The 72,089-nt window shown below is 30.3% G+C and overlaps 2 long non-coding RNA genes across 2 annotated transcripts; both read left to right on the top strand.

The window, feature by feature from the left end:
• The first annotated feature begins 31,937 nt into the window (after positions 1-31,937).
• Positions 31,938-47,242, top strand: LOC147806786 (uncharacterized). Its single transcript, XR_015435224.1, has 4 exons — positions 31,938-32,037; positions 40,131-40,179; positions 41,988-42,036; positions 46,285-47,242. It is a non-coding gene; the product is annotated as an uncharacterized LOC147806786 (long non-coding RNA).
• An 11,468-nt stretch (positions 47,243-58,710) lies between these two features.
• LOC147806785 (uncharacterized) lies at positions 58,711-61,519 on the top strand. The gene is made up of 3 exons (XR_015435223.1): positions 58,711-59,784; positions 60,187-60,295; positions 61,278-61,519. It is a non-coding gene; the product is annotated as an uncharacterized LOC147806785 (long non-coding RNA).
• The last annotated feature ends 10,570 nt before the right edge of the window (positions 61,520-72,089 follow it).

Genomic DNA, 72,089 nt, shown 5'->3' with positions numbered 1-72,089 from the left:
AAATAAGTAAATTAAATTAAATGAAAATAATTAAATAAAAAAATTAAATTAATAGACAATAATTCTGAAATCTAAAAGCAGCATTTAAGTGTACAATGCAGTTGTAAAGTAACATTTTTGTTATTTTTTTATTGATTTCTTAAAAATAAACTTTTACTTTATTTTTAAAATATTCCATGATGATTTGCTAAAAAAAGATAATACATCTTATTATTAAATACCCATTCTGAAATATTCATTTTAATTAATGAAAAAAGCCTTATTTCAATAAAAGTCATAAGTGTACGATACTTTTGGAAGCCACTGTAAAAATAAAATTTTTTTGATGTATAATTGCTTAGAATCCTTTTCTTTTGCTTAATGAAAATATATTAAACAATACTTATTCAAGTTTTTTTTTTTTTTGGTTGCTCTTTATTTGATATTTGGTACACTTTGTGAAAAAATTACTTAGTGTATCACATTAAAACATTTTTTATTCAATAAAAACACTATATTCTACTAGCTAAAGATATTTTCTCCACATCAGTCTTAATTTTTTAAAAATTTATCCAAACATTAAAGAATAAAAAACTAATATTTTACTAAGTTGTTAAAATCAATTTAGTCTGATTATTTTTCACGGTGATATATAAAAAAAAAAAAAAAAACATTTTAAATAAAATATTTTATAATATTGACACTTTTCTTGTACCTATCCTACACTTTATGAGAAAAAAACATGCTGACCTGAAAATTTTAGTATGTTTACCGGGAAAACCTGAAAAAATCAGGGAAATTTAAAACCTGATTAAAGTGGCCACCCTGCTCAATGTTTGTTAATGTAAATGTAATTGTATATTATGTAAAATTTTGTATCATTTCAATTTAATCCGGAAAGTTAAGATTCTACTGTATTTTCCAGATTTTAAACTGGGTCTTATTGTTATTATTTTATTGTTTATTTAACCATATTTTTCATCTTCTCTAATTATAATTTTCTATTTACAATTCCAGTTTGCTTTTTACATTTATATAACTATTTTGCTTTAAATATTTTAATAATATTTATGTCATTCTCCTAAAAATGTATATGTCATGAATTTTGCAGAAAATTTACTAAATTGTAAAGGCATTTTTTACAATAAAAAATTTTAAAAGATAAAAATATTTTATTTAAGATTTATTATAGTTTCTATAATATTATTAGTTTTAAATCTGAAAGATATTTTAATAAAATTTGTTAGTTTATTAATATTTTTTGTTACTTTATACAGTATTTTTCTGAAAAATCTACTCTGAGCTCTAAGCTTTTCAACTTATTATAAATGTTTTGGGAATGTATTATTTAGTATTTGGCCTTGGTTTTTTCACACTACTGTAGTGTTGCTACAGCATACTTGCTATGCAACCTGTTCTCTCTTTTTTATAATATCTGATCTCTTCTTTTTATAGTCTCTAATTTTAGATTGATTTTTTTCTTTCTATTTTTATATTTAATGTTTTTGAATGTTTGCATTCTTAAGTGCATGGGGAAATTTATCATTTTAAGTGAAAAAATTTGAAGTTCTATAGATTAAGAAAGGTATTTATTGGTAAAAAGTCTATTATCAAGAAAAATAAACAAATGACTTTGAACTGACAAAGAGTAAATATAAACTATTAAAATCTTTTTTTAAAAAAATTCATTTAATTGAAAAGTAGGCCTATAAAGATTTATGTGCAGCTAATTGTGTGTTAATTTTTTTGTCATTTTTACAATAGTGTGTTTTTTATAATTCTTATTTTTATATATTGATTGTATATTAAGATAATAAATTTTATTCTTTTCATGTGAATTGTGCTTCTAGCATAGGGAAAGTATTATAAATAGAGAATAATTTTTATAAATTTTTGGATGGTAATAAAAATTTTTCGGGGAAGTGGGCTGCAACATAAAAAGCTTTAATCTTTTTGTAATTTCATTATCTACGTCTTATTCTTAATTTATTATTCAAAACTAAGCGCTTTCTCAAACTTAATTATTCTCTCATAATTTTATTCACACATAGAAATTTTATTCTTTTCATTTTCATTGTGCTTCTAACATACGGAAAATATTGTAAATAGAGAATAATTTTTTATAAATTTGCCTGGAACTTTTTTTTTTGCCATTCATACTTTCATGTTTGAAGTACATATTGATTTTAATTTTATAGCTTGTGTGGTCTTTGAAGGTGAAAAAAAAAAATTCTATACGGTTTTTTGATTATTTTTCTGACATTTGTCCAGAATTTTTATATTTAATATTTTTTGCTTTTCTTAAATATTTATGTTTCAATTATTTATTAATTTTAATTTACGGCTGGTATTCTCTACAGATGAAGAAGAAACTGTAGTTTAATCTGTTGACCTGAAGTTCTCTTTGCTTCTAGAATTTCTTTTTAGCATTTGTCTGGAGCTTTTATATTTCATATTTTTCTGCCTATTATAAATTCCATGTTTAAGGTATTAGTTGATTTTAATTTATAGCTTGTGGTCTCGAGATAAAGAAGAAATTGTTATATAGTTATATAATTGTTATATTTGGACCTATAATTTTCCTGGCTTGTTATAAAAAAATTCATCTGCCTGAATTTATTACATTTTTTTTTCTTAATTTATATTTCCTTGTGCTAGAATTTGCAAATTGTTTTTATATTTAGTATGACTTTCATTAATGGTGATATTTGTATAATTCAGTCTAATCTTAATTTAATTAAAATGATCTTCTAAAGAATCTAACCTGCTGTTTTCCTCGCTCCTGAAAGTTTTCGTTAGAACCTGTAGTTGTTGAGTTGCTATTTTGAAACTAATGTATTTCTGTTTGTAATACAAGATGTTCATAATGCATTTGGATTTGCAGCTATCTTAATATAATGGTATATTCGTAAGTTTCTATTCTTTGTTCTTATTTGTGCTATGAGATCTTTTACTAGGAACTTAATCTAGTGTTCTTGATCTCTTCTTTCAAATTTAGCACTTGGTTTTAATCTTAGTTTTCTTTTCCTGGAATATTTTCTCTAATTTTTGCATAGAAACATTTCTTCAATTAGTACTTTTACTATACTATACTTAAAAGTAGTGGGCAGTACTTTATTTGTTATTTCATTTTATTTATTATAGGTTGCTCACACAGCTTTTACCTTTTCAGTTTATAAAAATATGTATACTAATACATATGTATATATTTTTCCATCTTTCAGCTTTCTCTTGGGTTTAGTAAATGCACATAATCACATTTTTATATCAGATTAGTTTAAATGTTTCATGCTGTATCATTCCTCGCGATAAGTGTATGAAGTATCATCTATGTGACACCATATGTGTATTTGGCTAAATAACAAACTCCATTGAAGTTGATATTAGTAAACTATGCAACTCTTTGGAGTTGGTGATATTTAGTCATTAGTTAATGAAAAAGAAGTTAGAATGTTCTGATATTGAAAGCTTTGAAGGGTATACTTTTTATTTTACTTTTTTTTTCTGTTGATTTGAAGAAAAAAAGCAACATTGTAAAAACTTACAAAGATTTGATTTTTGACTTTAATGTTTTCTTGCTATAGGATTATTGTCATGAACTATTTTCTTTTGGATTTGTTAGGATTTGCTTTTAGGACTGTTAGAACTGTTAGGGTTTGCTTTTTTATTCATTTCGGCATTAATTTTTTTTATAAATTATTTATTTAAGTAACTATATTTAAATTTCCGTTCTCAAAATTTTTTTTATAGTACAGTTAATCTTGAAATTAAATTTCATAATAATGTGAGTTGTTAAACATGATGAAGTTTTTTTCCAGATTACTTTTAATGTTCTAAGCATGAAAGTACTATTTTCCATCCCTGTGTTGGATAGAATTATTATTCCTAAATGATTTATTATGTGTATGTGTTGCTAAATATCCGTTTCCATTAGAAAAGGCTACATAAAAAACTTTACGTAAACCAATTTAGTGCTTAGAAATAAAGTTGCTTATAATAAAAGGTTTCTTTATAATATGAATCCAATTATTAAATTATTCTCTCCTTGCAAACTTTCAAGTTTGCAACTGGCCTTGCATCTTTTTTCCTGCTCTTTTAATATTTCTTCTTGCAATTGTATTTCTACATATTTTTTAGACAAGGATTTTTATTATTAGTTAGTTCTGATGGTTATTTATTTTAAGTTCTAAAATATATCTCACAGCTTGCTCTTTGACTTAGTTAAAACACATAATTATGCTTATTTCAAATTACTTTAAATGTTTTGGCTCCTAGAGCGTGTTTTCCTTATGATTAGTGTGTGAAGTGTCATCCTTTGAGTCATCAGAAAAGCTAAATAATTGACTCCATTGAAGCTGATGTTTGCAAAACTATGCAGCTCTTTGGAGTCAGTGATATTTGGCAAAGAGGTAAATGAAGCAGAAGCAAGAGAGTTCTAATGATGAAAATTGCCTGGGTATGACTTTTTTTTTCCTGTTAATACGAAATAATAGCAGAAAGTGAAAGTTCAATAAAATTAAAGCAATCTTAAGTGAAATGTGTTCTTGTTCCGGTTTAATTCTTCTGGTTTTAAATCGACATTGCCGTGTTTAAAATGAAAAATAAAGTTATTTAATTGATAAACAGAAATGTCCACATTTTGAAGAAATTTTAAATTAAAATTCTGATGATCAGATAAATTCTTTTCCTCCCTCAGCAGTAATCAAAGTAATCAAATGCATACCTTAAACAAAAATTCTAACTTTAAACTTTTTTAAAAATAATACATAAAAAAAGTTTTCAAAAAGATAATTAGCACAAATACTTTGATTATCCTATATGATTTTGATTTTAAAAAACTAGATAAATTTTGCTCAACGCTATTCCCTTCTCCAAATGTTACGGAAACAAACTGTCCCAATCTTAAAAGTATGTTGTTGTTTTTTTCTATTTAAAGCAATTTTTATTACTGTTAATAATAATATTTTGTACAATTTTTTAATGATACTTTAGTATTAAAAATATGTTTTCATTATTTTAATTGTTTAAAGTATAAGTTGAGGTTAATGAGGAATATCTTGCAAAATGCAGCTGAGTTGCACACGAGAATGCAAGAATCTATCCAAACCCATCCAGCTCAGTATATGCTCGCATCAGAACCCCCCAAGTATTTCATCAAACATTTAAAATTACTAACGCTGTCATATGCTATGGGCCGACGGTAAGTCGAAATGTATTATGTTCGAATGAACAATGAATAGAACAAAATGAAATCCACGCTTTTGCATAATACGTGACGAAAATCGACATGTTAAAGAAAAGAAAAATCTAATATTCAAAAAGGGAAAATTAAGCATTTTTTAAAAACAACCAGTAAAATAAGCACATTTAAAGGGCTTTTAAAACACGAAAAATGCACCATAAAGCAGTTTTTAAAAACGCTACTCACTATGATAGAAAGTGTAGATGCCAGGATATGTTTATGTATGTTATGAGTGTTTATGTATGCCAGGATATGTTTATGTATGTTATGAGTGTTTATGTATGCCAGGATGTATGCTATGAGTTTTCCTTAGCCTCTAACCTTAAGAGTAAAATGCAGACAACACGTAGGGTTTTAGTAGAGAAACTATAAACAATTCATATAAATAAAATTTCGTATCGCAAATTTCTAACTCTATCACTAGTTTAATTATACTACTAGTAAGAACGAGGTTCAATTACAAAGTAAAGGCTAAGGAATATAATAATAATATTTAAAAAAAAAATTACATAAATTAGGCGAAAATTAATATATAGGAAAAAGAGATTTTTTTAAAAAAAAGAGAGAGAATTCTTAGATGCCTGCTCCACATAGGGCTTCCCTATCTCTACTTAAAAAAGGGAGACGGAAAACCATCTTACACCGCCCTATGAGTTTTACCTAGCCTCTACCTTAAGAGATGAAGTGGGTTAAATGCAGATAACAAAGAGGGTTTTAAAGTAGAATTTAGAAAATATAAGCAATCCATATAAATAAAATTTCGTATCAAAAAATTCTAAATCTGTTTTAATTATTCTACTATTAAGAACGAGGTTTAATTACAAAATAAAGGTTAAGAAATATAATATAAAAAAGGATTGACATAAATTATACGAAAATTAATTTATAGGAAAAAGATCCGTCTACCACTGAGGATATTTCGCTGTGGTCGGTGCAAGCCGGATGCGGATTTCGTATCGACTGGGATTGGAACCTGGTTCGCCTCATTGGAAGGCGAACACTCTATCCCCTGAGCCATCGCGGCTCCGTGGAGGACTAATTTTTTTTATATATATATATAACCGTCGTTGAACAGCCGACCCAATTTTATGGGTTTAAGACTACTAATGTTCAACTCCTTACCCTTGTAATTTTGAACCCAATCCAGAAGACAAGGGAACTCCTGGATCGAGTATTGGGAGAAATTTGCCTTCGTGGAGGACTTTTTGATGGTGCAAACCCGCATTTGCGTTACAAGGAGAGGAAGACCACGAGAACCTCCCACTGTTAGCCTGACCGCAAGGGGACTCTAACCCATGATCCGTCTACCACTGAGGATATTTCACGTTTATTGAGGAGGACTGTTGACGGGGACAGCAGTCAAACAAGATTAATAGTCTTTATGCAATAGTAACACCCAGTGGCGTAATTGATGCCGCAACCTCCTATGCGCTGGGGAGGGCGCGTGATTCAGAAATTATACACTCGAGGTGCACGACCCGTGGTCAGGGCCGGATTAACCTATAGGCACACTAGGCACGTGCCTAGGGCCTACGAAAAACTTGGGAGAAAAAAATTTGTTGACAAAAATAATTTAGCTTTAAAAACAACAAGTGTATTTTGCACAAAATTATGAAGATACAAATAAAAGTATAATATTTTTCGGTAATAAATTATTTTGCAGAATCTTATGATATTACTTTTTTGCGATTTTTGGATTCAACGAAATCTTGTATTATGCTGTCGAATTCCAAACTACGCAAAATTTCGTATTCAATAGACATAAGTTAGAGCGATGCTAAACGATCTTGATTCATTGTTGAACGCAAATAATTTTTTATCAATTTTAATCTGGAGAAAGATCTTTCTCCTTCTGCATTTGATCCAAGAATCGACAAATATCACTATCAATTTCACTGTTTTCTTTGCTGGTTTGTTGTTGTATTGTTGACGTGAAGTGTTTACATAGTTATCGAGCGAAGAAATCATAATCGTATTATCGATATCAACTGCAATATCGGCAGTATGTCGGTATTGCAGATAAAGTTCGATAAACAAATTTGTAAATTAAAATCCATATTAATAAAAATGTTAAAAAAAATATGCGAGAAAATTTTAGCATATATTTTGAAAAGAGGGAAGGAGTGGTGAAAGGGCCCAAAAAGGGCTATGCCTAGGGCCTACGAAAGGTATAATCCGGCTCTGCCCGTGGTAGCTCTTGAACCAAAGAAAAAAGAAGACAATTATAAACTATTATGTTTTTTTCTTCTTTTTTTGCAAAAAAAGAAATCAGAGCATCTAAACAAATGTCTTTTCCTGTTAAGGTACCCGAGCATTAAGAGTTACAAAATTAAAATATTACTTAGTGGAATTTTCATGAAAATGGTTGTAAGGCAATAGACGTTCTTTTTCATTAAGTTGTCATTTCTGAACTTTTATCTTAAAAGAAAAGGAAAAAAACAGTTGGTGGCATTTCTTTTTAAAACGTTTTCATTCAAAAGTGTTGAAATGAAGAAACTCTGAAAGCAGCTTCAAAGCCGCTTTAGATTTTATTTTCAGATTTATTGTTGAAATATTATATTATTATAGTTTGGGGATTCAGATTTATTGTTATATTTTTAAAAAAGTATGAAAATTGAATTGCATTTAAACTTACCACAAGAATGAAAGTCCCTAGAAATTTATCTTTACAGCTATTAGAATCCAATAATCAATTCATAGATCTTTATTCCAATAGAACATTTATATGTTCTATTAAACCTGAGAGATTTTAATTACGTAAAGATTCTACCTGCAGAAATTATCACTATCGGAAAGCTGTTTAACCTTACGATACCATCTTTAAATTTATTCTAAATGATTTGCTCTCAGCAAAAAACGTTTGCACTTATAGAAAGCGATCACAGGAATAGTGAGAAAGAAATTATTTTAGCAAACGTTTCAAATTAATTCCTATCTTTTTGAGTGTTACAGTATTTAGAAGCCACCCTGTAATGCAAATTAGACATTATTGATGACCTTTATATATTTTTAGTATTATCCCCACATAAGTGGTCACTATTAGAATTAGTGCATTTAGAGTTTCAAATAAATATTAGAAAGGAAAACTAGCATTTATTACCTATACCAGGTGAATAAGTATAGAGAATCATCATAGCATAAGTGCCATGAAGATAATTAAACCCAGTTTATTTGTCTGATAAAACTCGAAATGACCCAAACACATGGAGTCTAGGATCCATGCCCAAACATTTACCTGTGCTACCATTTAAATTTTCTAAACAAATAGTAGAGGGATAGCCTGGTTGGTAGGGCACTGGACCCATGTCCAAGAGTTCGCGGTTTCGATCCCAGCTGGCCGAAAGAGTAAATGGTGACTGATGCACGTTAAATCTATCGAGTCTCAAAGTCCTCCATGTTCCCATAACATACCTCTGGGGGTACTGATCCAGGAGTTTCCTTGTCTTCTGGATAGGTTCAAAATGACAAGGCTGCGGAGTTGAACATTAGTAAACGTAAAGTCAAAATTGGGTCGGCTGTTCAACGACGGATAAAAAAATAGTAGGGTTGTAGGAGTGGGCATTAAGTGTGCGGGATTGCACACGCGTCGCTTCTGTGTGACGGCTGTGTGCCTTGCAAGTCAGGGGGTGGGGTCCTGCGGGCCTCCGAATTTGTGGGGAATATTGTTTACGCAGTGGCCACGAAAAGCCGTAAACCCGCTTCAAGGGTCGGCTAGCCACCTGCAGTGACCAAACAAATAAACTTGTTTTGATTTTACATAAATTTTTTTAAAGTTTGCGATCCATAGAAAATGTTTTATTTCATTTTTTACAAAGATTATACAGTGCGCGAAATAAAAAAAGGAGCTACATAAAAACAATTAGGTACTAATATTCAATCTTAATGGTTCCAGAATCTAGCTTTAAACATGTTAACAAATAAGTGCGAACCGTGGTGGCTCAGGGAATAGAGCGCTCCTTTCCCGGCTTGCACTGAGCGGATGTAAAATATCCTCCGTGGTAGGCAGGTCATTGATTAAAGTCTTCTTGCCGTCAGACTAACCATGGGAAATTTTCGTGCTTTTCATCATCATGTAAAGCAAATGGGAGTTAGTTTCATCAAAAAAAGTCTTCCACAAGGGTTGAATTTCTCCTAATACTTGATCGCACAGTCTTCTGGATTGGGTCAAAAATTTTCAGGCTACAGAATTGAATATTGTTAGTCGTAAACTCAAAATCGGGTCGACTGTTCAATGATGGATACAAAATAAAGCTAATAAGTACGGAAAATATTTTGAAGTCACAAACTCGGGCCTAAAAACGCATTTCTCATTACTAAGTCATCATAGTTTTTCGAACGATTCGTTTTTCGTGACTCTAAAAAAATATTGGGTTACTGTAAATTGTAAATTATAATCCCACTAGTTCAATCTGGTGCGCGGTTGAACATTAAGATCCCTTAATATTAATTTCTCTTTTTGCATATTTGTAATTTAAGGGAAATTGTTTTTCCTCGCAATTATGAAAGTTGCTTATCGATCTATAATTTGAAGCTGAAAAAAGTTTTTACAATTATTATTTTTAAATAATAAATTTAAGAATGGTAGCAAAATTTAAAATCATACTCATTTTTTATCATTTATATAAATACAACTTTAAATGACATATTTAAAGTTGTATTTATATAAATGATAACGAAATGAGATTAAAAATTATGAATTCTTAAGAATCAGATTAAAAGATAAAATTTAATTTTTTTAAAAAACTTCTTTACTTAAAAACTGCGTTTTCATTCTTATTTTCTAATCGCGCTTTCATTCTATGTGACATTTAGAATTTTTAGTCTATCATTAAATTAAATGGTACTGAAATTTTTTTTTTTATATTTAATTATTTTTGACTAAATGTGTTTTATAATAAGGAGCGTTTGATTATTTGCTTAACTATGTGCAGAGATAAACTGATGAAGCAAAAATTGGAAATTAACATTAAAGTGTAGACAATTTTAGTCATTTTTCTGATTTAACTAGTGAGGCCATATTTTAAAGATGGCGGTTATCACTATAATTTAAGGATTAAGATTCAAAATCTGATCACAAAAAGCTATGTTTATTCAGAGGAAGTTTTTCTATTTGATTCTGCAACTTTTTACTTGCTTAGCATTATTACGTCACACTAGAGCAGAAAAGAGCGTTGCTGTTTTCTACCTTCAAAGTGATCAGAGGTGGTTCTGAAGATATGAGGATAGTCGATTCCTTATTAGTTTTATTGTTTTTTCTTTCATTTTTATAAGTTTCTTTCATTTTATTCCAAACCTTTTTTTACGGATAAATTTCCATTTTAAACTATTTTAAGAGTAATCAATCATATTAAAGAAATATCAATTGATTAAAAATAAAAATATTTTCTTAAGAATTGAAAATTATTACTTAACATTCACTCATGGAAACAAAATGTTATTGGAAAGAACACTTAACGTAAAATTCATAGAAAAAAAAAGCATATAAATGTTCATCCTTCATAAACCTTTGAAATAATTATAAGAAATTTAAATATAATTATTCTGAAATTCATTTGGCGGACATTTTAATGATTTTTTATGTTTTTTGGTTCAAAAGATAACTTTGGTATTAATTTTAAGTTAGTGCATAGGTGTCAAAATTTCAAAAAATATATTCATATGAGGAAAAATAGTTATTAAACATCGTTAAAAAATTTTTTATTTTGTCCGTATCACCCTTGATCATTAGCACAGGTGTCGCTTAAATCGATAGTAACGCAAATATGATATGAGAATGGTTAGGAATATTCTTTTTGGCCTACGTTTTAAGTGTTCCGCTGTGGACTGATTGTTAGGACACGGTTTCCTGCAGATCACCGAAGTAAAGTATCACTGGCTGCGGTCAGTGTGCGAGTGGGTGACCACTTGGATCAGTCGGCGTAGGGACCGAGGTTGTGCGGTATTGGCCCTCGTTAAACTCGATGATCGATTGACGGAAAACCGATTTAGTAAGTAAAGAGAGACTATTTGAAGTGAGGAATTAAATTTTTTATAGTTTTAATAATAGTAGTTTTAAAATTGGATGTTATTCACAGGCTAGTTCTGAATTTGCATTTAGTTCACGCATAAACAAAAAACGAATAAAATAAATTGAATTTAAAGGAAAACAGACAAATGTTACAAACATTGCAATTGGATATTAGAGATTTTACAAGTTTTTTTACAATAAAATATCACATCTCAAAGTTTATTTTTTAATTTTAAAGTATTTTTTTAAATTACATTTGTGATCTGAATGTAGATGAGCCCTTATTTTGATATAAGATATTAAAAAAAAAAGTATAAATATATTAAATAATAAAAACAGAATAAATTTATTAAATAATTTTAAAAATATTAAATAATTTTAAATATTTTTATTTTAACCAAAATGTGTGGTGTTGTATGTGATATTAACTCTTCCCTTCTCTCCAAACATAGCGTTTTTGGAACATTTTTAACCCATACTGATTTAAAACTACTTAAAATTATATTTCATTTCAAAGCAGTGGATGATCTTTTAAGCCTTTTTTTTTCCTCTTTTAAAACTCTTTTTAAATCCCCCGATACCAAGAAAGTTTTATCTTTCTTTAAAATTAGCATATATATTCTTTAAGCTTTGAACAGAAATTATATTGATTTTGTAACACGTTATGAATAAAAGAAAGAAATAATAAAATTGAAAACATCTAAAAAAGATTGAATTAAAATTTGAGTTTAAATATCAAGTTATTGTTTTCAAGTTCATGGTTTATTACTTCTTTGGCCACATGCCAACCTTTTTAATTTGTGAAAAGGTGAGAGGAGGGAATTTTTCTTTTTTATTTTCTCTTGTTTAAAATCAACAGATGCGATTTTTTTTTCGGTTTCCATATTTATGATAGAATCGTTTTTTTATTAATTTGGCGAAATCAGCATTTCCAAGTAATAGATTTTTTCACTAAAAACCATTCAAAATCAATTTTAATGATTCTAATAGTTTGCTAAAGTTCTAAACGTAAAATAAAAATTATTTAAAAATAATATTTAGAAAGGACTGGTAAGTATGCAAATAGAACTTCAGAAATGTTAATAATAATACTAATAACAATAATAATAATAATTGTTTTCGGAAGGTGTATTTCAAGATAACAAATGTGTTTTGTTTTATTTTAAAAATGAAAAATAATAATCAATCAATTTTATACTTGATTTTAAAATAATAATTTAACTCAATATTTATAAACAGCTTCTAAAAAAGGCTGTTTGGAAATTACTGTCTTCTTAATATATATTTGTAGAATTTTTCTAAATCGGAAATAAACAAAAGTATTTGCATAAGGGATTGCAAATTAATATTCATGTGAGGGAAAAAATCTGACGAATAATAAATTATGGTACAAAATTTTCTTTAAAAATTACGGTATAAAATTTTACCGCAGAAATAGATTTTACTGTGAGCATGATTTTACAGATAATGCACTCAGACGGTCAGTACTTTTTAATAAGCTTTATAAACTACAGTTTTGAAAAAAGGGTTTCTAAAACTTTGTGACTCTATCTGTTTTTAGCCCTCAATAAAATTTGTCCCGGGATTCATAAACAGGACCCGACTTTGCCTATTTATGGCCCGGGGCAAAACCTTCTTTGGGGGTCCCCCGCTGCTTCCCTTTTTCAGTAATTAAGAACCGAACTTCATGGAGGTATTTAAATTTTTCACCTCATTATAGATAGCATAACAAGAAAAGTTATTAGAACTTATTAATAGCTATAAAGTTCCCCTCCCCCGTTCATTCGTTAGACGAAATATCGTTCCATCTATTTTATTGATTGACAATTTCATGTTTATCATGCAGAATGCAGTTTCCTGATTGTCCTCAAGCTTCGAAAAATTCATATCCTTGCTGACATTAGGACGGAATAAAAAATGACTCTCCTTTGTCACAATAGCCCCTCCCCCCTCCATCTCACCATACTGCACAAACAAACACTTTTTAGTTCTATTATCACAGTATTTCCACTTCCCTCTACCCGCTTCTAAACGTTACACCAGTTTGGAGAATGAATGGAAAGAAATGAGGCAAATTAGAATTTTGCAAAATTCTACTTTTCTACGTAAAATAAAAGTTGTATTTCGTAATAAGCACACAAACCTGCCTATGTATGTGTAACAATAAATAAATATGATTCATTTTTTAAAAAAAACGAGGATTTAAATAATTTATTTAAAAATGTCTTGTTGAAAATTTCGATTCCCTTTCACGCCATCGACATGGCGATCTGCCGTCTTTCATCTGTAAGAAATTAACTTAAAGCAACCCTTAAAACAGTAGAAGAGTTTTCATTTCGCTCTGCAAAAATTTAGCAGATGCAAATTTTTTTTGAATCGTCCTTCGATTTGATTGGTTATCAACTAAGAGGCGAAAATGAAATGAAATCATCATGTGACGGAACAATTTATAGAACGGTGCATTTAAGACGGTGATTGTTCGTGATTCTCTTGATAGAGGTAATAAAGAATTTTAATATACTCTATATTCACGATACATTTTATTTGATAAATAATTTCCCTTTACTAATATTTATATTAAAATCTTTTTATTTTATAAATTTTTTTTCCACGTCGAAAGAAAAATGTTGTGTATATCTTCAATCGCTTTTACCAAACAGTTCTTCCAGAATGGAGTTCTTTTTACATTCGGAACACTTTTGTAATATTCAATATTTAAATTAAATGTGATCAGATAATAATTTTTTTTTAATAATAAATAAAAGGCATGACAAATGTGATAGTTAACATATTTGTTTGGTTTAATATCAGAGACTGTATAGATGTTATTTCTGGTATTGTTTTTAGTTAATTATTTAAAATGATCAAGTTGAAAATTTTAAGTATGTAATACATTATTTTTCTGCTTTCAATACACAAATAAAAATTTTGTTGACCTATTATAGAAATAGTGATAAAAAATTAATAATTTACTTTTTTTCATATGGAAGCATTTTAATTAATATTAAGTAATGCCTCTAAATTTAAAATTAGCACATTTCAGTAAATATAAAATTTCAAAATCTATTGTTTATATGAAAGCTACATGGCAGAAATTTGTTGGATAAACAAAATTAACGTTTTTAATTATTTAAATAAATAAATAAATCAATTGGAATTAACTGGAGGAAATTCTAATTTCTTTTAAATGTTACATTAATTCAAAACTTACTATTTCCTATTTATTTAAAGTTCTTACCATGTATACATACTCTATAAACAAAAAGAAAAAAGCGAAAATAAATATGGATGTTTTTTGCTCAGTTGATTTAATTCATATTTTTCGTGATAAAACATTTGATTGATCATTTGTGAATTTATAGAATATTTAATTTTTCTTATCTGAGTTCCAAACATTACATTAAAGGACATACTAAAAATTTAAAAAATATTATAAATTTTTTTTGAAGTAGTTAGCTGTTAGACCACACAGTTAACTTTTAGTTATTGTCTTTAAAATGAAAAAAAAATTTTTTTTGAAAAAGTAATAATTTTAAGGACTTTCAGTACTTGATAGTATTTAATAATACAATTTAGGGAAAAAATACGTTTAAAAAATATTTCATTATAGAGAAAAAAAAAAAGATTTTTTTAAAGTTGAACTATTATGGTCAAATGTTTCATTGTGCATGTTTAATGTATTATTCTGTATACTCACAAACTGTTATCAAATTAATGCATCGGAATCATATAAGAAAAAAAAACATTACGGTTAACATTAGATTGCATAAGGAAGTCATTTTGATTGCTTTTAATTTCAGTTAGAAAAACAATGTTTTATATAATGACACAATTAGAATTTTGCACAACATATAATTTTTTTATTGTTAATATTTACTTATAATAACTTGTTATATAACTTTAAATAATATAAAAAAAATATTAAAAATTAATTTTAAACAAATTTCTTTACACATTATTTATTCTTTTGCAATCCAGTCCATTTTGATTGCTTTTGGGCAATATAGGTATATACAGTCTTCTTAGTGTTAAAAAGTACCGAATATTACACCTCTTTTATTTTTGTGTACAAATTTAACGTTTGGGATCAGTCCCGTAGTGGACTGATCGTTAAGACGCGGTTCCCAGCCGGTCACCGAAGTTAAGCATCACTGGCTGCATTCAATATACGGGTGGGTGACCACTTGGATTAGTCTGCATAGGGACCGAGGGTGTGCGGTATTGGTCCTCGTTTAACTGTTCTACCGTAAAGTGCTGGACTTCGCGTGCAGGTCGTCGGGCTACCGAAGCGGGGGTGCCATTCCCTCAGCAAATTATCATCCTCACAGAGATGTTTCCCAAACCGTCGCCAATAGCCCATTGTGCGTCTCTAGTGCGACGTAAATGAACTACAACATCGTTTGGGATCATTGAACCCGAATTTAATGAGATTCAATTAGATTTAGGAGCAATTTAAAATTAATTACTAAATTATTGTTTTAAAATTTGAAAAAATAAATAAATAAACTGTGCATGATATGAGTATTTAAAGAAGCTCTTTTATACTGCGCATGCACAGAAAAAATTTAATTATTATAATTTTGTAGTGAATTGTAATTGGTAACTAATGAAAAAAAGTCTGACTTTTACATTGTTAAAATTTAAAAGTTTTAAGCACTTAACTAAGTAACTTTTGCATTTATTTTGTTTTAAAAAAAGGCTCAAAACGATAAAAAGTTTTCCGCAAATTTCATTTTGTATGAATTTGTATTATGTTATTTGCAATACTACAAAATTGACATTTGTAGAAAACCGCTGCTAGTTTTGAGTTTTCTTTTAAAAAGTACACAAACTACTTAGAAAAGTGCTTCAAACTTATAACATTTTTATGATTTTAGAATCGTACTTTTTTATTTATATATTTGACAAATATGATAAAAATAAATAGTATGATTTTTTTTTTTAAATTTCTCTGCTTATGCACAGCATAAAAGAACTACTTAAAATACGCATAAAATGGGGAGTTTTTAATGATTTTTTTTCTTCCAAATTTTAAATTGCTTCAAAATTTTTCTTTAATTTTATTGAATGCCTTTTTAGATTACAGTAGAAAAAAAAAGAAAATGTGAAACAAAAAAAGTTTTTTTTTAATAAACTGTCAATATTTCCATGTCAAAATCTAAAAGTGCATTAGCATTTTCATATGTATAGTATAGCAAACAATTTTGATTTATCCGTAGTTATTACGATGTCATGATCAAAATTACGGTCTAAAATTGAGTAAAAAAAATTACGGATTTTGATAATTTCCATACTAATTTGCTAAACATACGTTTTTTCCTCATAATTACCTAGAATTATGAAATTCTGTTCTCCCGAACTCATTTACTAATCTTTTTTTTTTTTTTTTTAGTCTTCTAACAAATATGAAGACAATGAAAAAGAAGTGTAAAGGATTTTATAGAAATATCAAATTTAAAAAAAGCCAAGAACCTTTATTTATCCTCTTTTAACGGAATATTTGTAAATTTTATCTTCACTCCTTTATCAAAAAAGCAAGAAAACATAAACCTAATTCTGAAAATGCTCTGAACAGATATTTTTAGTGCTTCAAATACAAAATTATAAAGAATTCTAGTACTAATTTTTCCCAAAAATTAAAACATTGATTTCTAGAAGTCAATCTTATTTCATCATTTTACATAAATATCAAATTTCAGTGTTGTTTAATTTTTAATTTAGATATATTTGAATCCTATATCTATATCTAGGTATAGGATTAGGTTAGGATATCTTCTATATCGTTTATCTAAATATTATGTTTTTATTCAATAGTAAATTTATGCATAGTTTTAGGATACCAATGCAAAATGATGTAGTATATAATTGAGTTTGAATTTTGTTAAGGTTAACTGAATATATTTCTGTGTTATTGTACTTCTGATTATTGATCTCTGGGGTTCAGGGGATAAAGCACTTGCCTCCCAGTAAGGTAACCTGGGTTCGAATCCCAGCGATGGCGGGTCGAAATAAATTTCGTAACGACTAGAGTGCTAGAGTAAAATAACCCCAGTGTTAAACGAATCATGGGATAGAGATTCTTTGCCGTCATTTTAACTGTGGAAGGTTTTCGGGGTTTTTCTCCTCATGTAACGCAAATGCGTGTTAGTTCTATCAAAATATCCACAAAGGCAAATTTCTCTCAATCCAGGAGTTTCCTTGTCTTTTGGTTTGGATTCAAAGTTACAAATCTATGGAGTTGAACGTTAGTTTCATAAACACAGAATTTGGTCTGCTGTTCAACTATGATTATAAAATAAAACAACCGCTATCAGCATTTGTATGCCTCCAAATTTTGTACAATTTGATACAAGGATAGAAATTACGAAAATTCGGCGCTATATAGTGAGTAATAATCTCTTTACATTTTCACTGGTCTGTTTATGTTTCGATTACATTTTTTGTGAACAAAAAAGTACTAAAGTAATTTTAAATAAAAATTAGAATACAAAGAATGGGTAATGTTCGCAATTATGATGAAATACAAGTTTCAAAATATCAGGTCGTTACTCATCTGCCGCAAAAAGAAATCAAATATACAGGATATATAATATTGATCGCCGTTTCTCAGAACCCTCAAAACTTAAGTGAAAACAGTATGAGCATTAAGGTTTGAAAATTAATAGTGAAACATTGAAAAAAAATTAATTAAAAGTTTTTTACGAAAAAGTTATTGAAATTTAAGAAATCTAGGGAAAGAGGGACAAGGAATCAAAACCTGTTTAGTTGCCGGAGGAAAAAGGAGCTCAACTGCGGTCATTGGAAAGTTATTATCAGGCTATCAAACTGGTTTTGTTATTTTTTATTCAGTCTTTTTTGCTAGTGATTCAACTCTCTGCTTTTAATAATTAATTTCAATATAATATTTTTTGGTCACTTTAGCTTGCCAATTTAGAATTTATTGGGCTTATATTGACTGTTTTATGTTTTTTTTTTTTTTTTTTTAAGTTACGAAGCCAGCTAATTAGACTGCTTAAAAGGAAACTGATTAGCATGTTAGTCAACTTTTATACAAAAACGTATAAAGTTGAGAAAAATTAAAGGGCTGACTGATATACTCGTATATTTAAAATCTTATTAATTTGGCAATATTTATTTGTCTTACCTCTCGTCATTTATTAGATATCAATAACTCAAAATGGATAGAAAATATCAAAATGGATTAGAAATCCGAAGTATTTAAAATCGCAAAGGTAGAGATTAAATCTAACTTTTACTGTACTTATTGATTGTTTAAAAAATTCTATGTGTGGTAAATTTTTTTATACTTTACACAATAGATTTATTATTTCATAAAATGTAATAATTTTTTCTCCTTACGCTTTGTCAGTCATAGTACGAATGCGCGATATTTAACCGTTTCCCTCTAGTAGAGTCGAAATTGTTTATAATGAACCAGGATTTAATGAGGAGACGGATTTAACGAAGAATTCAAAAATACTTGGTTGGTAGGGCCAATTGGAACTTAGCTCGCTTTTAAAGAGCTAATCCCGGTTTCAGCAATCAATATTTTTGTGATTCATAAGCAGGGGTCTGTTTAGAAGAAATTACGGACCCTTCACAAAATAATTTCTTTTAATCGGACCCTTCACAAATTTGTTTATCTTCATTATTGTTTTATGTGTTGCATCGCTAAATTAGTAGCTGTAATTGCTGTTTATTTTTTTAAATTTAATTTTTTTAATTATATATTTACAGTGTTGAGTATAATCTTGTATGTCTTTACAATTTAAAAACTCCTTGAAAAAGTTTTGCAATAACGGACCCTATTTGCACAAATTCACAAAAGCGGACCCTGATTGAAAGAATGTGACTTAACGTTTATTTTACATTCACTAATTACGAGTAATTTTTTCACAATTTTACGAAAACGAACCTTTTACAAAATGTCTGGACAGACCGCTGATAAGAATTACATTTAATTCCAACTCTCCAGCTCAGTTGATCCCTTCTTAGAACAATTCTTTTTTGATATTGATGAATTTTTTTCAACGTTTTTTTTTATTATTTTTTTATTTTTATTTTTTACTATTTGGGCCATAAAGCTTATCCAAAGAACTGTAACACTATAATAAGAATAATTCAAAGCAATTTAATTACTTTTTTCATATTCTACACAGAAATAAAAAAACAAAAGAAATAAATATTGTATTTCTAATTTAGCAAGTAACATTGAACGTTTTTGATTTTTTCACAACCGCTCGGTTAAACAGCATATATACAGTCCCTTCGTGCCACTTGCTGATTGCTATCTCCTATAGATTATCTGCTTGCTATTTTGATGTGTGAAATATTGATATTAATATTATCCAATTTCTCTTTCAAGGTCATGAAACTAAGGAAATCGGAGCATAAGCTCGAAGAATTTTGATGAAAAAAATGATAAGTACCGATTTTATAGCTTGATTTCATTTCTCTTTCTCTCATTTATATATATATATATATATATATATATATATATATATATATATATATATATATATATATATATATATATATATATATATATATATATATATATATATATATATATATATATATATATATATATATATATATATTACTTCATTTATAAATATAATTGTATATAAGCACAATTAAAACAAAAAGAGAATGCTTTTATAAATTTGGAGAAACAAAGCCTTAATTTCTCAGTTAAATATTAAATTAGTTTAGAACATGCAACATTAAAAAAACACTATTCTGTATTTTTCTTCACAGAATTGATTTATTATTTATATACCAAGACATGTGTTTATTAAGTTCTGAATAATTTGCATTTAAATAAACAAAACTAAATAGAGAAGGTGGATATAGTAGCGAAAGGTTTATTAACTATCAAATTATTTTGCACGCCCCTTATAGAATGTTAGTAAGTCTCATATTACTTTAATTTATATTTTTTTAAGTATTTAAATTTTGAATATGGAAACTAATTTGCATACAATAACTTTATCATTATTTCTCTTGATCAGAAGGTCAATCTAAATTAATTAATAATACTCTCGATATAAATTATATTATGTCCTGATTATGGTTCAGAAATTATGTGTCGTTATCGGCACGGCTGCTATCGTGATAGTAAATATTTTTTTAATAACTATTCTCCTTTGTTTTTCTTTTTCTCTACTAATATTTTTATATACGATTATGTTCCTGCCAGTTCGATATCTTTTCACTTTCTTTTGAGTCATTATGCCCCAACCAGTTCGAGTGATGAACTGGTTGATGATGGGGTATGTCTTCCATGAAGTCCGGAATATGATTGAGTAATTCTGTATCGCTAGCGGTAAAAGAATTACTTGATCTATGTGCTTGTATTGCCGGGGCCGTAGTAACGATTTAGAAATTCATCTGCAGAGTGTAGTTGCAATGAATTTCTTAATCTAGGACCTGTCCGCCTTCCGGACACTGGAAGCTTACTTGCTGTCGAGGTAATAATGCTTACTTTTTTCTAACATTTTTCCTTGTTTTTTTTTCTTCTTTTCTATGATTTTTCTAGTTATTATGCCCCAACCAGTGCGAGTGATGCACTGGTTGATGATGGGGTATGTCTTCCAGAAAGTCCGGAATATGATTGAGTAATTCTGTATCGCTAGCGGTAAAAGAATTACTTGATCTATGTGCTTGTATTGCCGGGGCCGTAGTAACGATTTAGAAATTCATCTGCAGAGTGTAGTTGCAATGAATTTCTTAATCTAGGACCTGTCCGCCTTCCGGGCACTGGAAGCTTACTTGCTGTCGAGGTAATAATGCTTACTTTTTTTCTAACATTTTTCTTTGTTTTGCTTTTTTTCTTTTCTATGATTTTTCTAGTTATTATGCCCCAACCAGTGCGAGTGATGCACTGGTTGATGATGGGGTATGTCTTCCAGAAAGTCCGGAATATGATTGAGTAATTCTGTATCGCTAGCGGTAAAAGAATTACTTGATCTATGTGCTTGTATTGCCGGGACCGTAGTAACGATTTAGAAATTCATCTGCAGAGTGTAGTTGCAATGAATTTCTTAATCTAGGACCTGTCCGCCTTCCGGGCACTGGAAGCTTACTTGCTGTCGAGGTAATAATGCTTACTTTTTTCTAACATTTTTCTTTGTTTTGCTTTTTTTCTTTTCTATGATTTTTCTAGTTATTATGCCCCAACCAGTGCGAGTGATGCACTGGTTGATGATGGGGTATGTCTTCCAGAAAGTCCGGAATATGATTGAGTAATTCTGTATCGCTACCGGTAAAAGAATTACTTGATCTATGTGCTTGTATTGCCGGGGCCGTAGTAACGATTTAGAAATTCATCTGCAGAGTGTAGTTGCAATGAATTTCTTAATCTAGGACCTGTCCGCCTTCCGGGCACTGGAAGCTTACTTGCTGTCGAGGTAATAATGCTTACTTTTTTCTAACATTTTTCTTTGTTTTGCTTTTTTTCTTTTCTATGATTTTTCTAGTTATTATGCCCCAACCAGTGCGAGTGATGCACTGGTTGATGATGGGGTATGTCTTCCAGAAAGTCCGGAATATGATTGAGTAATTCTGTATCGCTAGCGGTAAAAGAATTACTTGATCTATGTGCTTGTATTGCCGGGGCCGTAGTAACGATTTAGAAATTCATCTGCAGAGTGTAGTTGCAATGAATTTCTTAATCTAGGACCTGTCCGCCTTCCGGGCACTGGAAGCTTACTTGCTGTCGAGGTAATAATGCTTACTTTTTTCTAACATTTTTCTTTGTTTTGCTTTTTTTCTTTTCTATGATTTTTCTAGTTATTATGCCCCAACCAGTGCGAGTGATGCACTGGTTGATGATGGGGTATGTCTTCCAGAAAGTCCGGAATATGATTGAGTAATTCTGTATCGCTAGCGGTAAAAGAATTACTTGATCTATGTGCTTGTATTGCCGGGGCCGTAGTAACGATTTAGAAATTCATCTGCAGAGTGTAGTTGCAATGAATTTCTTAATCTAGGACCTGTCCGCCTTCCGGGCACTGGAAGCTTACTTGCTGTCGAGGTAATAATGCTTACTTTTTTCTAACATTTTTCTTTGTTTTGCTTTTTTTCTTTTCTATGATTTTTCTAGTTATTATGCCCCAACCAGTGCGAGTGATGCACTGGTTGATGATGGGGTATGTCTTCCAGAAAGTCCGGAATATGATTGAGTAATTCTGTATCGCTACCGGTAAAAGAATTACTTGATCTATGTGCTTGTATTGCCGGGGCCGTAGTAACGATTTAGAAATTCATCTGCAGAGTGTAGTTGCAATGAATTTCTTAATCTAGGACCTGTCCGCCTTCCGGGCACTGGAAGCTTACTTGCTGTCGAGGTAATAATGCTTACTTTTTTCTAACATTTTTCTTTGTTTTGCTTTTTTTCTTTTCTATGATTTTTCTAGTTATTATGCCCCAACCAGTGCGAGTGATGCACTGGTTGATGATGGGGTATGTCTTCCAGAAAGTCCGGAATATGATTGAGTAATTCTGTATCGCTAGCGGTAAAAGAATTACTTGATCTATGTGCTTGTATTGCCGGGGCCGTAGTAACGATTTAGAAATTCATCTGCAGAGTGTAGTTGCAATGAATTTCTTAATCTAGGACCTGTCCGCCTTCTGGACACTGGAAGCTTACTTGCTGTCGAGGTAATAATGCTTACTTTTTTTCTAATATTTTTCTTTGTTTTGCTTTTTTTCTTTTCTATGATTTTTCTAGTTATTATGCCCCAACCAGTGCGAGTGATGCACTGGTTGATGATGGGGTATGTCTTCCAGAAAGTCCGGAATATGATTGAGTAATTCTGTATCGCTAGCGGTAAAAGAATTACTTGATCTATGTGCTTGTATTGCCGGGGCCGTAGTAACGATTTAGAAATTCATCTGCAGAGTGTAGTTGCAATGAATTTCTTAATCTAGGACCTGTCCGCCTTCCGGGCACTGGAAGCTTACTTGCTGTCGAGGTAATAATGCTTACTTTTTTCTAACATTTTTCTTTGTTTTGCTTTTTTTCTTTTCTATGATTTTTCTAGTTATTATGCCCCAACCAGTGCGAGTGATGCACTGGTTGATGATGGGGTATGTCTTCCAGAAAGTCCGGAATATGATTGAGTAATTCTGTATCGCTAGCGGTAAAAGAATTACTTGATCTATGTGCTTGTATTGCCGGGGCCGTAGTAACGATTTAGAAATTCATCTGCAGAGTGTAGTTGCAATGAATTTCTTAATCTAGGACCTGTCCGCCTTCCGGGCACTGGAAGCTTACTTGCTGTCGAGGTAATAATGCTTACTTTTTTCTAACATTTTTCTTTGTTTTGCTTTTTTTCTTTTCTATGATTTTTCTAGTTATTATGCCCCAACCATTGCGAGTGATGCACTGGTTGATGATGGGGTATGTCTTCCAGAAAGTCCGGAATATGATTGAGTAATTCTGTATCGCTAGCGGTAAAAGAATTACTTGATCTATGTGCTTGTATTGCCGGGGCCGTAGTAACGATTTAGAAATTCATCTGCAGAGTGTAGTTGCAATGAATTTCTTAATCTAGGACCTGTCCGCCTTCCGGGCACTGGAAGCTTACTTGCTGTCGAGGTAATAATGCTTACTTTTTTCTAACATTTTTCTTTGTTTTGCTTTTTTTCTTTTCTATGATTTTTCTAGTTATTATGCCCCAACCAGTGCGAGTGATGCACTGGTTGATGATGGGGTATGTCTTCCAGAAAGTCCGGAATATGATTGAGTAATTCTGTATCGCTAGCGGTAAAAGAATTACTTGATCTATGTGCTTGTATTGCCGGGGCCGTAGTAACGATTTAGAAATTCATCTGCAGAGTGTAGTTGCAATGAATTTCTTAATCTAGGACCTGTCCGCCTTCTGGACACTGGAAGCTTACTTGCTGTCGAGGTAATAATGCTTACTTTTTTCTAACATTTTTCTTTGTTTTGCTTTTTTTCTTTTCTATGATTTTTCTAGTTATTATGCCCCAACCAGTGCGAGTGATGCACTGGTTGATGATGGGGTATGTCTTCCAGAAAGTCCGGAATATGATTGAGTAATTCTGTATCGCTACCGGTAAAAGAATTACTTGATCTATGTGCTTGTATTGCCGGGGCCGTAGTAACGATTTAGAAATTCATCTGCAGAGTGTAGTTGCAATGAATTTCTTAATCTAGGACCTGTCCGCCTTCCGGGCACTGGAAGCTTACTTGCTGTCGAGGTAATAATGCTTACTTTTTTCTAACATTTTTCTTTGTTTTGCTTTTTTTCTTTTCTATGATTTTTCTAGTTATTATGCCCCAACCAGTGCGAGTGATGCACTGGTTGATGATGGGGTATGTCTTCCAGAAAGTCCGGAATATGATTGAGTAATTCTGTATCGCTAGCGGTAAAAGAATTACTTGATCTATGTGCTTGTATTGCCGGGGCCGTAGTAACGATTTAGAACATTTTTCTTTGTTTTGCTTTTTTTCTTTTCTATGATTTTTCTAGTTATTATGCCCCAACCAGTGCGAGTGATGCACTGGTTGATGATGGGGTATGTCTTCCAGAAAGTCCGGAATATGATTGAGTAATTCTGTATCGCTAGCGGTAAAAGAATTACTTGATCTATGTGCTTGTATTGCCGGGGCCGTAGTAACGATTTAGAAATTCATCTGCAGAGTGTAGTTGCAATGAATTTCTTAATCTAGGACCTGTCCGCCTTCCGGGCACTGGAAGCTTACTTGCTGTCGAGGTAATAATGCTTACTTTTTTCTAACATTTTTCTTTGTTTTGCTTTTTTTCTTTTCTATGATTTTTCTAGTTATTATGCCCCAACCAGTGCGAGTGATGCACTGGTTGATGATGGGGTATGTCTTCCAGAAAGTCCGGAATATGATTGAGTAATTCTGTATCGCTAGCGGTAAAAGAATTACTTGATCTATGTGCTTGTATTGCCGGGGCCGTAGTAACGATTTAGAAATTCATCTGCAGAGTGTAGTTGCAATGAATTTCTTAATCTAGGACCTGTCCGCCTTCTGGACACTGGAAGCTTACTTGCTGTCGAGGTAATAATGCTTACTTTTTTTCTAATATTTTTCTTTGTTTTGCTTTTTTTCTTTTCTATGATTTTTCTAGTTATTATGCCCCAACCAGTGCGAGTGATGCACTGGTTGATGATGGGGTATGTCTTCCAGAAAGTCCGGAATATGATTGAGTAATTCTGTATCGCTAGCGGTAAAAGAATTACTTGATCTATGTGCTTGTATTGCCGGGACCGTAGTAACGATTTAGAAATTCATCTGCAGAGTGTAGTTGCAATGAATTTCTTAATCTAGGACCTGTCCGCCTTCCGGGCACTGGAAGCTTACTTGCTGTCGAGATAATAATGCTTACTTTTTTCTAACATTTTTCTTTGTTTTGCTTTTTTTCTTTTCTATGATTTTTCTAGTTATTATGCCCCAACCAGTGCGAGTGATGCACTGGTTGATGATGGGGTATGTCTTCCAGAAAGTCCGGAATATGATTGAGTAATTCTGTATCGCTACCGGTAAAAGAATTACTTGATCTATGTGCTTGTATTGCCGGGACCGTAGTAACGATTTAGAAATTCATCTGCAGAGTGTAGTTGCAATGAATTTCTTAATCTAGGACCTGTCCGCCTTCCGGGCACTGGAAGCTTACTTGCTGTCGAGGTAATAATGCTTACTTTTTTCTAACATTTTTCTTTGTTTTGCTTTTTTTCTTTTCTATGATTTTTCTAGTTATTATGCCCCAACCAGTGCGAGTGATGCACTGGTTGATGATGGGGTATGTCTTCCAGAAAGTCCGGAATATGATTGAGTAATTCTGTATCGCTACCGGTAAAAGAATTACTTGATCTATGTGCTTGTATTGCCGGGGCCGTAGTAACGATTTAGAAATTCATCTGCAGAGTGTAGTTGCAATGAATTTCTTAATCTAGGACCTGTCCGCCTTCCGGGCACTGGAAGCTTACTTGCTGTCGAGGTAATAATGCTTACTTTTTTCTAACATTTTTCTTTGTTTTGCTTTTTTTCTTTTCTATGATTTTTCTAGTTATTATGCCCCAACCAGTGCGAGTGATGCACTGGTTGATGATGGGGTATGTCTTCCAGAAAGTCCGGAATATGATTGAGTAATTCTGTATCGCTAGCGGTAAAAGAATTACTTGATCTATGTGCTTGTATTGCCGGGGCCGTAGTAACGATTTAGAAATTCATCTGCAGAGTGTAGTTGCAATGAATTTCTTAATCTAGGACCTGTCCGCCTTCCGGGCACTGGAAGCTTACTTGCTGTCGAGGTAATAATGCTTACTTTTTTCTAACATTTTTCTTTGTTTTGCTTTTTTTCTTTTCTATGATTTTTCTAGTTATTATGCCCCAACCAGTGCGAGTGATGCACTGGTTGATGATGGGGTATGTCTTCCAGAAAGTCCGGAATATGATTGAGTAATTCTGTATCGCTAGCGGTAAAAGAATTACTTGATCTATGTGCTTGTATTGCCGGGACCGTAGTAACGATTTAGAAATTCATCTGCAGAGTGTAGTTGCAATGAATTTCTTAATCTAGGACCTGTCCGCCTTCCGGGCACTGGAAGCTTACTTGCTGTCGAGGTAATAATGCTTACTTTTTTCTAACATTTTTCTTTGTTTTGCTTTTTTTCTTTTCTATGATTTTTCTAGTTATTATGCCCCAACCAGTGCGAGTGATGCACTGGTTGATGATGGGGTATGTCTTCCAGAAAGTCCGGAATATGATTGAGTAATTCTGTATCGCTAGCGGTAAAAGAATTACTTGATCTATGTGCTTGTATTGCCGGGGCCGTAGTAACGATTTAGAAATTCATCTGCAGAGTGTAGTTGCAATGAATTTCTTAATCTAGGACCTGTCCGCCTTCCGGGCACTGGAAGCTTACTTGCTGTCGAGGTAATAATGCTTACTTTTTTCTAACATTTTTCTTTGTTTTGCTTTTTTTCTTTTCTATGATTTTTCTAGTTATTATGCCCCAACCATTGCGAGTGATGCACTGGTTGATGATGGGGTATGTCTTCCAGAAAGTCCGGAATATGATTGAGTAATTCTGTATCGCTAGCGGTAAAAGAATTACTTGATCTATGTGCTTGTATTGCCGGGGCCGTAGTAACGATTTAGAAATTCATCTGCAGAGTGTAGTTGCAATGAATTTCTTAATCTAGGACCTGTCCGCCTTCCGGGCACTGGAAGCTTACTTGCTGTCGAGGTAATAATGCTTACTTTTTTCTAACATTTTTCTTTGTTTTTCTTTTTTTCTTTTCTATGATTTTTCTAGTTACTATGCCCCAACCAGTGCGAGTGATGCACTGGTTGATGATGGGGTATGTCTTCCAGAAAGTCCGGAATATGATTGAGTAATTCTGTATCGCTAGCGGTAAAAGAATTACTTGATCTATGTGCTTGTATTGCCGGGGCCGTAGTAACGATTTAGAAATTCATCTGCAGAGTGTAGTTGCAATGAATTTCTTAATCTAGGACCTGTCCGCCTTCCGGACACTGGAAGCTTACTTGCTGTCGAGGTAATAATGCTTACTTTTTTCTAACATTTTTCTTTGTTTTTTTTTCTTCTTTTCTATGATTTTTCTAGTTATTATGCCCCAACCAGTGCGAGTGATGCACTGGTTGATGATGGGGTATGTCTTCCAGAAAGTCCGGAATATGATTGAGTAATTCTGTATCGCTAGCGGTAAAAGAATTACTTGATCTATGTGCTTGTATTGCCGGGGCCGTAGTAACGATTTAGAAATTCATCTGCAGAGTGTAGTTGCAATGAATTTCTTAATCTAGGACCTGTCCGCCTTCTGGACACTGGAAGCTTACTTGCTGTCGAGGTAATAATGCTTACTTTTTTCTAACATTTTTCTTTGTTTTGCTTTTTTTCTTTTCTATGATTTTTCTAGTTATTATGCCCCAACCAGTGCGAGTGATGCACTGGTTGATGATGGGGTATGTCTTCCAGAAAGTCCGGAATATGATTGAGTAATTCTGTATCGCTAGCGGTAAAAGAATTACTTGATCTATGTGCTCGTATTGCCGGGACCGTAGTAACGATTTAGAAATTCATCTGCAGAGTGTAGTTGCAATGAATTTCTTAATCTAGGACCTGTCCGCCTTCCGGGCACTGGAAGCTTACTTGCTGTCGAGGTAATAATGCTTACTTTTTTCTAACATTTTTCTTTGTTTTGCTTTTTTTCTTTTCTATGATTTTTCTAGTTATTATGCCCCAACCAGTGCGAGTGATGCACTGGTTGATGATGGGGTATGTCTTCCAGAAAGTCCGGAATATGATTGAGTAATTCTGTATCGCTAGCGGTAAAAGAATTACTTGATCTATGTGCTTGTATTGCCGGGGCCGTAGTAACGATTTAGAAATTCATCTGCAGAGTGTAGTTGCAATGAATTTCTTAATCTAGGACCTGTCCGCCTTCCGGGCACTGGAAGCTTACTTGCTGTCGAGGTAATAATGCTTACTTTTTTCTAACATTTTTCTTTGTTTTGCTTTTTTTCTTTTCTATGATTTTTCTAGTTACTATGCCCCAACCAGTGCGAGTGATGCACTGGTTGATGATGGGGTATGTCTTCCAGAAAGTCCGGAATATGATTGAGTAATTCTGTATCGCTAGCGGTAAAAGAATTACTTGATCTATGTGCTTGTATTGCCGGGGCCGTAGTAACGATTTAGAAATTCATCTGCAGAGTGTAGTTGCAATGAATTTCTTAATCTAGGACCTGTCCGCCTTCCGGGCACTGGAAGCTTACTTGCTGTCGAGGTAATAATGCTTACTTTTTTCTAACATTTTTCTTTGTTTTTCTTTTTTTCTTTTCTATGATTTTTCTAGTTACTATGCCCCAACCAGTGCGAGTGATGCACTGGTTGATGATGGGGTATGTCTTCCAGAAAGTCCGGAATATGATTGAGTAATTCTGTATCGCTAGCGGTAAAAGAATTACTTGATCTATGTGCTTGTATTGCCGGGGCCGTAGTAACGATTTAGAAATTCATCTGCAGAGTGTAGTTGCAATGAATTTCTTAATCTAGGACCTGTCCGCCTTCCGGGCACTGGAAGCTTACTTGCTGTCGAGGTAATAATGCTTACTTTTTTCTAACATTTTTCTTTGTTTTGCTTTTTTTCTTTTCTATGATTTTTCTAGTTATTATGCCCCAACCATTGCGAGTGATGCACTGGTTGATGATGGGGTATGTCTTCCAGAAAGTCCGGAATATGATTGAGTAATTCTGTATCGCTAGCGGTAAAAGAATTACTTGATCTATGTGCTTGTATTGCCGGGGCCGTAGTAACGATTTAGAAATTCATCTGCAGAGTGTAGTTGCAATGAATTTCTTAATCTAGGACCTGTCCGCCTTCCGGGCACTGGAAGCTTACTTGCTGTCGAGGTAATAATGCTTACTTTTTTCTAACATTTTTCTTTGTTTTTCTTTTTTTCTTTTCTATGATTTTTCTAGTTACTATGCCCCAACCAGTGCGAGTGATGCACTGGTTGATGATGGGGTATGTCTTCCAGAAAGTCCGGAATATGATTGAGTAATTCTGTATCGCTAGCGGTAAAAGAATTACTTGATCTATGTGCTTGTATTGCCGGGGCCGTAGTAACGATTTAGAAATTCATCTGCAGAGTGTAGTTGCAATGAATTTCTTAATCTAGGACCTGTCCGCCTTCCGGGCACTGGAAGTTTACCTGCTGTCGAGGCAATAATATTTTTTTTTCTTTAAACTTTTGTTTTTGTGTCTTATTTCTTGCACAATAAAAAAATTTCCATTTAAATAATGAGGCGGAAATGCTTTTTTAAAAATAAAAAATAAAATCGATTATTTTTTTGTGCAATTACATTCCCAAATTTTTTTAATAAGATAAAAGTTTGACTTTTGAGCAGTCAATTTAATAAGATAAAAGTTTGACTTTTGAGCAGTCAATTTGTGTTTTCTCGATATTTTTTTTTTCTTTTTTTTGTACTCAACACACTATTGATGATATAAGGAAAGTAAATTTATTGAAAGATAAAAATTATTGTAAAATATTACAAGAATTGTCGCACTGACATTATAAAGAAAAGGATATTCTAATATACTGGAACCTGATTCTAAAACATTCATTTATGATAGTGCAAAAAAATGGTCAAAGAATATTAACATCTACAGAAATCATGGCATCTCGAAATTTGCTAATTACCCCAAATTTGGCGACAGGTTAAAAGTAAAAATGATAATGAAAATATAATCTTTAATGGCCAAAAATAAATATAACGATAATTAAAACATAGGTTTATTTTTTTTTAACTAAAAGAGTTTAAATATTATTCGAGACAGGTTTTGTAAATTATATCACTCCAAATTATTTTTATTTAAGTAATAAGATTTTTTTTGTTATTTCTTTAGTCCTTTGGTTTGTTTTAAACATTATTTATTTAATTGTAAATAGTATGTTGTGATGTTTTGTACAATTTAGTCTTATTTTCTTATTCATATGTATGATTTACTTTGAAAAAAAAAAGGAAAATATGAACTCATTAAGAGATTAGTTTACTATTGAAGTTTGTGAAATTTAACCAGCCAAAAGTAAGTTTAAAAGGATTATACTTAATGAAACAGGTGTTAAACGAGTTTGATTTTAGAGAAAAGTGTTACTCTGTTCTTAAACTATGCTATTTTTTTAATTATGTATCTAAATATTAATAAGATTGAGTTTCGATCGAATTATGTGAAGTTAAAAAGAGTTAAATATATTGTTTGGATTTCAAACTGGTGGCATCAAGCTTAAAAAAGCATTTTGATAAAAATAAAAAAAAGATCTAGGTTAGCTTCAGTCTTTAGATATTGAATATGTAAATTGTTATATTTCTTTGTATTTATTTTGTGTGAAGTTAAATTATAGTATTCATTTACATTTTAATTTTATTTTGAATATTTTAGTTTGATATCTCAATTGAGTTACAAGTGAATTGTCTACTAATGTTTACTGCGAAAAAGAGTCTAAAAATAATTTAGAAATTTTAAGTTTCAAAGTTAAATATTGTACATCACTTCTAATGTAAAAATTGAATGATGCATTTTATTTGACAATTAGAAAATTTAGTTTTAAAAGTGAATTGTTTTGATTATTACGTAATACATTGGTTTCAACCTAAAGTTTAAAGAACACAAATAAGTTCATAAATGACTTTTCCTTTGCTTTCTATGGAAAAGTTTTTCCAAATGGAAAGGAGTTATAAATATTATAAAATATCTGGATAACAAAAGCATGAATAAAAGAAACAAAACATTTAACGCGATAAATTAAAATTGAAAGCACGAGATTTTAATGGAGCAATAGAGAGCAGTTGATTTTTTAGAGAATAGTTTTTGATTTTGAGGTTTTTTTATTAAAAAAAAATTTTAAAAAATAATTGTTTCTTTATATAACTTGATACGTTACAAAATACTATTTAGTCTACTATAATTTGTTTTTGAGGATACTATTTCTGCTGCTATTTTTAGTTACTATTTTTTACAGTTAGCCACATGTGACATATTCAATACGTAGTTTTTAACAGTGCCCTGAATAAATTTTTATTTTAATATATTTGAAATTTTGAATATTCTTTTTTTTTGTATTTTACAGGATTATGTATGATTTTGTATTTTACAGGACAGGATTATTTTACAGTTTTTTTTGTATTTTACAGGATATTTTTGTATTTTTTGTATTAACTGCAGCCTCTATGTCTCTATGAAGGAGAAGAATTTGTGTACAACACCACTTTTCTGGTAAGAATTTTATTTTCATGCTTTAACCATCTTAAAATCTCTTTAAATTGAATAAAATGTTTTAATATTTCCTAGGTTATTTATGAAATTCTAATCACTTTATTAGAAACAAATTTTATTATCCAGTTTAATAATTTTTAAACAGTAAGTGAAAATAAAAGTACAAAAGCAATCATATTGTAAAAAAAACGATTAACAATCATCATTTTCATTATTATGTGTGAAACCATTTTTCAGTTACTCTTATTTAACTCTTTTCCCCAAAGCATATGTCCATAAAACACTATTATCATAAAACACTATATTCGAAGTTTACTTTTCAGTTTTGATTTAATAAGATCGAAATATTCTTTTAATTGAAACTGAGTTGCACGGACTAGAATGTAGATATGTTAAAACATACTAAATAACCTGTTTATATGTACAGGGTTATTCATAATTCCCTCCGGGGTTTCAAAGCGTTATTTTAAAACAAAGAAGATGATTATGGCAAAAAAGAACGTATGAAATTATTCCGAAAGTGTTCAAGTTTTAATTTAAGCAGTTGCTGGTAGATGGCAGTAATATGTACCACTGAAGCCAGTTGTAGTAAAGAAAAATGGCGTTTACAGGCGGTGGGAATTATGAATAACCCTGTATTTTATTCTAAATAACGATTATAATTTAATTCAACATTTGAATTAAGTGGTAGAATTTTTAACGAATATTTATGTTTTTACAAAATTTAAACAAATATTTATGTTTTTTGTAAACTATAATTAATTAACTTATCAAGGAATATATTATATCAGGGTGGCCGCCCACCTGGAAAACCTTGAAAACCTGGAATTATCAGGGAATTTTTTTTATACTGGAAAAAACCTGGAAATATCAGGGAAATTAGGATTAAAACCTGGAAAATCAGGGAATTTTAAAGAAAAGCTGGAAATTTTTTCTTTGATAATTTTTTTAATTTCACTAATTTAAATTATTTACTAATTTTCTTAAGCTAAATTATTTCATTCATTATACCCACATTTTTTTAAACGGAAATGTATCGCCAAACCGTTGAAATATCATCAACTTAGCGATACTTTGCTTGCATCAAAATTTGCTCCATTACAGCTCTGTCAAACTAGAATACCACATAAAATTCTCCCACGGTTTGCTAAATGAATGCAGAAACCTTTGACCGCTATGGGACTGTGCAATTTTGGAAAGATTCTGGTGGAGATGGAGAAAGAGATTAGGATATTACCTTCTGTTTTTAAATTCTGTCCTTGGGCTGAATCTATTTATGGCTCAAGTTTGTTCCGATACTTTGGCGGTAATTTCTTTTTTCTATTTTGACAAAATGCTTTTGTGTTTTTAACTTTATAAAATTCTCAAAAAATCGTTGGTTATAATTTAATAATAATAGATTTTATATTGCACTCTTTTTCTGAAAGCTTTTCTACTCCCATTCAAAGAAAACTGTGAATTATTTTTTCTCAGCAAACCAGCCAATCGCAAATTTTTTTTTTACAATCGCTAACAGCAATGTTTGTCGATAAATTGTTACAATTGTTGCATTAATGCTAATTTTTTCTATTTCATTTTTACCTTTTATAACATATATTAAAAAAAAAATTTTTTTGTTAGAACCAACTATATTAATGTTTCATTTTACTCTTTTGTTGATCAATATATGATTTTTGATTCAAAATTTTGAACGAAAACGTTTGAAAAATAAATAAAAAAATCTTGCCAAATTGTCAAAATAAATTATTTTTTTCAAGATGATATGTTAAAAAAAATAACATTTTGAATAAAATATTTTATAATAAAGACACTTTTCTTGTATACACATCCTACACTTTATAAGAAAAAAGAAACAAAAACCTGGAAATTTTAAGATTTTTATCTGGAAAAATCAGGGAAATTTGAAATCTGATTTGAGTGGCCACCCTGTATATTCATAATTTATGGTAATGTTCAAGTACAAAAGAAGAAAAAATAAATAAATACTCATAGTGCTATGAGATTTCACTCGGCTATTGAACGCTCTGTCATAAATTTAGTTATACGCATGTTTTTGACCATATTATTTTTAAATGTTAAGTAAAATTTCTGATCCTCTTATTACGATTACTGGTAACCTATTCGCCATGGTAACGCTGTTTACTCTTGAACACAGTTGAAAAGTGTGTGGACGCCATCAAACTCAAAACAAGACCCATTTTGCCAATGGGTGAAAATGGATATCACCCTATATGATTTCCTTTCTTATATGATCGGATTTCCAAGTACTAGTGACAATCTCAATAATTACTAAGGGTGACCTCAAATATACTACGTATTAAGTAAGTTACGAAATGGGACACAAAATCGTACTTTCTCTGAATATATATATATATTTTTTTTTCATATTTGGATTTAAAATATGGGAGATTGTGTGGAAATTGTGACCTTAATAGTTCAGACAGGAGAGCGGATGAAAGTTTTGACCCTTTAATGTTTATTTTACTTTTTGAGTTTTTAGTCATATCTTTAAAACTAATTAAGCATTTTTTTTGTTGTTTAAAAATGCACCCATTTATGAAACGTAATCTCTTAATTACCTGCCCGTGCGTGTTTTAGCCACTAACTGTTTTACTAACTATTTAATTGTATTTTTACATTTTCAAAATCTTATTCTCTACACTACTGCGTATATAATATACCAATAAATTGTTTCAGTAATTTAATTTAGGTTTTTCTTTAAATCAGTGGTTCCTGAACTTTTTTGTCTCTTAGACCCCTTGCCATGTTTTTCGGTTTTCGGTGGACCCCCTGCTTACCTGATATTGATCTTTTGTAAATTCATCAACTTCAAATGTATTTTTGACAGCTGGTATAGTGAGTGTTACTCACTGTGAAAGATTTCTAACTGTAGTGAAGTGTACTGTGAAACACCTAGGGAAAAAACACATGTTAATTTTATACATTTATTAATTAAATTCAAGCTAATTTAATTTAATTAATTTGTAAATGGAATAAAATAGTGCTCTATAAAACCCGTACCCCGTTACTAATATTATAATAGCGGAAATAAGTTTGTATACAAAACCATAGTAGTGTATTGTCTGTCTGTATATTACGTTTTTACGTAAAAACTAAGCAACAAATCTCCGTGATCTTGTACACAGATAAAATTGGAGATCTAGCTAGCTAAAGAGTTGATACACTTGCTAGGCTACAATTTACAGCAAAAAAATACTTTTTGTTACAAAATAAAACCTAACACGCAAAGAAAATAAAAACGTACGCTGGCGGAGCTGCAGGCATTTGCTAGTTTATAATAAATCAGTTTGTTGATTATTGCATTCATGAAATGCCAAAATTAAAAGTCTTGACCTGCTTATATGAGACCCCCAATTTTTTTTCACTTTACATGGACCCCTTGCAATTTGTTGTCAACCGCTAGAGGTAGATGTAGACCATTTTGGGAATATCTGCTTTAAATTAAACTTTCGTTTTTAAATTTTTTTATTTTATAACTGTCGTTGAACAACCGACCCGATTTTCAGCTTTACGACTACCAGCGCTCAACTCCGTAGAGTTGAAATTTTGAACCCAATCCAGAAGACAAGGGAACTCCTTTATCAAGTATCTAGCGAAATTTTGTCTTCGTGGTGGGCTTTTTGGTGGAACTAATCAAACCCCATTTACTTAACATGGAGAGGAAAACCATGAATTTTTAAAAAAAATTATTGTCAAGTTTTTAATAAAAGAAGCTTAGAATTATTGCCAGTTAGTTGAAAATTAAACCTTATAAAGAAATTAAAAAAATTCTGCTGCTTTATGATTACTCGATCTAAATAAGCTGACTATATTTTCGAAAAATGAATGTAAATAATTTGATTTCTTTTTTATTTGTTTTTTTGTTATTTGAGTAATAAAAAGTAAATGCATATATGGGTTCTTTGGAAACATGGGTTCTCGTCAAATTTAAGTCTTCAAAATAATCTAAATTTTTTTTTGTATACTTATTTAGTTACATTTATATCTTACAGACAGTTTATTGACATTTGCTCAAGAAAAAATAAAATAAAATAGAAATTCACCAAATCTTGAATGCCAGGAAAATGACATATTAGTTTAGAAGTTAAAAAAAGTCATTTTAATTTAATAGTATGTAACTCAACTTAATCCTTTATGTTAGATGGACCATAAATTGATTAAATTAATTCCTTTTATCCAATGTTGAAAGAATCAGAAATGTTTTTGTTGCTGATATGTACAGAATAAAATTGTGTATAATAATCAATCATTAAATAAATAAACAACTTTGATTACATTCAAGCATATTAAAATCATACATACACTTGGTATTAGGTTAATATTTGCTTTTTCTCCTTACTGTATACTGTTTAAAAAAAATTTCTGGTAACACTTCAATGTCATAAGATAGGAAAATGACAGCCAGGATAATGACAATTTGCCATTTTATAGCATTCAACTTTAATTTAATATTTCGGCCTAAGACATTTACATCCCGCAGAAAACAACAGGATTTCTTGAAATAACTCAGATAAATCTATGTAGTTTATGTTATTAATGATTTCAAGAAGACAGGAAAATGACAACATAAAAACTAAATAAAAGTAGCCAGGAAAATGACAGATTTTCAGGTGACAAAGAAATTGTTGACAGAAAAATTTTTTTTAAACGACGTTTTTGTAAATAATACCCTCTGCTTATATTCTAGAAGCGGTGGAGATAAAAAAATTAGATATTGAAAAATTTATGCGAAGTTTTGAAACTATTTATTATTGGAAATATTGTTTGTGACATACCAGAAACATGATATTTTGAAATTCAGTTAAATTCGATAAATATACAAAACAGTCGATGCTAGTACAAGGTCATTTTAAAATGCTAACAGCAATGCTATTTATTAAAATTGAAAGAAGTTCTTTTCGTAGTATAGTATTAGATCTTGGAGTAAGAGACTGTAAATTGTCATATTTCGTGAGAATCACCCATATGCACAACGCAAAATGTGTATCCAGAAGGTTGCTTTGTTTTTTAAATGGACAAAAAATTACAGAGCTACAACTTTTTTTTCACGTTCAAACTTATTTTTGCCCGTTAACTTTAAAGAAGGTTGACTTTTTTTAAAAAGATAATGATGATAATAACTACCCGCGTGTCATCAGCTCATTTTGATACTCAGGAATCTTATTTTATTCATACGAATGCTAATTTCCCTTGTAGTTTCTCACCATTTCTCCACAGCACGTCAAAATGCATTTTGCCCTGATACACCACCACTCTCGGCCACTGCGGTTTTTCTGGTGTTTTTTTTTTTTTTTTCTTTTTCTTTTTCTTTTCTTTTTTTTTTTTTTGTTGACTCTGTCATTCTCGGGTACTGTGATTTCCCCAGTTTTTTTTTTCTTTTACATATTTTGCTGGCAACTTCACGTTTATTGTTTAAAATCACTTTGGTTTTCTTCACTCACGTATGGCGATTCTTAAGAATGGTTTAGGATCGAGGATTCTGAGTTTTCCAAACATGAATGGATTCTGAGTTTTCCAAACATGTCCACTTTTATTACCATTTTCATATTTTTAAAGGCAATGAAGTTTTTACCATTAGTATACAATGTTCGAGTCTCAATCGTTATTTTGAATGGAATCTTAAGCTGACTAAAACAAACATCTGTAAATTATTATTTTAGCAGATGCGCTCCTTAAAACATTAAGAAAACCTTTGCTTCTACATTAAAATTAAGAAGTTATCTTAATTTTAAGTTATTTTTTACGTTATCTCAAGCTATCTTTTGTTTTAAATTAAATTTTCAAAATTTTGTATTCAGATATTTCGAATTATTGAAATTGATAATTGAATGTTGTGGTGAATATTGATGCAATAAAATGCATTTATCGTATTAAATACATTTGCTGCCTCTATAGAGTTTCTTAAAGACCTTACGAACTCAAGTTTAAAGGGAGACTATCTTATCAGATGTAAGAATCATAATGTAAGTTCATAGTAAAAAGAACTAAGCAAAGAAATTATAGTAGCAATATTTGGTCGGCGATAAATACAGCTGATCGTAATTAAAGATCATGTTGAGCAACATTTCATGGAAAATTTAAGAAAATTCGTTTTAGAATGTATAGAAACATTAGGATGCCATTTACAAATTTTCTTTAACGAAAAAAAAAAAGACAATTTAGACAAAAAAGACAAAGACGTAGCTCATATATTTGGCAAAATAAAATTATTTTTAAAAAAATGAATCATGCAATGTTCTTAAACATTCGTATTTCAATGCTTTTAAAATGCCATGTATAATTAACTAATTTTTTCAATAATAGAAAAAAGAAATATCGTAAACTATATATATAAAACCTTATTAATGTGCATTATAATCTCTTCCAGATGCTTTATATTTTTACAGAATTTTTTTTGCCTTACAACTCTGTAAATAATCTAAATAATTAATGCACATTTGGTTCTAGTAAAAAATTTAAGAAAGTTAAAAACAACTTTAAAAAAAACAAATGGTGCTATGTAAAAAAAATCAGGTGTTCAAATACTAAAATCTTGAAAAATTATAAAAAATGTATTTATTGACTCAATTTTTTTTAAAAAGGAAAGCAATCTTTGCTTTTTTTTGGGCAGAAATCAGCCCAAAAAATGTCTGTTGCCTAGAAACTTCGAGATATTTTTGTATTAACTATTAAAAAATCTTCTCGATCTCGGCAAACACAATATGATAATTTTTTATTTCATTTTTTTATTGTCTCAACTTCCTGCTAAGTATTTCTCTCTTGTCTATCAGGCGCAGTTAGGAGGGTTAATTTTATAACCATAAACTAAGTTCTTGGTTTTATTTTAGGACTGCACCAAATATAGCTTCCTAGCACCCCAATTTTTTTGAAATTTTATCTGCACTCCCATTTTTTGGGTCACGAATCAAAATATGAAAAAAAAATATAGATATCTTTATTCAGAGAAAATACTTTCTTGTGTCTGATGTAGTAAATTAATTAATAACTAGAACTAGAGCCCCAGTGACTCAGGGGATAGAGCTCTCGTCTCCCAATGAGGTTTCCCTGGTTTGATCCCATTGACAACTGGTCGATTCGAACACCGCACCCGGCACGCGCCGACCCCAGTGCTGAAGTAAAATATCCTCAGTGGTAGACGGATCATGGGTTACATTTCTCTTGCTGTCAAGCTTACCGTAGGAGGTTTTCATGGTTTTCCTCTGCATGTAACGCAAATGAGTATATAGTTCCATCAAAAAGTCCTCCACGAGAGCAAATTTCTCCCAATACTTGATCCAGTAGTTCCCTTGTCTTCTGGATTGGGTTCGAAATTAAAGGCTATGCAGTTGAACAATAGTAGTCGTAAACCCAAAACTTATTGAGTTTTTAAAGAATATTTCAATTAATTTATAGTCTCTACATCTAGCTTTCTAGGCTGTAGATAATATAAACATGAATTTTAATTATTTGTTTATGTTTACCTATAATTGAGAAAACCATATTTAGTAATTATTTATATTTAAGGCCAAGTTATATCTAATGATATCAGGACTGGGATAGCCTGGTTAGTAGGGCACTGAGCCCACGTCTAAGAGAGAATCGGTTCGATCCCCGCCAGCCGAAGACTCCCCATGAATTAATTGGTGACCGATGCAAGTTAAATCTGTCCAGTCTGAAAGTCCTCCATGTTTCCATAACAAGTCCTAACCTCTGGGGGTACTGATCCAGGAAATACCTCGTCTTCTGCATTGGTTCAAAATAACAAGGCTACAGAGTTGAACATTAGTAGTCATAAACCCAAAATTGGATCGGCTGTTCAACAACGGTCGTAAAATAGAACAAAATCTAATGAGATATCTAATAGTATATCTAAATGAGATGTTTATTTTATTTCGTTCCATCGGGAGAAAATTTTGCCATGTAAAGGAAATAATCTGGAACTTGCAGGGAGGTCTATATTAGCAGAATTTCTAAGAATTTGATTTATTTTACATATTTGCCTTACCGTATTTATTTATCCCATTTTGTATGATGATATTGTTTTGTAGGTAAGAGTAATATAATTTTTTTATTTATAAAAATTCTTTTTACAGAACTATGCATCCTTGGAGAAGAGCTCTAAGTTTAACAAGATCTGCTGAGGTAAATAAAAAAATTTTGATAAGTCATTTGATTTGTATTTGTTTTATAATTAAATTTAATGTGTGTAAAAGATCTTTTTTTTTTGTTACTCTTTCATAGCTATTCTAATATTGGTCTTAACTCTCCTTACTTTTAACGGCAGCCCCTTATTTTCTGTGATCACTCCAATGCTTCTTTAAACTTACATGAGTCCTTATTTTTAACAGCAATGTCAAAATTTCTTGTAAAAAGGGACATTTGTTCATTTTTCTCTGTTTGGTAAATTTTGTTTTTCATTTACAGAATATCATTATCTTTTACTATATTAAAACTATTTCTCCTTTTTACATTTTAAGATTTTTAAATGTTTTTTCTTAAAATAATTTTTAAATTAGTTTTAGGTTACGGATAGGGCTAGTTTTTTCTTAATTTAATTCTTTTGTTTTTCAATGATTTTTAAAGTTTTATTTAAATTAATTTTTCTATAAGTATCAGTTTATCATTAGTGCACTTTTAGTAGAACAGTTTTTGTGTTCTTACAAATTTTAGCTTCCAATTTTATTTTCTGATGTAATTTACGAAATTTAAAATTTCTTTTACTTTATCCATATTTTTTTGTTTTTATACTTCATGCCTTTACATAATATCTTTTCGTATTTTAATATTATTTCGAAACTGTAATGTCTGTTATTTAATTATTGCCGAGTTATTTTAATACACTTTTTTGGGTTATTTACAGAATTCTTTTTGTGTTTAATGCCTTTTCAAGTTTTTTCTTAATTTTGTTAATGCAATAGTTTCACTTCAGTGTGTGTTTTGCTTTTGTAACATTGGTATTGATTTTTGCTTATTTTTATTTTTTTTGGTACATTATTCTGTCTATGGAGTTTTTTTAATCTTTAGTGTTATAAATAATATATATTCTTATATTTATAAGAGTTTAAAATGTTAACTATGCTTTTTTAAAATTACTTTTAGTTAAATATAAGTTATTATCAAACAATTTTTTTTTGTAAACTGTATTTTTTTGTTATAAAATTTTAGCATAAATTCATATTAATACTTTTCTCCTTTTCACTGTTTAATTTTTTAAGCATAATTTTTTGTTTGCAATTTATAGAATTTATATCTATATAATTTATATATAGAATTATATAGAATTTATATCTATATTGTTTAATGAATGTAATACTCATATACCTTCATTTTTGCATGTTATGATTTTACAACATTTTTTGATTTAAGAATAATATGTTAATGTTTTTTTCTACTTTTTTTTTACGAAATTTGCACGCGACATTTTTGATATTGCGTAAAAAAGAACGTTTCATAGGAATGTTTAAAATAATTGGAAAAAACGATAGAAAACACTGACTAACAGCTATTTGAAAAGAAAATACTAAAGTTTCATGTGTCTTTCAGAACATAAATTAACAAGTTTTAGAACTTAATAAATATGTATAAAAACTATTTCTAATTATGCATAGCGAAAAATATTATTTCTGATTCTTTTTTTATTAAATCTTTTAAAATTTCCCCCAAGAAAACTTTGTCGAAAAATAATTTTACAAATTTCTATAAATAATTTACCAAATTTTATTCGGCTGAATATTTGGCCAAATGTTCGACCAACCGAATGTTCCACAAAAAGGCCGAATATTCTTTACATCCCTGAAAAAAAAAACCTATCTTCAACTAATTTTATTTTACCTATTTACGTTACCTTATATATTTATCCCATTTTGTATTATGATACAAATATGATATGTATTATGATATTGTAGTTAAGAGTAATATAATTTTTTCATTTGTAAAAATTCTTTTTACAGAAATCTGCATCCTTGGAAAAGAGCTCTAAGTTTAACAAGATCTGTTGAGGTAAATAAATAATTTTTAATAAGTCTTTTGCTTTGTATTTGTTTTTACTTTGCATTTGTTAAAAAAAAAGAGCTTTTACACACATTACATTTAATATAATTAAATTTAATGTGTGTAAAAGCTCTTTTTTTTGTATTTGGAATACTCTTTTGATGCTATTTCTAATATTGGTCTCAACTCTCCCTTTTTTTATTGGAAGTCCCTCATTTTTTGTGATCACTCAAAAGCTACTTAAAACTTACATACGTTCTTATTTTTAACAGTAGTGTGAAATTTTCTTTACAAAAAGGGACATTTGTTCTTTCTGGAAAACTTCTTTTTAATTTACAGAATCTTTCTTTTGCCACATTAAAACTATTTCACCTTTTTATATTTTAAGATTTTTAAAAGTTTTTTCTTACCTTAATTTTTAAAATAGTTTTAGGTTACGATAGTGCTAGTTTTTTCTTAATTTACTTTTTTTTGTTTAGTAATTTTTTTAATGATTTTTAAAGTTTTATTTACATTAATTTTTCTATAAGTTTCTGTTTAGTATTAGTACATGTTAAGTATAAAACATTAATATTAGTTTTTGTGTTCATTTAATTTTAGCTTCCAAGTAAATTTTTGATGTGATTTACGAAATTCTGATTTTCTATTACTTAATCCATATTATTATTTTTGTTTTTATATTTCATGCCTTTAGATAATATCGTTTCGTATTTTAATATTATTTCAAAACTGTAATATCTGTTAATTAATTTATTGTAGAGTTATTTTAATACACTTTTTTGAGTTGTTTACGGAACTCCTTTTGTGTTTAATGCCTTTTCAAGTTTTTTCTTGATTTTATTTATGCAAAAGTTTCACTTTAATCTGTGTTTTGCTTTTGTAACATATATTGATTTTTGGTTTTTTCGTACATTATTCTGTCTACAGATTTTATCCTTAGCTGTATAAATAATATATATTTTTATATTAGACTTTAATTTATTAACTACATTTTTTTTATATTTAATTACTTTTAGTTTAGTATAAGTTAGTTATTATCAATCAATGTTTTTATTTGTAAATTGCATTTTTTTTGTTATAAAATTTAAGCATAAATTTATACTAATACTTTTCTCCTTTTTACTGTTTAATTAATTTTATTTTGTATATATATACCTTCATTTTTGTATGTTATGCATTTACAGCATTTTTTGATTTATGAATAATATGTTAATGTTTTTTTTTTTGCATGTGAAAGTTTTTTCTTACATTATTTATATATAAATTTAATTTAAGTATTAGTACACTTCACATAAGTTTATAATAGTATTACTTTATCTACATTTACATTTTAGTTTTATAGTATATTTACTTGTTTAATTTTCAGATTTCGATTTACTTGAATTTAAATAAGATATTTAAGTTTTTGTATTCTACGTATTAGCAACTCTTTTTTTTCTTTCATTAATTTATGTATTAAATTTAGTTTACTGTTAAAACATTTCATATTAGTTTGCATTAATATTAGTTTACATTAATATTAGTCTCCATTAATATAAATTTCCATTAATATTAATTTATCTTTATTAATTGTTTAGTTTCTATAAAATTTTATTTTTTGATTTACAAGATTATTTATTCCAATTTTTGACATATTTTTCACTCGTTTTTAAAATAATTATTACTTATTAATAATTATTTTTTCTACGTTTTTTTCTTTAATTTACTAAATTTCATTTTATTTTGCCAAATAAATAATATAATAAATAATTTGTGCTTTATGTGTTTACAATTTATCCTTTCCACTATTTTTCAGTGTCAAATTTAAACTACACTTTACTTTGTGTTTTGAGAATTAAAAATCCAAATCTGTCATATTTTTACTAAGAGAAAACACACTTTGGCGTCTAATGACATATTTTAGAAATAGATATACTAATTATTTGGCTTATTTAAAGCATTACTATTTATTAAAACAAAAGTTATTTAGGGTGATATATCTTTTTTTTCCAACTCACTGTAAGTAGTTTACAATAATAGAACTATTATTATTTCCATTATTTTTGTTTAAGTTTCAAAATTTGTTACTTATATTTTTTCAAAAAAAAATTTAATCTGATTTTTAAATTATTTTTACTTTGGAATTACATTGGTATTCCGAATTGTAAGCAGTTTTATTTAATGTCATTTAAAGGTAGAATTGAATTGCTTAACTTTCGGAATTTGGTTTCCTCTTACTTTATAGGTTGAAAGTTTTCTAAACTTATGTTTGTAGAAGAAAAAAAAATTTACATACGTTTTTATAAGGTTTAATTGAATATTACTACAATTAATATTTGTCACCAATTATTAGTTCTGTCAAAATGTTACTACCCTTGTAATGTTTTACTGAAGAATTACTTTAGTTGTAGTCAGAATATATTGTTAAAATTTTTAGTTAATCTTGTTTAATTGCAAAATTAAATTATTTTACTTGTGGATTTTTGATTTGTATGATATTGTTTAATTCAAAAAATGTAATTTTATTTTGAATTGTAAGTGATATTTTGAGCTAGAGTATTTTTTGCACTTGTACTTTTTTCTTTAAATACTTTTAATTACTCTACGTTTAGCTTTAGTAAACTTAAAAGTAGTTTTGTTTCAATTCACTGCTGAGTTTTCTAGTAATTTTGTGCTGCTGTAACACAACTTCATTTTATTATTTAGGTTATTAATATTGATTTAATTAAACAGTTTTTTTTTTATCTCTAGATTGAAGTTTTACTCAAATTAGTTCTTAAATTTGTATTGTATATGATTTTGTATTATTGCAATTAATTTTAGTAAAATATTAGTATAATTATTTTTTTTTTCTTATTTATTTTATTTTATTTATTTATTTCTATTTATTTATAGATCTATTAATTTTGCTTAAATGTTAGAATATGATTTACTTTCTCTTTTATTGATATTAATTTTATTTCATTTTTTCAATTTTAGTTTTGTGAAAGTTTAAATGAATTTTTTAATTAATTTTAGTTAAATTTTTTTTATTTTATATTAATTTTTCTTAGTTTATTGTTTAATTGTTGTTATTGTCTTAGTTTATTGTTTCTCGTGTATCATACAGAATTTGATTTTGATTTTATGATTTTATTTTTTGATTTTGATTGATATTTTTGATTTTTATTTTATGATTTTTATTTGATTTTGATTTTATTTTATGATTTGTTTAGTTTTAATTTAGTATTTGTTTACATCAGCAATGAGAAAAACTGCAGATTTTCTTGCATTTCTGAATGGTTTTAATGGCAATAAAAAAATAACATCATCCATAAAAAAAGAGTGATGTTATCTCATTTATATAACAATTTTCTGAATGAACGAACATTTTTCACTAAAAATTACATTAACTGAAGGAATCTTATCTAAAATAAATATTATTTTTCAAACTTATAACATTCATATGAATTAGGCTGTTTTTTTATTTATTTTTCTTTTATCACTTCGCTGTTTTTATTTTTTTCTGTATTTTCACGTTGATTATTTTATTAAATTGGATGCTTTTATTGATGTATTATAGCAATTTAGAAAAGAAGAAGTTTCAGGTCAACCTTTTTTCGAACACCTTTTCTGTTTGCAAACATGACTTCGAATTTATAAGTCTTTATAATGAATTTAATCTACATCTACGCATTATAAGTAAATAACATTTGGGAAATATCAGAAGGAAACAATATTAATTAACCTTTTATTTAACCCATCCTTTACTATTTACGAGAGATCATTAATAGCTAAGGCAGGTGTTTAACAGTTTACTACTAAGTAGAATTTTTTTTTTATGTCCAGACATCAGTAAAGCAACAACCTTGATTTTGCTTCACTGATAAGAAACAAAGGTCTCTGTAATCAATCTATAGTTTCAAAAAATTATAAATTTAAAAAAAATTAGTTTGAAATTGATATAGATGGAATTGTTTAATTCTGTAGAAAAATATTATTTAAAAAAATATTGACTCGTTTTAGAGCAAAAAATTTTAGATTGTTAAATGATTTATAATTTCTTTTCATTTATTCAGAAAATGAATGAAAAGAAATTACAGAAATATTATAGAGAATTTTGAGCAATATTTTAATTATTTTCGGTGCATAGTTTAATTTATGGTAAATAAATTTACAATATGAAAACAAAAGAACCGTCTTCCTCTTTACTACTTAGAAACGAAGGCCTTTGTTATCATTCTATAATTATAAAAAATGTGTTATAAAGAGATAATAATAATGTACTCTTTATTACAGTGTCTTGTCTACAACAAGGGAACTCAGACCTGCTTTTGTGATACGTTGCTTACAACTGTAGAGTCATTCAATGAAGTAACATGATTTAAGGGGAAAAATCTACTTTAACATAAATTGAGTAAAGACCACTAACTATTACTATGCCCTTTTCCTTTGGGAGAGCTAATTAGAATTCTATCCTTATACTTCAATTATAATGGAATGTGACACTCATAGAAGTTTCATCATCAGTTCACTAAAAATGACAACGAATGCTCTGTTTAGGATCGCTTGAATTTGATTTGCTTCATTATGAACTTGATCCTCTATGTATAGGTTCGAACATTTTATTTCGGTATTATATTGACAGTATTATGAGACAGTATTATATTGATGGCGTGTACTGAAGATCGTGATAATTATTGTTATTTTATGCAGGTATATTCATATACTGGTGGATGTAATTAAAATAATATTTCGTGTTGGTGTCATCATTTACCTCCAAAACAAATTTTAAAATCAAGTCTAGTCCTAGCAGATACATTTTAAATTTAGAGAAAGTCATTTTTGTACCTATCGTATAGATGTGCTGCCCACGATAGCCCCAGAACGTAATAAAAAACTTTTTTGGGAAAGAAAACTGATAGGGCACCGAAGTTTTAGAAGCTTATAATAGTTTTTTCGACCACATTTCTCAATATTTTTAATGCAACAAAATAATAACGTAGTACTTTAAATTAATATAACAAATTTTAAAAGTTCTATGATACCATTTCATAGCTAATGTAAGATGCTTTTCGTTCGTGTTTTTGTTGGTTTACTACGTCTTTTAAATACAATATTATAACGATTCCCAAATTTGTGTTAGATAAAATTCGAATCGATAGATCATTTTCTTCATGAGTGCAATTCGATATTTCATGAGTGCAATTCGGATTTATATTCAAATAAATTTTAATTTAATTAATGCATTTTGAATTGTTAGCTCTTTTGATTCGTGTCTGTTCTCATTCGCTTGAGCGAAATAAAGAAAACAGTATTTCACTTGTATGCATAGCAATATAAACTGTGTAATAAGTGCAAGCACAAAATCGTCTCTGGATTGGTTTTAAATACAGCAATATATATGAAGAAAAAAAAATCCATAACTTCCAGTGAAGGAACGTATTTTTTTTTTCTTATTTTTGTGTTACTTACTTGACTAACATTTAAATGCTTGAATTGAGTCTTCGGTATCAACCATTCTATGTAGTTACTACATGAATCAATAGATAGAGCAATCAAATTTTAAGCTAACTTTTTTTTTTTTTTTACTTGCCATAATTAAGTATTTAACATCAGTAGATTCTGATTATTAAAATACAATTAATTATAGTGAGAAAAACTTCCAATATTGATGACAAGCATTTGTATTAAATAAATAAAGTATAAAATAATTGCTTAAAAGAGGAGAAAAACGTTCGCTAATTCACTTTTTGAAAGTGAGAATTTAAAACAGTTCATCATGACAGGCTTCATAACATGTAAAAGAAACTAATAAATTATTTTTAGAAATGGTTAATCATATGAGTAAATAAACATACAATAAATTCAAAATAACTTGTACATGATGGATGCATAAAATCGTTTTTTTTTATTAATTGAATGATTTTTAGCTACGTTTTTTCTACCCAGAATAATAACAAATATGAAAACAATTTTGTAAAAACTTGCTCATCAATTCACGATTAGTTGATTTTTAAAACAGCCTATTCTATAAATTGTAGTGGTGCCATCTATCAATCTATAAAGTAAAACTCCGAAACGGCTTTATAATTTTATTTAACATGAACTTGATCTAATTATATCATTACTTCCTTATTATAAAAACTAAATTTAAACTAACAATATTTAAAATGTGTAAATTTATACATTTTTTTATGTTAGAAAAATAATTCTCATTTAAAGTAGTCATTAATTTAATTATACTACTCATTTACTTATCATAATTGAAGTATGAGTATTTATAAAATTTCGCTGTGCAGTCACGTAACAGTCATTCATCTTAAATAATTATTCATTTAAATATGTCCCTAAAAACCAAGGTTATAAAAATTTTTAAACTAATTAGCTGATTTATTGCTTCGAACACAGCAAGATTATTTTTTCCTTCTTAAAATTTCCATCCGATTGTAATTAATTTTTTTTTTCAATTACTTGATACTTTAAATCACAAATAGTTAAAAATTCAGATAAATCCCATTGCTTTAAGAAACTACGCTAACATTATTTAAGTGAATATGGTAGCTTGTTATTCATTTTAGTATGGGAACTTTTTTCCTTACTAAAATGAATAACAAGCTACCATACATAAACTCGGGCGCGTCCCCTGCATGATTTGTAAATTCAGATTTAAACTTATTAAATTAGTTTAATATCAGGGCTCGAAAAAACTCAGAAATTTTACCCCGAGGACGGCTTGTCCAACAATGCACCCGTCCTCCGTTGAAACTAACCCGTCGCTTTTAAATATATATGAAAATATAATTTCCTCCTATTTATTACAAACATTTATATCACAATGAATTAGTAGTTACTATGATTACAAATACTAGGTTACTAATAGTAAAACCTAGTATTTATTTTATGAAATAATTTAAATGACAAAGGTCAAGTTATCCGAGGGTACTGCGTTTTTTAAATGAATCAAATATGACGTTTGCCAGTTCCACAATCAAGCCAATGATTTACAGAGGTTTCTGAACAGAAATCTGAAAGGGGTTTTCCATTTAGGTAGATGTTCATAATTGCTTTTAAAGCTTCTTGTTTAAGACCAGTACGTATTGTGCTGTTAAGTTTATTGTACGTATTGCTTTCATCACGGAAACTGGCGGTTTTTTAAAGGGTATATGGAGCCCAATAAAAATTAAAAAAATAGGATAACCAAAAACTTTTTTGATCTAAAGATTGGCACGTGATGCTACCTTAATAGTTTCAACGAATTATAAATATTTTTATAAAACGCTGCATATGCCATAAAGGATATAAAATCGTAAGAAAACATATTTTCCCATATCTTTCCGGCTACCGAATTCGAAATGATTGATGTGGCAGAACACCGATTTAATAAACACAGAATGACTACCATTAACTTTGAAATGAATAATTTATTTTTGTAATTGTTTTAACTTTAATAATATTAAAATTAGATGTTGTGTCAGATCAACGAATTCTTCTGGACCTGTACTAACTTTGTATTTAGAACAAATCTAGTATAAACTGAAAATGAGCAAGAAAAAAAAACGAATGATACAAACATTGAAAATGGTTATTAGAGAAACACTTTTCTTTACAATTAAACTTGTTTACTTTCTCTGTAAAGTTTGTCGGAAACCACTAGTGCATTTATTTAATAAAAATCGCAAGAAGCTAGTCGACATATTTCCCACGCTCAAAAATATGCTCTCATTTTCAAGATTTTCTAGACGTGTATGACAAACGTAAACTTAATTTTAAAACGTAAAGTTACCGGCGAAAAATAGAAAATAAAGGTCAGAGACAAAACTTCAGTAGTCAAGTTATTTTTTAGAAACTGCGTAATTTTGTTTAAATAATTCAATAGAAATAACCGATATATTAAATAAATAATAATTGGATATAAATACAATTTGAAGATTTCAAAAATTGTTACTAATTTAATTTTTTTATAACCGTCGTTGAACAGCCAACCCAAATTTATGGGTTTACGACTACTGATGTTCAACTCCGCAGTCCTGTAATTTCGAACCCGATCCAGAAGACAAGGGAACCCCTGTATCAAATAGTGGGAGAAATTTGTCTTTGTGGAGGACTTTTTAATGGGACTAACCCACATTTGCGTTACATGGAGAGGAAGACCACGAGAACCTCCCACGGTTAGTGTGACAGCAAGGGGACCCTAGCCCATGATCCGTCTACCACTGAGGATATTTCATTTCAGCATTGTGGTCAGTGCAAGCCGGATCGTACCCCGGTTCGCATCATTGGAAGGCGAATGCTGTATCAAAAGAATTTGGGGCCCGACCGGGATTTGAACCCGGAACCTCTCGCAACCATACTAATTTAATTAATCTAAATTCTCAGAACCCTAGGGTACCATGAAAAACGCGTTTTTTTTTACGCCGAATTCAGATTTTTGACTCAACTTAAAGGGAGTTACCACGATAACTTTAAATTGAATTTTTAATATACAGTCGAACCCCGATTTAACAAATTCATAGAGACTGAAAATATTATTCGCTAAAACGGGACAATTCGTAATATTGGGGCAAAATAAAATAAAAAATTGTGCAACATCTCTAATAAGCAAATACACGAAATAAATAGAAATCTCACACTTTTTTTATTTAGGACACGCTGATTAATTTTAAAGCATTTCGTGAGTAAGGTTTGCCTAATTCAACGTCAAGAAAATACTCCGTCATCGTTGCTGCATTAGGTAAGATTTCACTGTTTCCAAATCTTGCAAAACATCAGAAAAAGTAACAGTTATTCACTGGAGATTCAATATCATCGCCTTCTAAGTCGGAGTCATTATTTCCCTACTTCATAAAATTCGGTATATAGGGGTTCGACTGTATTAAAATTAGTCACAATGGTGTCTGTTAGAGCGGACATAATTTAGACCGGTTAAATTAGACCGTATATTATATAAATAGAGAATATTTATTATATCACGTATTTTATAAGTATATTAAAATAATTAGACCAAATTATTAGACGAGCTGTAGTGTTTCAATAATTACACGAGTTTATACGCAATATTTAAACATACATGTCAGGAGATTTTTTTTATATACTTCCTATTTGTATTAATTTATACACGAACATAAACAAGTGAAAACCATAATGCTGTATAGTACCACCTGGTAATTAAGATTTTACATAGAATCGTATAGTGAATCTAATAATTTGACCAGGAACTGTAGAGCAGTGATGTGCGGAAAATGAACGAATCGATATTTTAATCAACTCATTTTTGTGAATCGATTCATTAAATTAGTTTTTGAAAAAAAAACTTTTTTTTCCTGCCGAAATAAGATTACTTATTTAGGGTTCGATAGGCGAAAAATATTTGGTTGTTGTAGTTGTAGTTCATTTACGTCGCACTAGAGCTGTACAGTGGGCTATTGGCGACGGTCTGGGAAACATCCCTGGGGATAATCCGAAGACATGCCATCACAATTTTGATCCTCTACGGAGGGGATGGCACCCCCGCTTCGGTAGCCCAACGACCTGCACGCGAAGTCGAGCACTTTACGGTAGCACAGTTTAACGAGGACCAATACCGCACACCCTCGGTCCCTACGCAGACTGATCCAAGTGGGTCACCCACCCGCACACTGACCGCAGCCAGTGATGCTTGACTTCGGTGATCTGCTTGGAACCGTGTCTTAACGAGTAGTCCACTGCGGGAAAATATTTGGAACCGCTGGCCTAGATCAACTAATTCACGATCTCCTCTTACAACGACTCTCCCATTTTAATGAGAAAAAAAGAATCGATTTAGAAATTCGTTCAGTTTAGTGAATCGATTTATTTAGATGAATCCGTTTGCACTTCTCTAGAAAGTTTGCGGCACGTGTACTAGTAACTTCAGTATGTCATCAGATTCGATTAAGATTTAAATGCAAGATATATTTAAAAATAAAATAAAACTGTTACGTTGAAAACAACGCTTAAAGTGAAACATAAACCTTTATTTTAATTCACATCCTGGTCAAATTCTTTCAACATTTAATATTCAAAGTTTGTTTTATTTTATTTCTCTTTTATAAAGGAAACACTTGATTGTAAGGCAATGAGTTTGAATCTTTAAACAAAGATAAGTAGAATAGTAATTATAAAGTTCTTTTTTAATAAATTTTGCTTGTCTCTTTTTTTTTTCTAATTGAAATAAAAGAACATAGTTTTGTAAATCGTCGTCTACTAATTTTTTTCATCATGCAGTTTTTTTTTTATCTTCACATAACATAAAGTTTTAAGAAAATCAACCGACCACGGAGCATGATAAGTAAATCAATAAATCTGAAAAGAGCGATCACTTTTTTTTTCACTTATGCAGGTGTTCAGAGAAATAAATTAAGGGCGGTGTGGGAGTTTACCCATTAATTCTTATCTCCCCTAATAAGGGTGACATGGGAGGGAAAGGAAATCGTATTTTTAAAACTTTGTTTGCAAAATCTCGTCATTTTTCCCAACGAGCTCAATATTTATTTGATTGTTATGCTTTTATCATATATTAATTTGATTTAATCAAATATTAATTTCATTAGTTTGATTTTTTGCTAGTAACAAAGTCTAATTTATCAACGAAAAAGTCATTGAAATTTTCGTGTCTCTTACATTTATTCGATTAAATATTGATTTAACAGTTTTAAAAAGTTCTATGTCGAATTCAGGGACCGCCCACTAAATTTTTGTGTTTTATGAGCTGTTTGTTTTTTAAAAAAAACGTAGACAACTCAGCAATTTCTTAATTAAAATTTAAACATAAAACTTGAGAGGTCATTTAATATTTTTAAGAAATACTCATTCTGTTAAGAATAAATAAATAAATTGTGTATATGAACCAGTTTGTTATTCCAAATTTTTTTTTCGAATTTATTCATTTAATTTTTTATGCCTTTCTCGTATATTTAATTTAAGAAATGCGAAATTATCAAATGCTTGCAATTTCTTATTATTTAATGCTATTTTATTTCCTCTAAGCAGTTAAGTACATCGAAAATATGTTCCATTTTATTTAAAATAACATCAATGTTTCACTGGTGTGCATTCGCATTTCAAAGTGTGACCTATTTTTCGTAAGGGCTAGTTTGAAATATTAGTTATACTTGATTTTAAATACGTCATTTTTCTGTTACAGCTCATTGCAGCTGTCATTTTCATTGCATCCATTGATGGACCTGCCTGCCAAGATTTGTACCCATCAAATTCGAAAAATTTGTTCCGATAGAGCCGTGTTTTTTTTCTTCTAAACTGACATTAAAAGTAGTTGCCAGGAATTGTTTTTTTGCAAAAAAACAAACTATTGTTTTTATTTTTTTAATCGCAATACTTACTACACTACTTTTCTTTACACTACGAAAAGAGTAGCGAGACTACAGTAGTTTCATTATCTTGTTGCTTTTTGCCTCAAAGGATTTAAGGAATGATTTGTATGCAACCTATGAAGAAAGGGTAGCCTGGTGGATAGGGCACTGGACCCATGTCCAAGAGGGTTCGATCCCCGTCTGCCGAAGATTCCCCGTGAAGTAAGGGTGTTTGATCTAACGAGTCACAAAGTCCTCCGTGTTCCCATAAAAATCATACCTATGGGGGCTGCTGATCCAGGAGTTTTCTGAATTGGTTCAAAATTTACGAGGCTACGGAGTTGAACATTAGTAGTCTTGGACCCAAGAATGGCTCGGCTGTTCAACGACAGTTATTAAATACCTATTAAGAGATTTCATAAATTAATTGTACTTTGTTCGAATTGCATGGAAGAGCAGTGTTCGAACCTGTTTTGCTACTACACGTTTACCGAGTACAAGTAATTATAATTCACGATAAAAATTGTAATCAGTCACGATTATAATTTTATTTTATGTCCAGTGTTGAAAATTCCTAGTTTTGTAATTTCGAACCCAGGCCAGAAGACAAAGAAACTCCTTGATCAAACATTGGGATAATATGAAAGAAATGTTAAATGGAAAGGAAAATCTCCTAAGGGCAAAGGAATATTTTTTATTTTTTCCAATGGCAGGCACTGAATTTGATTCTTTGCCTATACTATGCCAGAATTGTTGCTCATTTCGCGTTACCCAGTGGGCACCTGTGAACCAAAGTCACTGCCACAAACCCATTTATAGGGTGGGCCACATCATACACACACACAACACAAAGAGAGAGGGATACGGATAACCCGCAGTCAGGCACGCTAACCGCTCGGCCGGCGCAAAGGAATTCTAATCCTTGATTTAATTATAATTGTACATGATAATGATGTTTGTTTTATTTATTAGAATCGTATCTAATCAGTTTGACCAAGTCTATGCAAATCAAGAAACAAAAAATGCGCATTTCGGTTACTCTTTTAACAAAACTTCATAAAAATCAGAATTTTTTTATTATTCTATCTACTGTAGAAATTAATATTCCAAAATATTAAGTTTCAATAAACAAAGTTAGAGTATTTTTAAAAAGAACTTGTTTTTTTTCTTTCTCGGTATTTGCATTATGTAAAACCTCTCATCTTTCGTTAAAGGGTGAGGCATCGAAAAAAAAAGGCCGAGCAGAGTTTGATTGAAGTTAAAATAATTTTTTTTGCCTCAACAGGCGTGTGATATACATATATAAATTAAACATTCTAAATTCAAGAAAATTTTGGTTATACTTTTTAAAAACGAACTCATAAATGTAAACGCCTTTTTTCCACATAAAGATAAAAGAATTTTTTAAACTATCAGACTTTGTTTCACATCAATAACAAACCACTAAGTGATTTTGAAAGACGCTTTTTCATTTTATCGATTTAAAATGCCAAAATACAAAATGCCTTAATTTTAATAGCTAACACTCATTGCAAAGCAATTTAAAAATAATTCTTACTCTTACCTATAAAGCGCGTTGAATTGAAGATAATTAGCAGAAAAAAATACTTTTTAATAATTATTCGTTATTTTCTATTATTTACGAATATTATTTCTATTAATTTAAATTACAAAATTATTTAAAATGACAAAATACAAAATTCGAATGAAATCTGCACAGTAGTTCACAAGAAATCAAATTTTAAGTATACGACTCTCTTAAATTGGATACCTCAGAAACTGTTCAACCGATTTCGTTTAAATTTCATCATTTAAAGTTACATGCTTTAAAACGGTGTAAAAATTTACACACATTATTAAAAGTGTTCGATAGTTACTTAACGAAATAATTAAAAAAAATTTATAATTATGTGTAAAAATGTTTTGGTTTGCTTGAAAAGTCCACGAAATAGTGAAATGAGCAAAAAGTAAAATTAACATTAAGGGTCCCAAACAAAAGACTAAATTATTGGGCCCCTATTTTACACAATTCCGGCTGCTTTGTGCTAAAATCCCTATCAGTCAACAACAAAAAAATTTTCATTTTATATTCGAGGAAAGTGCGCTTTTGTTTTTTGCCTGATTTCGTAACTTAATAGTTAACACTAATTAATAAGCATATTTAAGTTTACTCCTTTAAACCGGTTTATAATACGTTACAACAAAACATATTTAGATTGATTCTTTTTGCTGTACTATCATCATAGATGTAGGTAGATAAATGCTTGAAACAAAATGCTTTTGCTACTTTTATAATCTGATTCAAAGTACTGTTAATTTAAACTAAGAATTAATACTTTAAGTGTGTATAAATCAACCCTTAAAGAGTAAACATTTCTACAGCGTGTGTATAATATTGTTTGTAAAGAGATTGCCCCAGAAAAGTTATAATCGCTCAAAATGGTTGATTCGATTATAATTTAGAGTAGCTTATTTATCAGATTAGCAATCTATTTAATCTGACACAACTCGTGGGTAATCATTATAAAAAAGCCATTTTAAAGTACGTTCATTTCTTTTTCAGTAACTTCGTGAAATCAGCGTTTTTCAAGTATTCATTCGAAACTCGTATTTTTGATAATTCCAACATTTTTTACCTTTCCTTCTGAGTTCGAAGTACTAAGAGTGTATGTGGTGTAATCGTTCAATAAATATAAATATATTTTGATACTTTAAAATTGAGGAATATCATTACTATTTCGATTACTTTTAATTCTCTTTTTACGCAAGCACTTTAAAAAAACTTTGTTTTAAGTATAATTATTTTTAAATGTAATGCCAAAGAAAACTACAAGTTCTTTAGAGTTATAAAATCGTTTTAAAATTGTTTCATACAAAGAAAAAATTAAAAAGAAAAGTTCTGTTGGAGAATGAAAACGATTTTTTTTTAAAAGACATCTTTGGATGAGTAAGTAAAACATCTGCTAACAAAACAGGTGTTATTGTAATTACCCTTTTATAAAGAATTGAAGACCCCGTTTTGAAATGGAAAACTTGATGCTTCATTAAAAATAGTCCTCAAGGGTGAGAATATGGTTTCATAAAAAAAAAGAAAGAAAACTAATTAGCAAATCATTTTTCTTTCTTTGTTAAGTTAATGCAAAACTTCTTTAAATGTGTTTCAGTTGTACTGTACCGTTACCCCTCTAGGTGTGATCTCTAAATTTAACTTTCGTAACGGTTACCCAGGTTATACAGTAGACAAATATCTAATGAATTACAGGAAACTCTTAACATTTAAAACTCATTTTTATTGCAACTCTAAATCTTCAAAAAACATAATTCCACACATTTCCAAATGCTAACACGGGAATAAACACTTCCCTTTATACATTAATTAAAACAACATGCAACCTTAAAACACTCAAGCATAACCTTCAATTCATACAGTTCAAAGAAGACATTTAAGAAATAAAAACTGCATTTAACATTACTAAAAGCACTCAAGACTTGGTTTATGATGTCTATAAATCACACTTAAATACTCATTGTTCTCCTATACAAAAAAAAAAAAAAAAAAAAAACACAACATAAATAGTTCAGAATTTACGGTAAATGATTCCTCAAAAATTTTAACGAAATAAAATTTTAAGTTTTATAAGTACCCAAAACAGGCCCGTAGCCAGGGGGGGACCGTCGGGACAAATCCCCCCCCCCCCGAAATTCTGGGATTCAAACTTTTTAGTCTTTCTTTGAGCCTCTCAGTAAAAAGAAAAACAAAAACTGTCGAATCAAACCTTTTATTAACTAACTTTATTAAGCATATTTCGGGATATTCTGGTTTGTCCTAAGAAAGTAATCAAAAAATTTTCTTCAAATCCCCGTTGCATGTCTTTGTAAACTTTGTTTACCTATTGATTATAATTATTATGTAATATTAATTGAAAAATAAGTATTATGTAATATTTTTTAATTACTAGTTTAACTTTTGCAAACAACAGAATAAACAATATTTGTTACAATGTTTCCCCCTACTTTGCATGTCTGAAACTGTCCTTGCTTCTTACCATATACCCCCCCCCCCGAAAAAATATCCGGGCTACGGCCTTGACCCAAAATAATTTACTGTTAACATATACATAATTTTAATATAAGAAAATCGAATTGTTCATTTAAGAAATTTAGGAAGAGAAAATTGTTAGCGAAACAAAATAAGTAAATTTTCAGAACATATAATGAAAAATTCAAATGATTTTAATAAAGATTTTTCTATAATAATTTAATATTTTAATTTAGTGAGATTCTTGCCCTTGATGCTTGCTGCACATAGATTTTATCTTAGGTGGTCCAATTTGGTTAGCTTCAGTCTCAAGTCTCCCCATTGTGTTATATCCAGACGATTTCTTTTTTTTACCAATGAAATCATTTACAGCACTAAATCCACATTCAGCTAAATATGAAGATGGAATCGGTAACAATAGTTTTCTTGCTCATTTGATTGAATTTGGGTATTTGTTTCCTCACGAAGCCATGACATCACTCATTTCATATTAAATAAAGTTTTAACTGACTAATCATTTTCCATTTCTGCAAGTTCTTGATGTATCAGACAAATCCACTAACATGGATTGCAACATCCATGCTGGAAAATAAATTTGTTTTAAATCAGAATCTCACAAATGCTTTACCATCGACTGTAAACAGATACTTCATTTCAGGTTTGTCGCCTTAAAAATCCTTAAGTCACATAATATTTATTGACTGCAATTATTTAAGAATTTATTATTGTATTTTTGTAGTATATTTGTTTATCCTAAATTTGGTAGTTTGAAATTCATTTGGCACATTGGTGATAGTGGCAGCACAGATCCTTGTATGGACTTATTCCCTAAATTATTTTAAGAAGTCTTTTTTACCTCAATATATATAATTAACATTTGACCTTGTGATAAATTAAAAGTTTTGATTAGTTCTGTTCTATACTAAATATTAAAATGAACTTGATGACATTCTGGTTACTTTTGATAGCATGAACCAACTCAAAAACTCATTGCTTTAATAAATTTATCGAGAAAAAAAACTGACTGGTAATAATTAATATCTATTAAATGTTTATCTGATTGAAGCAGCAAAAGAGGTTAATGCCACCTTGGTTGATAGTTTGCGAATTAACCGTAAAATAAAGTTCAGAATATTATAAAGTCTTCTTAATGATTCCAATTTATTAAAATAGTAAAAGGCATATTTTTTATGAAAAAAGTGACAGTGTGACAACTAGCTAGCGAATTGCCATTTGTTATGTATAGTGCCTTAAAGTAGGTGGTGACTGTTAATTTTGCACAATACTGTACAATATTGACAAAATTATACTAGAAATTGTAAAAGTGTTCTCTTCTAAACAAAATAATAATTAAAAATAGTAGGTTTTGAATTTAAAAATAGTTTTTTCTTTCTTTTATGTTGAAATTGCTTTTCTTACACTTTAGTGGAGCAAATTATACTTCAGTTATATTTTATTTTATATCCGTTGTTGAACAGCCAACCCAATTTTTGGGTTTATGACAACAAATGTTCAACTCCGTAGCCTTGTAATTTTGAACCAATCCAGAAGACAAGAAAACTCCTGGATCAGTACTCCCAGAAGTATTGATTTGTTACAAAATCATGAGGGACTCGACAAATTTAATGTTCATCAGCCACCATTTACTACACATGGAGTCTTCGGCTGGCATGGATCGAACCCACGAACTCTTGGACATGTGCCCTGGGTCCTATCGACCAAGCTATCCCAGCCTTTTATTTCAGTTATAGTTAGTCTGGTACATCCATTATGTACAAAAAATGTCTTTATTTATTTGTGTTTTTTTTTCAGGCCGACTACTAAACCTGAACATACCTAAGTATTGAAAAAAGAGTCAAATTAAAAAAAATTTCTAGTTTTTATAAAGTGTAGTAGAGTATTTAGTAATTTTACACAATTAAATTCCTTTTTAAAATTCTCATATTCATTATTTAGTCTTTATTTTCTAGCTTTTATCCCATTAATTGCTGTTACAACATATCTAGTGTGTTCATTTTTATTACTTAAATTCACTTTAAGTTATTTTAATGTAATGAGGCAAGGTGCTATATGTTTTTACAGTTTGCAAAAGTGAAATGTAGGCTAAATTGAAAATGTGATGAATAATAATTTAAAAGCAAAATTTATAATGTATCATTGCAATATATGTAATTATGTAAGTTACTCATCTAGAGTGTACTATCTCCACATGTCAACTCATAGACATGAGATCCGTGTAAAGTTTAAGTGTAACTCGTTAGTTGCAAATAAATTAATTTGCTGTTTTACTATTAATAAGTTTATTTAAATATAAATGTATTTCAAACTTATTAAGTATGTACTTAGTGTAGGTACATCTAAATAGTTAATTTTCTTTCAGGTCTTCAAACCACTTGATCTGCAATCGTTACCAAAGCATCCATGTCTTAGGTAATTGTGTGATCCACAAACATAGAGTTTCAATTTGCCAGTGACTAAAAATGTCAAGATATTTTTAGTTTAATTTTAGCTATTGTTTAAAAAGAGAAAAATGATTAAAAGAATTAAAATAATTCATCTGGGATATTTCTCTCCCTATTTAAACTTGCATAAGATATTTTTATTAATAATTGAGAAAATTAATTAGAATTTTATAAAATTTCTCACTGCTGGGAGATGCATCTCCACACGTTTGAAATAATCTATATCTAATTTTTGTTGTCTTAGCATTTGAATGTTTTCAGAAATGTTTAAATTTAAAATTTTGTGATAATTATAAATTAATTTATAAGATAATGTATTTTTTTATTCTCATATCACTCATTATTATTATTTATTTATTTTTAATTTTAGGGACATCAATGTTGAGGTGTGAGGAACTATGGATGGCATAGCCGTAAACACCAAAATTAAAGATGCAGTAGCTGTAGCAACTTGGTTTGCGTCTTATTACATATTAGAGGTATTAAAAATTTTATTGATTTTTCTTGTATATTTCTTCCTCTCCCCCCCTCCCATAAGCTCTAAAGTTCTTGAGCAAAAAAAAAAAAAAAAAAGTTTTAGCAAATCGTTAGAATGCCACAAGACCTATAAACATGACTTTTTATACCATTCTTCCAATTGTTGCACAAAAATTTACCTGATGTGTGTTTCAATATATTATTCATTAAAACCAATTATATTTTAAATAAACCTATGATTGGAACAATATCTTATCAGAATTGCTGTTTATGATTAAAATTTAATTATTAATTCAAATAGTTCTTAAAAACGGACCCTTCACAAAATAATTTATCTTTTAATCGGACCCTTCACAAATTTGTTTATCTTCATTATTGTTTTGCTAATCGAATCCCGGGGGGGGGGGAGAAAGACAGATGTAAACGAATTAAGTTTTGTCTTTGGCAGACGCTTCTTCCTTTATTCGTCCGAAATAAATATTCAGCAGTAAAAGCTAAATACGAAATATTTGTATGTTGCCCCTCTCATTTAGTTGCAGCAATTGCTGTTTATTTTTGAAAATTTATTATTTTTTATTTATTATAATTTTACAGTGTTAAGCATAATCTTGTATGTCCTTACAATTTAAAAACTCCTTGAAAAAGTTTTTTTGCAATAACAGACCCTGGTTGAAAGAATGTGACTTAACGTTTATTTTATATTCACAAATTACGAGTAATTTTTTCACAATTTTACAAAAACGGACCTTTCACAAAATGTCTGGACAGACCCCTGATTAAAGATTAGAAGCTCTGATTTAACTCACGATTTTTTTTTTTTTTTTACTGAAATCAAATCACTAATAAATCAAACATTATGATAAATAAGCTTAATTATGAGAAATTTTAAATATTTTGTTATACAAATTAACAGTAGATTTTGTGAAGCCCAAGAAAATTGATGTACATGAAATTATTTTTTACTAATTTTGACATATTTTTCAGGTGCTTTGTTAGAATAAATCCAGTGTCTGGCTCCAAAGTAGAAAGGGAAAAGATTGTTTATCAGAAATTCACCCAAGATTTTAAGCTTTCTATCTTTGACAGTTGGGTGAAAGATTGTCGACATTAATAAATTCATCAATTTTTTATTCTTTCCTTCATTCACAGGGTGCGTAACATTTTTAAAAAAGTGTTTAAAGGTGTTTATTTTGCTTATATGAAATGATTTGTAGAAATTAATAAAGTCATTTTTGTTATTTGTAATTGTTTTCTTTTCATTATCTGCAATTTATCAACATGTTTATGAAGTTTTAATAAAAAACTTTATTTTACTTAAAAAGTTGAAGCAGTTGATGTTAGAATTACCTAGTTTAGTTTTGAGAATAACTTAACTTTCAAAAATTTTGGTATAAATTGTTCTAATTATCATTTATATTCTGTTTTCGTATACATTAAATGATATATCTTGAAGTTCAGTATCTAACCTGTTGAAAATTTCATTCTTACTGGCCTTATGCCAAACAAGCAATAAGGACCCTGTTGTTGTATAGTTCCTATTCAGGTAGACAAGCAATGTTAAGAAAATGGTCACCCGACAGGCCTTAGGTTACCATTAAATTTATTAAGTTTCTCCGCCTGTGTAATTTTATAGCTGCGAACTATTTTCATATTTCTTAGAAAAATTTAAACTATTTCAGCACCTAATCTGTTTTCTGAAATCTTGGTCACTAATATTATAGAGTTAACAATTTACTTAACAGTTTTAATAAGCTGTTTGCATCTTCTGATCGTAATTCAATGTTTTAGTCTCATAAATTTATAAACGGCTTAATGTTAATTTTTTTTACCTGTATTAGTTCCAATTAGAAAATAAATCGTAAAGATTCCATACATATTCAGTGACATTCCATATGAAGCAATTATTCTATTTTATTGTTATAAATGATAGTTATCTCTTTAGCCCGAGATGTTGTAAATAGTTTCTAAACCATAGACTTTTATATTTACTGTTATTAAACAATACTAAACTATACGGTTATAAAGCAATTAAATTCTTTAGACCTGGTTAATTAACTGTATTAGGTGTATACAGTAGTACAACCGTTTAGTTTTGTTAACATTGTTTTTTAACCGTGTTTGTTGTAAACAGTATTAAATCCGTAAAGGTAAATAACTTTTCTCAACCGTAAACTTTACGGTTAATCGGATGGACAGACTGCTGCTGTTCCTTTTACCGTAATTTTGGAAAGATATTTTTAACAGTGAGGGAAACAAAATTTTCATACAAAAAAAAAATAAGACATTAACTTACTTGCTGCAACATGGCAGACTTGAATGACATTTTGACGAATCGGAGATGTATTTTATACTTCTCATTTGGCATTCCATAGAATGCCTATAGGAAATGTGTGAAACAGAAATTGCTTCATACATTGTCGGTTAGTTTTAGGCATTCTATACAATGCCGGATTTCAAACTTTGTCGGTAACATATGAATTGAATGATTTAAAAAATATGAATTCAGAAAACTAGGACAAATGTGAGGGAACTTAACTATACTAAATGATGAGGCTATAATGTAGAATTTTTCCTTTATTGCTCAACATACATCTTTGAAGGAACGTTATAACAGATACATATTTCTTTTAAGTACATACTTCATTTCACTGAAAAATCACTTCTAATGAATAAAAAGGATTTTATTTTTCCTCTCTCAATGATGAGAAGTATTTAAAAACCTTTAGGTACTTGAAAACTATAATTATTCTGCCATCTGTGCATGCCCTGTCCTGTGTAAATGATCGATGCTTGCTTCTCCATTCAAATCGTTCACGGAATTACTTACTTGAACAAAACTATTTTCTAAATGGGAAAAAAATGTGCCCCAACCAAAAGAGAGGGACCAACAAGGAAACTGTGAAAAATGTTACGTTTTAATTGAGTCTAAATGAAACAGTCTTGTCCTTTTACGGCGAAATGAAAGAACAATTTTTATTTATAATTTATATAAATGTATATCAAAATTATTTTCCGAGCACATTAATTACGGCTTTAAAATTATTTTTTAAGGAAAATTCTTTTTGAAGAATGTATATATATATACTCAGTCGAACTTCCATTTTGCGAATTTTTTGGGGGATGAACCAAGAAAATTTTCGAAATTTCTTCATAAAACAACTTCCAAATAGCGAAGTGAATTTTCTATTTAATGAACTTTTCTTTGAGATCCACTTTCTCTATTTCCTACAATATTTCAAATTTATTAGCGCATTATTTGGGGGGGGGGTGGAATGAACAAAAAACTCAAAACAAAATGAACGGATTTTAGCAGTAGCAATTTAACTTAAGAAGGCATGACGTAATGTATATGGAAAGCATGAGGCATGTTTAAAATTACTTCTTATAATAAATGCAACTATAATTTTATACGTAGCCTTTTTTTACTTGAAAATGCATATAGCATGATAGTGTAACACTGGATAATGTTTTGCTCTTTTCTTGCTTTCCATGCAGATTTCTTTTATGATTAAGATTTATAAAATAAATAGTAGATACTAGTTTACAAGATAAAGGTGCTTCAAGTGCTATTTTAATAATGTCTAGTGTTTATGAATTTATAACCTGCTTTGTGATGTTTAAGTATTCTAAAAGGTCCATTTAACGAATTTTTGATAAAATGAACTTATTATCGGAATTGAACGACTTCGTTAAATAGAGATCTAACTATTAGCCTTTTCTTTTTAAGGGCTGAGTGAATTTTGAAAAGTGTTACTAATATGAAGGAATCGTGCCATACATTATTTTAAAAGTTTACCAACATTTGGAATGATGTCTGAAACGAAATATTAATGGTCTAAAAATAATGGCTGAATAAATAAGACAAGTTAAGGGGAATCAAAACAACCTCTGATTTATTCGCACAAAAAGGAGAAATAGAGATCAGTAAAAAGTATAAATGCGAAACTTTTGGCGCACCCTTTAAATATTGAGTTTTGCCAAAAAATGTAACCCGGAAAATCATGGCTTTATCTCCCTCCCCTTTCACGCCTCTCTTCCAATTCCACCATTCCAGGTGTTGTCTGGTACAGAAACAGCCTTTACAGCATCCGTCAAACACCCACTAGATTTGATGGTAAAATTTCAATGTATCTCAGTGCCATCTGTTGACGATATACATCTCCACTAACTAGAAAGAAACTATTATTTATTTTAAATAACTGGTGCAGAACATCTATTAACAGAATAAACAAATATAATGCTAATACTCAGTTGCATATTCTTTAATTCCTAGCAAGGTTTTGAAATCTTATTACAATTTTTCATTTTTAGCTGTTTAACAAAAAATATTGTTATTTTTCTGAAATAACAATATTTTTTTTGAATTGGGTTCAAGTTGAGGAACATAATTAAAAACTCTTTCAAGAAAATTGTTTCAACTTACCCTTTTTAAAGGGGACGAGAAAAGTTTGAACGTCAAAATAAAATTGTATATCCGTAATTTTTTCTTTATTATATAAAAAGAAGCAATGCATTTACTTTTCAATACTGAAATAAATAAGAAACAATTTAATCTTCATCTTTCGGAGCCGTTTAGTAAATATTCAGCTGTTTAGCATCGAATAAATTTAAATAGTTTTAATTTCCAAACAAGATTTAATTCTCAGTTAGCTGGTTATCATTTTAAGTTTTCTTTTAATTAAAACGTGACAATCATTTATTTGAAAAGGAATTTTACTTTAAAAGAAAACCTAAATTAAAATAATAATAATAAAAAAAAATAAAAATGATTAGTATATTAATGAAAAAGAGATAAGATTTTGAGAAATGTAAAAATGTAATTAAATAGTTGGTAAAATGTTCTGCGAAACCTGCGAGGACAGGTAATTAAAAAGTTTATTGTAAGGCTAAGAGGATATGTTTAAAAATTTTAAGATGCTTACAAATGTTGAGTACTTATTCGTTTTGATAATTGTAAGATATATATATTAAGAAATTGATAAATATATACTAATTCCAAATCTATGCATAAGTACGTATATTATTGAAATTGTATCAATTATTGATAGAAAAAACTAAAATTTCAAAAAAAAAAAAAAAAAAAAAAAAAAAAAAAAAAAAAAAAAAACTGATTTATAATTATTTGTTCTTGATATATAACATTCTATCAGAAAAATGATTTTATAAAACTAGACGTTCATTGAATAAAATGTTTATTACTCAATGAAAAATAATTTATTCAACTCTTCATTAAATTATGAATAAATTTTTAGACAACTAAAAACAAAACATCGTATTTTATAATTGAAGGGGAAAAAAAAGAAAAAGATAAGCAATTTCGTCTTCGGCGACAAAAAATATGAATTAAATTTTACCCTACAAGCGTAACAACTTAGTGGAAGTGGATATTAGTGCGAATTAGACAAAGTGGTGAATAGTATAATATTAGTAACAAATTAACAAGAAAAAGGAACAATAGTTAGTTAAATTGGTACAAAGGATCAAGGTTAGGGCTGCATGTAACTCATTGGGTTTCCCTTGAGGGACACCATCTTACACCGCCCAATGAGCTATAGACAAAAAAGTGGATATTAGTATAAATATTAGTATCAAAATTGAAAAAAAAATGACTTTCGGTTTCTTAGAAGAAAGACCGAATTTTTGAGAGCTCTGCTAGGATCCCTCGATCCGACCTTCTATTACGATGAAGAAAAAAGACAGCTACGCCCTCATCATAAAGAGGAGCAACAATGCAAAAAAGAAAGCCCTTGCACGACATCGGAGCATCGCCGCCCCTGCTTCTGAAGTGAAGGATGATGGTGAGAGAGCATGGAGGAGAAGAACACTCGGATCCAGTTTCCCTAGGGACGCTCTTTTCAGAGCGCCTCTGCTTCCCTTCGTAAGGGGGAAAGCAGCAACTGGGGCGTTGGCCGGATCTTAACCCCCCCCCCCCCGCTTACACAGTCACAACACAAACAGGGGGGTGCCGAGTATTGTATGGATACTTCCTCCCTAAATGATAGTAATTCCAAAAGCGATCGCGAGTTAAATGATCTTAAAAATCAGTATATAGAATTTTATATGCTCTCAAAAAAGAATATTCCGAACTGGAGACCCAGAGATACAAAGCTTCGACGGATCTCTCTTTTGAAGATTCGGCTTTCATTCAACTTGAAGAGAAATCTCTCAGGGATAATGTCTACGCGCAGGTCAATGATATTAAATTATTTATGATCCCTGTGGACTTCGCGTCCATGGATATTATCCTAAAAGATAAAGAATCAGCCGTACTCGCTCGGTCAAAAGCCTTTCTCAAGGCAACTAAACCTACTGAAAACGACGAGTACGGTTTTAAAACCATTAACAAAAAGAAGAGAAAGAACAAACCAACAGTCAGTGGAATATTCTCCCCCCAGAACTACTCATCTCCGGTTTCTGTGGGAGAAAACCAAGAAAACTCCGTTTCGCAGGAAAATTCCTCATCCTCCCGGCCACGGAACCCCCTTCCCTTCTTAATTAAACCGAGGCAGGATTGGCCACTACTCCTCTCTCTCTAAAGAGAGAGTCCGTGCGTTCAAAACTCGCCGGACAATTCATCAAAATTAACGTTAATAATTTTGATGAGTCAGTCTCACCAGAGGTGTAGAGTTCAAGAGGAGCGACGACTTAAAAGTCGTCAGTACCTTCTCTTACACTAATTGATGAAATCAAAGCCCAAACAGAGGTAATGGGCTTTGAGGTGCATAGCCTCACTCAGCTTTCTAGACAAGGTGCCAAAAAGATCCCAATGCCCCTATTTTACCTCCAAATCAATCCCAATTCCGAGAAGATCTTTGAAATTTCAGAACTTCTTTGGAACCGAAGTAAAATTTGAGTATTAGAGGTAGGAAGGGTCCCAAGCAGTGCTACCGTTGCCAGGGATTCAACAACTCTTCCGAGATGTGCCAGTTGCCTATTAAATGCCTACGTTGTGCGCAGCCGCACCAGGTTAGGGACTGCACTCATCCCTTTAACGCACCACTTCTGTGCGCTAACTGTGGCGGGGAGCACGCCAGTAATTAGCGTCAATGCCCCATATTTCCCGGAAAAGGGAAAAATAATTATTCAAAAACTCCAAAACCTACCCAAAGCAAGGGTAGAAACACTAAAAATAAAAAATCCCAAGTTAAACAAACCACACCAAAACCGAGGAATTTTCCTATAACATAAGGTGTTACACCCAACATCAGCTACTCAGCTATGTTGAAGGGCATTAAGCCAATCCCCTCACCCCCTATTAAAAAAATGCTATCCAGAGTTCCAACATGAGTGAGTTCTCAGAAATGTTCAGAGCACTCATGGAACTCTGTAGAGAGTTCGGAAACGACGAGCACTTATTGCAAGCTATGCAGCTCAGTTTCAACTCTTTTAATGCTACACACACATATGCTGACAGAGCATATCTCACGTACATTAACTATCTCAAAATTAAAACGGCCACCACCATCCCCACTCCTAAACCCTGACGATTTGTTTGTGGAATGCAGCTGGGTTACGCTCGAAATTCTAAGAATTTCGAGACTATACCCTAGATAAAAACTTTGATATTATACTAATTCAAGAAACCCACTTCTCTAATAGAGGTGCCCCCCCCCCAAACTCCCCAATTATTTTATCTATTTTAATAATAGAAATAATGCGCGTATCGCCTCTGGCGGAACGTGCATTTACATTAATAATAGTATCATTCACCAAAATATTCCCACCCCCTGTGTTCAAAATTTAGAGGCGACTATCATTAAAATATTTATTCCAAATTCACCGCCACTAACAATAATATCTGCTTACCTCCCCCAAGAAAAGTAGGATACCCTTTCCGGCTGGCGATTTTTCTAAAATATTCTCCCTCTCAGCAAATATCATTCTAGCTGGAGATGCCAAACACACCTTTTGGAATAATTCTTCTAACAATGTGTATGGTAAAAATCTGTTGAAATGGGCCCAAAGCACCGGCAACAGCTCCTTTTGACCACACGCATAATTTCCTAGGTTATACACACGGTTCAACCTTGGACATTGCGTTATTCAAAAATATCTCTTATAATTATCAGATGATCACTATCCCGTTATTTTAACATTAGACACAGTAACGCTCAATATGAACACTCCGGGTCAGCTCAACACTGACTGGATGAAATTCACGAGCTTACTAAAAGATAAACCTCTTCCCCCAGCAGATCTCCATACACTAGAGCAGTGTTTCCCAAAGTGTGGTACGCGTACCCCCAGGGGTACGGGAACAGTTTAGCAGGGGTACGCGTTCTTATGCGAAATATCTTGCAACAAACGAAAATTACAAAAAATTTTATTTAAAAACAAAGCTAGCCATGAAAATTTACGATTACGTATTTTTCTATTGGATATTTTTTGCAGAGTTAACAGTTAATAATTAGTGGTGTCAACAGCCAGTTGTGATTTTTACTTTTTGTGCGATTTTTCATAGTAAAAAATTCATTCATTTTTTTTATTAGGGGTACTCAGCGTTACGAAAAATTTAGAAAGGGTACACAAAAGTCATAAGTTTGGGAAACACTGCACTAGAGGATGCTGAGAACTCACTTAACATTTTAAATAACATCATTAACGATACTAAAATAGAATCCTCCACTCCTAAATTCAGGAACAGTCCTAAAAAACTACCCCCTAATATTAAGTAAAAAATCAAAAACAAAAACTATCTACGTAAACTTTGGCAAAAAACTAAAGACCCCAATATTTTAAGAAAATTAATCCAAAACGAGATCAAATCGGATATTAAGGAATTTCAAGAAGAATCCTGGATAGATTTTTCCTCCCTCAATAGTCCCACCGGTACTGTTTTTCTCCCTAATGAGAAAGTTATTGCGGACTCGCTCCAGGAGCAATTTAAACCGCATAATATTCCCAATAATGATAATACTATCATTTTCCAAAATGCAGTGAACGACTTTCTTGATTCTCCCTATGAAACAGAACCTGTACAAGTTACAGAAGTTCAAGATTTTATTCAAAAATTAAATATTACTATAGCCCCCAGCCTTGATAATATTTCAAACCGCATGATCAAAAATCTCCCCCTTAAATTTATTCTTTTTATTACTTTCATCATAAATTTCATGATGGAGCGGTCACATTTTCCAAATACTTGGAAGACCGCACTAGTAATATCTATTCCAAAATCAGATGAAAATCTTGAAGAGGCATCGAGTTGTCGGCCGATAACCTTACTGCCCTGCATATCTAAAATTTACGAGTTTGTCCTCCTAAAACGCATGAAATGTTTTTTGTACGGACAACATCCTTATCCCAGAGCAATTCGGTTTTCGTGCCAGACATAGTAGGGTGCACCAATTGCTCAGAGTAACAACATCAATTCATGAAAGTTTTAGAAAAGGAGAAACCGTAGGAAGACGTAGCAAAAGCTTTCGACAGGGTTTATCACCCTCCTCTACAAGCTCATGCAACTTGGTTTTTCGGCTCATTTTATTCACATTATCAACTCCTTCATTAAAAATAGATTTTTTCGGGCAAAAGTTGATAATCACATCTCAAATCCCAAAACTATTGAGGACGGCGTCCCACAAGCAAGTCTTATATCCCCTCTTTTATTCTGTTTGTACATTAATGATATCCCCCGCCCCCCGGGCTCACAATTGCGTGCTACGCTGATGACACCGTAATATTAGCTCACTCTAGGAAACTTTCCATAATCATAAAGGATCTCCAAAATTACCTAGACGATTTGATGCTTTGGCTCGTTGATTGGAAAATCAAAATTAATGCCTCTAAATCCGTCGCAGTCATTTTTAAAAGGAAGATAAGAGCTAACTCTTTTCCCACCCCTTTAACTATCTTTAACGAACCCATTCCTCAAATATCTTGGAATCACCCTTGATCCAAAATTGCATTGGAACCCCCATATCACTAAAGCCCTCGACAAAGCGAAAGCTGAGCGAGGAGTAATTAGTTGCTATATTAATAGTAATAGCAAATTATCCTAAAAATCAAAGTTATTATCTTGCACTACCATCATTTGACCTATAGCTTATGGTATTCCGATTTGGAATTCTCACTCTAAGGCAAATTGCAAGCGAATTCAGACATTTCAAAATAAAACCTTGCGTATTATTACGAAAGCCCCTTGGAATGTTCGGAATGAAGTCATTCACTCCGATCTTAACATGCCCACAATTTTCTCTTTCGCTAAAAAATTAACCAATAATTTAATTAAAAAGCTCCCCCAAATTCCTTATGAGGCAATTCAAAATATCCCTGTCTATGATCCATCCAAGCCCGCCTCAGCCAAAAGGCCAAGGGCGATCCTAAATTTAAATGACGATACTATCCCAATTTAAAAAATACGAAAGTAGATTATTTTCCAAATTCTTATTTTTCCTCTCAGACGAAGAGAGAACATCTTTTTCGAAAGGTCCCCTTTTTTTCGCCTCTTTAGGAAATTCATTACCCCTACCATTTCAGTGCAGCTGCGAGGGAAGCCGTACCCTTTATTTGGCCGCGGTTGCTCCTAGCAACGGCGTTTGTTTACAGAATGAAAGAACATTTTCTCCCAGTAGAATCCCCCCTACCTCCTCGCGGAATCCGGATCCGCCCAGGGTTAAGATGCTCGCCGCCCCTCGGTGAAGAATTCCACGCCCCTGCATTAGGGATGCAATGGAAAAGAGCGAAAGGACCCCTCCTCCTCCTTTGATCAATTTTAAAGCGTGCTGACTTCACACTTTGTGTTTTGGTTTCTTCACTGGCTGCTTTGGCAATTCTCACTTCATATATTATATCGAATGGGTGATTTTAATATTTAATTTAACTTTTAATCTTTTATTTAACTTTTACTTGAATATTATTTTTAATTCAATACAATCTACGATTGTATATCTGGGAATTTGTCACCTATATTAATTTACTGCTACCAATTATTTGAATTTAAAGTTATTTTAATCTTTTAAAATTAATTTAACGTAAATTTTAAATTATTCTGTTTTAAGTACTCTAATTAAGAGTACGCCATACAGCGGAAGAAAACGCAAATTTTTCTCTTTCTAGATTATTAATTTAAAAGAATGAAAAAGTTGTTTCTGAACAAATAATGTAAACCTCATTAAACAGCTGACCCATTAAAGTTTGATTTACCTCCGCAACCTTGCAGTTCTGAACCCAATTCAGAAGACAAAAGAACTCCTGTATTAAGTATTGGGAGAAATTTGCATTTCTCACGCATTTAAGTTACATGAGGAGGAAAACCTCTCACGGTTAGCTTGACGGTAAGGGGACTGCAACCGTCTACCACTGAGGATATTTTACGTCAGCTCTGTGGTCAGTGCAAGCTGGATGCGGAATTCGTATCTACCTGCCATCGCTGGGATTCGAACCCGGTTCACCTCATTGGAAGAGCCATCACGACTCCCCTATTTGGAAAAAGAACAACTGGCTGATGCTGCTAAGCCAATAATTGGCTACTGTAGTTTTGGCTGCAGACCTTCGAGTGTTATCAGGGTTGATTGTGAGCCCAACTCAAAAATCCTGAAAATTTCTTTAGTAAAATCATTAATGAAGCATTTCAAAAAATTAATGTCAGTATAAAGTTAAATCATTGATATTTTCAAAACACGAAATTCTAAATAAATTATATGCAGCATAATTTAAATGAATAATTATGTATAATTTTATTTTTATTTTTAATCACACTTATTATTCTTCCAGAAAAAATATCTACAGATGAAAGAGATGCCAAGTATAAATTCCAATATTTTTAAATAAAATATACAAGATTTTTTATACATAAAT

This window comes from Parasteatoda tepidariorum, chromosome 7, assembly GCF_982258835.1.
Source record: "Parasteatoda tepidariorum strain Cologne lab strain chromosome 7, Ptep-v5.0, whole genome shotgun sequence".
NCBI lineage: Eukaryota > Metazoa > Arthropoda > Arachnida > Araneae > Theridiidae > Parasteatoda > Parasteatoda tepidariorum.
The sequence above is the reverse complement of the archived record's forward strand: the minus strand, read 5'-3'. Positions and strand labels throughout refer to the sequence as shown.